Source organism: Octopus sinensis, linkage group LG6 (assembly GCF_006345805.1).
Source record: "Octopus sinensis linkage group LG6, ASM634580v1, whole genome shotgun sequence".
NCBI classification, from domain to species: Eukaryota; Metazoa; Mollusca; class Cephalopoda; order Octopoda; family Octopodidae; genus Octopus; species Octopus sinensis.
In genome coordinates, this window is record NC_043002.1 from 56,326,147 (window position 1) to 56,398,235 (window position 72,089).

The 72,089-nt window shown below is 36.2% G+C and overlaps 2 protein-coding genes and 1 long non-coding RNA gene across 6 annotated transcripts in view; all 3 read right to left on the minus strand.

The window, feature by feature from the left end:
* The window catches only part of LOC115212825 (UBX domain-containing protein 7), a 66,517-nt gene extending 57,869 nt beyond the window's left edge, over positions 1–8,648 (minus strand). For 2 of the 4 annotated variants that reach the window (XM_029781593.2, XM_029781592.2), the window contains exon 1: positions 8,500–8,648. In XM_029781593.2, coding sequence (XP_029637453.1) covers positions 8,500–8,563 — 64 coding nt within the window. In that variant the 5' untranslated portion in view covers positions 8,564–8,648. Of the gene's footprint in view, positions 1–3,925; positions 4,002–5,289; positions 5,318–8,499 lie in introns of those variants that run through there. The other 2 variants (XM_036503937.1, XM_036503938.1) reach the window with 2 other exon arrangements.
* A 21,548-nt stretch (positions 8,649–30,196) lies between these two features.
* Positions 30,197–39,830, minus strand: LOC115213050. The gene is made up of 2 exons (XR_004999698.1): positions 39,777–39,830; positions 30,197–32,941 (listed from the first exon to the last, which is right to left on the minus strand). It is a non-coding gene; the product is annotated as an uncharacterized LOC115213050 (long non-coding RNA).
* LOC118760835 (high mobility group-T protein-like) lies at positions 35,392–38,193 on the minus strand. The gene has a single exon (XM_036503940.1). It carries the CDS (start codon positions 37,515–37,517, stop codon positions 36,843–36,845), a length of 675 nt encoding a protein of 224 aa, XP_036359833.1. The 5' UTR covers positions 37,518–38,193; the 3' UTR covers positions 35,392–36,842.
* Positions 39,831–72,089: the final 32,259 nt, after the last annotated feature.

Consider the following 72,089-nt stretch of genomic DNA (forward strand, 5'->3'; position numbering starts at 1 on the left):
GCACCCATGCTGACCCACATTAAAAAAAAAAAAACACTTGTGCTGGTGCCATGTTAAAAGCACCTGTGCTGATTTCACCAAGGAAAAAAAAATTCAACCTGGAAAGTGTTTAGCATTAAAAAGGTTATCCAGTTGCAGAAACCATGCCAAAACAGACAAGAGGAACCTGGTGCAGCTCTCCAGCTTCTGCCAAACCATCCAGCCCATGCCAGCATAGAAAACAGATGTTAAATTATTTTCATAATGACAATGTAGGGTAGGTCTGAGAGGTCACAACTGGCCAAATTTAAATGTTACAGGGTTAAATACATTGGTCACTAATATAACTAGTTTTGGTATAAAAATACAAATCCTCAACTTCTTGGTTGGTTACCCAGCATACTATCGACATGGTCACCCATTGTAGAGGAGTTATATTTTATTGAGTATACATCAATATAAAATCACTGATGCTTCATTGTCATCATCATTCTGATGTCCACCATTCCATATTTGCATGGGTCAGATGGAGTTTACTGAAGCAGATTTTCTATGGTTGAAATGCCTTCCCTGTCACTAACCCTCACAAGTTCCCAAATAAGGCATTATTTCTCCATGGCCTGAATATCTTCGTAGAATATTCAAAATGAACAACACTGCTTATATGACAGTGACACTCATTTACAATTATCATGCACTGCCAAGAAGGCCTGCCTCCCAGCTCTCAGTCAGTCACAACAAAGGTTCCAGATAATCCGATCAACAGAACAGCTTCTTTGTGAAATTAGTATGCAAGTGGCTGAGCACTCCACACACACACATACGTACCCTTAACATAGTTCTCAGGAAGATTTGGCAGAACACAGAATGTGACAAGGCCTTTTCAAATATAGGCATTATTCATTTTCACTAGATGAGTAAACTGAAGCAATGAGAAAATGAAAGTGCCTAGCCCAAGGTCCTAATATGCTGGGAATTGATCTTACAACCTTACAATCATGAGCCAAATACCTAAACCACTGATCCACATGCAAGACAAGGAGACATAAACACACATACAAAGGGCAGCTTTCAAGTTCCATCAACCAAATTCATTCACGAGGCTTTGGTCAGCCCAGGGCTATAGTAGAAGATATTTGCCCAAAGTGTCACATAGTGGGACTGACCCTGAAACCATGTGGTTGGGGAGCAAACTTCTTAATTGCACACCCTCACCTGTCCTATAAGGAGGCTATACACCATGTAATATTACCACCGTTAACAGTAAACACAAGTTCTCAACTGGTACTTATTTTATTGACTCCAAAAAAGGATAAAACGCAAAGCTGACCTTGGTGAAATTCAAACTCACAATGTAAGGACAGACAAAATGCTCACAAGCATTTTGTCTGGTATGCTAATGATTCTGCCAGCTCGCCACCTTAACATAATAATAATAACAATAACAACAACAACAACAATAATAATAATAATAATAATAATAATAATAATAATAATAATAATAATAATAATAATAATAATAATAATAATAATAATAATAATAATAATAAGAGCACTCAGAGAGCGCAAACCTCAGCCAAGGCAACACCAACACCCTCTCAATGATTAGCCGGAGATGATTTTTAAAATGAGAATATCTGAAATAAACTCAACTGTTCTCACAAATGAGAATACTAAAAATGAACCCGACCACTCTCAAAATTTAAGTAGAAAAAAAAAAAAATAATTCAAAATCCTTGTCCGGTACCGGATCAATCCCAATGGTAGTCATGGAATATGAAGGTGGGTGTGCGAGCCATGTTTGTAATGTTGTGTGTCATCTGCAGTGGGGACAGTTTTCTCTAGGAAGGCCTATAGTGTCTTTACGACTATTAAGATCTATAGTGAAAAATTTGTGCATGAAAGAAAACGGAAACAAATGGATGCAGTACTGTTAACAACACCGTTGTGCACAAAAATGTGAGTCCAAGAAGTAAAGCTTCCTTCAAGGCAGAGTCAGAAATGCAATTGTCAAGTAAGAGCTTTTAAACAGGAGCAATATATTCAAAATTGGTAAAACTACAAATTGTCGAGGATAAATTCATCATCACCGTTTAACGTCCATTTTCCATGCTGGCATGGGTTGAATGGTTTCACAGGGGACTGGTAAGCCAGGTGGCTGCACCAGGCTCCAATCTCTACAACTGGATGCCCTTCCTAACGCCAACCATTCAGAGTGTAGTGGGTGCTTTTTCACATGCCACCGGCACAGGAGCCAGTCAGGCAGCACTGGCATTGGTCACGTTCAGATGGTGCTTTGTATATGCTACAAGCACAGGAGCCAGTCGGACAGGAAGGCTAGCATCAACCATGTTCGGATGGTATTTTTTACATGGCACTGGCAAGGAGTCAGGCGGCTCTGACAACGACCCATGCATGAATGGTGCCACACATGAAATTACATTTATTATTGTTATTGAATATGTTAGTGTTATTTAATTTCTGAATGGCTTTGCTGCTGTTTGTTTACACAGTTTGATTTCTTCATCCATCAGTTTCTACTAAGATAGAGACATGAGTAAAATTAATAATAGAGAAACAAAAATAAAATTTTGGAAACAGCATTGCTGCCATAATTTACATGGAAACCATGAGCATGTTTTCAAAAGAGATAAGCAGAGAAAGACTTGAAAATCAACATAAGGTCATAATACTTCATGTAAAGTAAATATAACAAATAATCCAAAATCATTGTCCGGTACTGGATCAATCCCAAAATCTAATCAGTTTGTGCCAGTCACGAGGCTAAAAATCCCTGAAAGTTTCATCCGAATCTATCCAACGGTTCTTGAGATATGTTGTCCACGGACAAACACAACTGAAAGCAATACCTCTGCCTTCGTTAAGGTGGAGGTAATGACGATTTTAAATTATGGCATAAGGCCAGCAGTTTTGGAGGAGGAGCTAATTTGAATAAATCAGCCCTAGTATTCAACTGGTACTTATTTTCTCAACCTTGAAAGTCAACCCTGGCAATAATAAATTATGTCTAAGTAATTAAGTTTAAAATACATGTTGGGAGTTAAAGTTCAATTTGTAATCACCTGGTTTCAGGTTTAGTCCTCTGGTGTCACACCTTAGGTGTCTTCTACAATAACCTTGGACCAAGCAATGCCACATGAGGAAATGTATTAGCTGGAAACTGCAGGAAGCCCATTACTGTGTCTGTGCATGTGAATGCATCTGCAAATGCTAGTGTGCATGACCGATGACAGTATCGCCTGATTGGCACTCATGCCAGTGGAATGTTAAAAGCACATCCGAGTGTGGAGTGTACTCCTCATTCATTGGACAAGAAACTTTGCTTGCAAAGACCTATTGAGGGAAGTGAAATCAAATCAAAATTGCTGACATGGCTGATGACAGTACTGCCTGATTAGCACTCGTACCAGAACATTAAAAGCACATCCAGGGCCACAGATTGGCTCCCATGCTGGTGGCACGTAAAAAGCACCATTCGAGCGTGATCATTGCCAGCGTCGCATTAACGGCACTCGTGTCGGTGACATGTGAAAACATTCAAGCATGGTCATTACCAGTGCCGCCAGACTGGCTTCCGTGCTGGTAGCACATAAAAAACCTTTTGGGCGTGGTTGTTGCCAGTACCACCTGACTGGCCATCATGCTGGTGGTACATAAAAGCACCCACTACACTCTCAGAATGGTTGGCGTTAGGAAGGGCATCAAGCTGTAGAAACTTTGCAAGATCAGATTGAGCCTGGTGCAGCCTTCTGGCTCACCAGTGCTGTCAAAACCGTCCAACCCATGCCAGCATGGAAAGTGGACGTTAAACAACAACGATGACGACTGTCACCATCTGAGAGCAGTGATACCAGTGTTTACTTGTTGACAATATGATTAGTCACTCTGTATTTCTGAAGACTTGTAAAATAAAGAAATCCCTTACTTGAAAACAGGTAAGGGTTGGTGACAGGAAGAACATCCAGTCATAAAATTCTGCTCCAAAGAACTCTGTCCACACCCCTGCTAGCATGAAAAGAAAAATAAATGTTAAATGAACAAAGGTATTGAACTCTTCTGTCAGTGAATGTGAAGAAAACCAAGAACAACATGGGAAGTGGCATGGGTAGGCCTCACAAAAATACTTGACCCTTATAATGCTTCTTTGGCTCTTCACATGGTGTAATTGGTGGTATATCACTCTGCAGTGGTAGCTAATGTGGGAGCATCTATATCATGCGCCACCCCAGTTGGTGCAGCTAATGGCACAGTGTGACAATGGCCTCAAATCTCTTGCAGCTGGTCTTGGCAGGTATTTCAGGTGGAGGAACAAAACCCCAAGTAATTCCCATAATGCACTGGAGGAGGATTTAATGAGAGGTGTTTAGATTAGTACAATCGATTCACAGCTATGGAGTGCAGTGTTGAGAAAGACTACACAGTATACAGTAAATTTTATGGAAAAATGAAAGCTCTTGTTCTAAAAAATTGTAATGAATCTCCCAAAGACAGCCGATATTTGTTTACTAAATGTCAATGTTGTCATCCTCAGAGAGAATACTCCTGATACTTGAAAGATGGCAGAACAGATAGCTGCTCATTAGGAAAAGTGAAGGCAGGAAACATTGGCACTCTATTGGCATGTCAGTTCTGTCTTGCTGTTGACAGTTAGCGCCATCAAATTGTATGTTCTCATTGCCACAGCAAGGACAGTCTGAAGATCTTCCTAAGTACGAGACACCAGAGCACACACACACTGCAGTGTTTGGGTCTTCTTAATGTTAAAGAGGTTGCCATCTAGTCTTAAGTCCAGTGCCTCACTGTTACTGAACTCAATCTTGTGGAGAAGTCTGGTGACACGCAGGAGGAAAGTGAAAGAGCACTGGTGCTAGTTAATACCCATATGTGTGTGTCTGTTTTACAGGAAGAACTCAGACTCCTGTAGTCACCCATGCAGTCATCCCAACATGGAACTGGCAAAGGATATTAACAAATTTATTGGGACAGCTAAACCTAACAAAAACAGTGCAGAATGCTTTGGAAAAAGTTGACAAAGGCCATAAACAGGTCCCAATGTTGTTCCAAGCATTTTTATTTTCTGAAAAAGCAGCCTGTGAAGATCATGTCAGTTGTTTTCCTGTTCTTCCTACTTCTATGTTGCAATTCAGGCTGCATTAATAACATGTTGCTGCTGAGTCTCTGAAACATCTAAGCCAAGACTTCTACAATAACAGAGAGAAGCTAAATGCCATTACGATCATCCCAGTTCACTTTATCATCTTTGTTCATATAAATCAAAACAAATTTTACACAGCCCACACATGGGATGCTCCTATCGTCCTTTCAGGCCATTTTAAAACATTATATCATCGCAGAAATGATTCTATAAAGGAAAAGAAAATGAAAAATGTATCAAAAAATCCATCTTCTTTGAAAGGGGAATAGCACTATCTACTGAAATCCTTGAGGTTAATGTCTCATTGCAGGGAAGAAAAAAACAAAATTATAAATAATAGTAACTCTATAGGGTAGCACAAAGAAAGTGTACACTATATCTATATAGTGCTGGTGCCACGTAAAAAGCACCTGTGCTGGTATCATATAAAAGCATCCAGTACACCTTAAAGTGGTTGGCATTAGAAAGGGCATCCAGCCATAGAAACCATGCGAAAAGACAAATGAAGCCTGGTGCAGTTCTCCAGCTCCGGTCAAACCGTTAAACAGATATTACATGATTATGGTTATATATATACACACACAGATTCAGACTAGAATGCTATTAAACTTGCAACTTGAAATAAATAGCCAGACAAGTAGCATGCCATTATTTAGTACACCTGTCTTTTGTTTGAGCTGCCACAACTACTACCATTGTATATTTCTTAAACTTCAATTGCTTCTCAATTTTTCAACTCGACTGCCTTCAGTGGATAATAGCAATTTCTTTTTTAAAAGTAGGTTAACAGGAACGATTTTCTCTTTCTTTTATTGCGACAAGAGATGCAAGGCAGACGGCTGCAAACAGGAAAATTCAATTAAACACCTAACTGTGAATAATACATACACAATTGATAGTTGAATGTTGTATTATTATCATTAGCAGTCGAGACGGGACCCGGTGAGAGTTGTCTTTGCCTGAGGCACAACTTCAAATTTTCAACAGGAAACAAAAGATACCAAGTTCCTACTTCTCTTAATATAGCAAAAAACAGTTGTAAAAGTCCCCCACCACCGACAGGTTAATATCTACATTATCAATAAAATGTCGTGTAATAAGCGACAATAATTATGCTATTCAAGCAGTAACAACTATCGGCAGAACTCAGTCTCGTTGAAAAGTTATTCATTTAATCAATCTGTGCCCAAGCGATAATTACCGTCACATATTTAATGACAATTATATCACAAAGGAATAAGTTTATATCAATCAAATTATCATTATTTCTAGTTGTATCGTACTCAGAAAATATGGAGAGGAAAAACACACTAAATCAATCTTCGTTCATGATACACTCACTAATATCGAAATGTAATCGATTTACCTATGCACACACAAGAAACTCTTCTATTTCATCACGGTTTAGCTGAAATCTTAACATTAAGTTCGACTTCAAATTAAATAAATATACTGACAAGCTATAACTTATCCTCAACAGTCTCATTAAACACACAAACAGGCTTAGAGTGGAACTTTGTTGAAAGTAATACGAAATGCTTTTGTGTTAATATTTTTAATTTGAATTATTTACATTTCACTTGTTAATTAATATTGTATAAAATTGTATTTTGTATGAATTATAAACACGCTCGTTTGCAATTGTAGGTTTTTCATCATATTTATATCAGCTGTGAAGTGAGACACAAAATTACTAAAATATTCTACTTCATTTAAAAAGTAATAAAAAGAAAGTTTTGTTACTGAGACCCCGATCAAGATTGATGTGACGCTATGAAAGTCATTCCAGTCTTGACCATCCCGACTTGTATGTTCAAAGTCTACACTGTCCAACCTACTTGTTACGTAAAATGATAAGGTATAATCTGAGTAATTTAGCTGCTATTTCTAGTGACTGAAGCAACCACTCCATTCAGAGGTTTCTCTCCTTTATGGACTGCCAAAGGAAACAAACTAATAAAAAGTTCATTACAAAATTAAAAGCGAAGAACCATAGTTGTCGCTTACTACAAAATATCGAGACACATCTCTTTAACGAAATATTTTTAAAAAACCATTAATGAAACAGTAACCAAGATAGGATTATTGAAATCTCATATCTCAACCGAACCAATTCAGGACATAGAGCAAGCTCGGGCTCGTTTAACAATACATACATACACACATCTATCTACCTCTATATATATATATAATGTTTGAGTGCACGATGCGACAAAATCAATGGAAGATGAAATCAAGTAGAGAACTTCAGAAAAAGCATAATAAAATGTTTAGGCTGGAAAGGAAGTAGCCGAGATACTAAACCCTACCAGAAAGCGAAAATGATCTTCAGTCTATATTGTCTTCGGTATGAAATATTTTAAAGACATAAGACGAACATTATACTAAATAAATTCCAAGTTTTAAAAGGACAATACAATGAGCTGTAAAATAGCATTTATTATTACAGACCGATCGTATTTAACACTTACGTACCTACCTCTCCCAAAATCGTTTTCTTTGGTGCAATAAACCAAAGAAAATCAATCATGTATGAGTGAGCTGGGACTATGTGTATATAACATAGCCGTTTATTGTTATATAAACACCCACTTCAGATTATTTAAAGAGGGAAAGCATGGTTTGACCATGCACAATGTTCTTTTGACAATGCTGTATGTTCCTGGTTCAAAATATACCGAACACAAATTTAATATAAGATTAATTCCTAGGGTCATGAAGCGGGTCCTTTTCTTTATTTTCTGGTAAATAAGTAAATATGACGTAATGTTGGAGAAGTTGTTAGAAACTGGCTTCTGAACTTCGAATTTTAAATAACTGCAAGTGTTGGTGACAAGTAAGAAGCGAATAAAAATAATTTAATAGATGCTCATGAAATGAGGCGAAAAATTCCTCTAGCATGAACAAAATTGACGAAACTATTAGTTTTATATGTAGATACGTATATATATTTACCATATGTATATTTATATAACATATATGTAGGTATGTATATGACAACAGGCCCAGGGAAGTCTCCATATGATAATGACTTCAAATTGTTATGAAATAAAGTTGAACAGAAAGACATTTACATCTATTTTTTTGTCTGCGAGAGAGACCTTATAGTAAGTGTGTTGTTATAAACTTATAGAGTGAGATATGGCAAGGACAATGTAATAAGAGTTAAATCGCTAATAGACACGACAGGGGGAAAAATACATAAGACTATGAGGACAGTTTTTGCAGGAGTCTAAATGACTAAATTATATCATGCACATTGGATTCATAGAAATTAATTTAACCGAACAATATCAAGGCTTTATAAAAGTGGAATGGACGAATTTATGGCTGCTACTACTTACCAGTAATGGAACAAAAATGATCCACGGTGGCACTCACAATTTTCTTCTTTCCTCTGGCCGCCATTAGCGATTTGGCGCTATTTCAAAACGAGGCTGAATTACCAACCATATGGGGAGGGGGAGGAACAGGGTGACTCTTTATTTCAGATGCAATAACAATAATGTTAATAATAATAAACACAATCTAATATAATCTACAACCTACTTTCTATTTCTATCGTCAATTTATATATTTATAAGGCAATTCTTTTGTCTATGAAAGAAAAGAAAAACATGCCAACTGAAAACATTTAACTAGAATTGAAAAATGACTACGATTTGTTCGAAGAAACGTTGAAGAAAAAGAATGTATTTTATTTAATGTTTTTTTTCTTTATTTTAATAGGCCATCATAAGAGTCGATATTTAATCAATGTCCAGCTGCTGTATTTCGCTTTGTTAAACGATTTAGCCGAGTGCTCGCAATTTTTTAATAATACCATGTTTCGGACGCTTATGTCGTTAAAAAATCTTAGGGATAAAAAATGAACATCACAACATCCCATTTCTATTCTCTTTTTTTTTTTTTTTACCTACTTAAAATTTTTCTTCTTAATCACGTAATGATTTTTAACATAAGCTTATATCAAAATCCGTACCTTTTTTTTTCCCAAAAACATAAACAAATCATTAAAATAGTTTTTTCTTGTTCGTTCATATTTATTCCATTCATTCAATAGTGTCAGATATAGCGGTATGCTTTTACCGAAAATAATTAGAACCTTGAGAGGGGATATCGCTTTTTAAAGTGCACTGAGTGTAGGTGTAATCATAATAAATCAAATGAGTCACATCTCGCTAGATTTCTGCCCACAACAACACGTGCTATCTGATATCATTAGATCACAATGTGTAGTAAATGAAAAATCGATACAAGGCATTCGCTCTGCTTTTGCCTCTCTCTTAGCAACTGTAATATTTTAACGGTTTCTGGAAACCAGTCTGAGAAATATTGGAAAGGGAGGGAAATATCTTGAATATTTAATTTTTTAAATTTAATTTATATTAAATTTATTTCCATTTTGGAGTCATCTTTATTATTTGGGGGCTTCAGTAATCTCAAGAAAGAAAATTAACATTTAAAATCATTAAAGATAATATATTTTAAATTCAATTTTAAAATCCCTTTTATTTATAAAGCTATAATTACTGTGCTGCATATACATTAAATCTTTAATTAACCCGTAGTATCAGCGTAAATTAATTGATTAAATTTTGTTATTAACTTAAATGTCATCAACTAATCCTTTATTACATTTGCTAATGTAATTCAACAATCTTTAAAAGGATTTCAAACACTATTTTTAATAGTATTTTTTATATGTTATCTTTTGTAATCTTCAAAATATCCAGTTATTTTCATTATGGTGTATTTCTATCGATGTAACAGTAATATTCCTAATAATTCCATTATTCTGACACGAGCATAACTCACTCCCAGCCCACATCACCCCCATGAAAATTCCACCAGCTCTAATTTTAATGACCAAATCACGACTTATTATTGAAAATATTATTTTTGCGCGAGAAATCTCCCTTCACTGAGAAACGATCTTGCTTAATTACATCAATAATTATAACCAACATCGTTTTCTATATTTCTTAATCTTTCGGTCCTCAGCGTGTGTGTGTGTGTGTACACACACACACACATACATACTAGTGCGTCTGTATAGATGTGTGTGGGTGGGTGTATATACATATATATGTATGTATATATATATATATACACACACACACGTGTGTGCGCACAGATATATGTATGTTGCGTTTAATTATTTTAATCATTAAACATATTAATTTCTTTTTTTAATTCGATATTAATTTCTATATATTACCATTATAAGAACAACATTTCTATTATATCTCGGTTAACCTACAGCAGCATTATTATTAGTTAATTACTGAATTAATATATGTTCCCAACTTAAATGCTATTAACTAATAGCTTTTATTATATGAAACCTTTGGGTCAATTACCCTGGAATCACATACAATTAGAATCGTCACACATTTTTGTGCGACAAAAAAGCATGTATGTTTACGCACGCATGTGTATATGTACGAGTGCATGAATATGTATACACACAAACACACACACACATCATTTACTTAGTTTCAGTGATTGGGTCGCGGCCATGTGGCGGATCGCCTTGGAGGGGTTCAGTCGAACGAATCGACCCCTATTTTTAAAATTTGGTACGTCTATTTTGCCGAACTGCCTGGTTATCGGGGTATAAACAAACCAACATAGATTGCCAAGCGGCGCACACACACACATATATCACCATCATCATCATTTGACGTCCATGTTCTATGCTGGCATGGGTAGAGCGACTTAACAGCAAGTGGCAAGTCAGAAGATTCCACCAAACTCTCTACAGTCCTGGGGTTAAACAACCGTAACAAGCGTCCTTTCTAGAGCAGCTACATTATGTTGGCAAATAGTCTTTACTTTATATATAGAGATATATCTATCTATCTATCTATCTATCTATATATATATATATATATATATATATATATATATATATATAAACACACCTATTGTTACCTGATGATTTCGTCTGCAGGCCTGCAAAATTTCGAAAATTATGAGTATATAAAGAGCAATAGATATGATTTTGTTTGCCATCTATTGATTATTTTGTTTGCCATCTAGTCATAAAATTCTAAGAACATCTGACTGCCAGAAACAATCTGTTTGGAAATAGAATATACAATATATATTCTATATATCTCTCCAGTCATCCTGGTCCTTTGTTATCTCCCCTGTGAGGTTCAAATTGTGAGATCATCATTCACTGCTTTTCCTGGATCTCTTTAAATGTCTGGCACTTCTCTGTACATCCATAAATATCACATGGCCAAACCATTACAGTCTTCTCCCTAGTACACAACAGCTGATTCTTCTTATGCTCAATTTTTCTCTCAACATACTTGCACTTTGTCATGCATGCACACTCATGTTGCACATCTTGCAGAGTATGCCAGCTTCATTTCTTTCTAGTCTTTGCAAGTCCTCTGTATGCAGGGCTCTTGTCTCACTACCATGTAGCATTATTGTTTGGACACAAACATCATACAGTCCACCTTTCACTCTAAAAGCGAGACCTTTTGCTAACAACAGACTTAAGAGCTTTCTGAACTTCCACCATTCTGTTCTTATTCTAGCAACTGCTTTAAACATCCTCTTCCACTGCTAATTAGCAGTGTCTATTTCTCATGCATCCTTATTGCTCATGGTTCCTGATCATCTGCCACACAAAGTCTATTTTCTGTTAAATTGCCTGAGATATCACTGTATCTCTTCTGTGTCTATAGTTTGCATTGGGTCCACCATACAAAAGTTCTGTTCACACCTTTCCTACATATTGAGCAAAGCCATTTCCCTGAATAGAAGCTGAGAACTATATTTTTTATTAACATTTTGGTCTTTGCTAAATTGACTTTGAGGCTCTTTGATTCCAGGTTTTGCTTCCTCACCTGAAATTTCTTTTCTAATTGTACTACAGATCATTAGCATAAAACTGTTCTAATGGACAACCTACATTAAACTCCTGTTATGACCTAGAGGACTGACAACCAAGCCCTGATGAACTCCTAACTGCATATTGTATTCATAACTATATTCATTGTTAACTTTTATCTTCCTAATAGCACATCTGTACATGGCTTGTATGGTTCTCACAAGCCATTCATCTATCCCTACTTTCCTCAATGTCAATCAGCGTACAGAGTAAGGGCCCTAGTGAAAAGGCTTTCTCCAAGTCAGCAAATGCTATGTAGAGCAACTTACTTTTAGCCAGCAAGAAGTAGGACAGCATCCATAGTACTTCTCCCTGCTACAAACCCAGACTGCATCTCATCTACTCTCTCATTAATCAAGCTCTCTTTCTGTAACTCTCATGACTTGGTCTGAAAATTTAATACCTCTATGATTTTTTCTCTTTAAATTATCACTTTTACCCTTGTAACAGTTAGCTATAATGTTGCTACACCAGTCACTGGGTATGACAACTTCCTGTACAACCTGATTAACTATGCAGGTAACTAGGCCATGTCTTATGCCATCAAATATTTTAAGCATTTCAGCAGCAATTCCTGATGGACCAGGGATTCTTTGTGCTTTCATATTCTTAACTGTTTTATTTATTATACTGATGTCCATATGATAGCTGATGCCTCGTTGGATCCATGTTGAGAAGATCCTCTTTTCTCCATACATTCTAAGCAGTTAACAGCCTTTCACAGTAGCACTGCTTACCTAATTCTTTTCATAATAACTAAGTATAAGAAGGTGGTGAACTGGCAGAAACGTTAGCATGCCCCGCAAAATGCTTAGCGGTATTTCATCTGTCTTGACATGCTGAGTTCAAATTCCTCCGAGGTTGACTTTGCCTTTTATCCTTTCGGGGTTGATAAATTAAGTACCAGTTGCATACTGAGGTTGATCTAATTGACTGGCCTCCTCCCCAAAAATTTCAGGCCTTCTGCCTAGAGTAGGAAAGAATACCTAACAGTAAAAGCACCATTAAGACATTTATACACATTTCTCATCCAAAATTCCTCAATTCTCTTTGATTTGCTGCCTTGTAACCAGGAATACCTCACACTTCTAATCTCCATGCTGCAAAACATTGGCAAGCCTGTTCCTTTCTGCTTCTCCCAATGCTAAGTCAATAATTCTCTCCTACCCCTGGCTCCCAGGTTATTCAACTCTGGCTCTCTTCCCTTTTATACTTCTCTCTAACTCCTTGTTCCAACACCACGTTACCTTGGTCATCCTGGAACTTTATATACACATACATTACATATATATATATATTCATATTTATGTGTGTGTGTATGTATATATACACACACATGTATATATGCATACACATATATTTATCAAATGTATGTCTTATAAAATTATTCCACATATACAATAACAGGCATACCAACAATCCAACATACCCCCATCATCAGCTGCCCCATGGATATCACTATACTTTCGACACATATAGGTGAACTAAACTTCAGAGATGCTTTACCTCACACAGAAACTGCTGGAAACCTCCCTGTATCATCATTATCTCAGGATTACAAGTGTTTTGCCCCTTAGCCTTGATGCATCACTTGAGTGGAGCAGCAAGGACTGAGCTAGTCTTCACCTACAGAAGGATTCCTCTTGTGGTCTCAACCATAGCCATCTTGGGCTGGTTTCATCTGCTGTGCCTATTTCTTTGATGGGTTTTTTCAGTCATCTGGGTTCCAAACCTATCTTCCACAGGAAATAGAGCATTGATCTAGATGGAAAGCTATGGCAACTGACTTCAAATCAGTGAACAGCAATGTTGAAACCGGTATGACTTTCTATATTGACTCATAATAATGATTTTTATGCTTCTTAATTCCACCTAAGATCATTTATTTATATGTATATATCGTTTTTATTTTAAAAATCCATTACTTTTATACCTAGCATGCATTTTTTGTTTCTTTTTACTTTTCCCTATATATATATCATCATCAGCAGCAGCAGCATATTTCCATGCTCGGATGGGTCAAATGGAATTCATTAAGGCAGATTTTTCTATAGCAGTATGCCCTTCTTGTCACCAACCCTCACCTGTTTCCCAATAAGGTGATATTTCCCCATGGCCAGACATGTGTTCGGAGAATATTAGAAACAAATGACACTGATTGTTTGATGTTGATACTTACTCTTTTATTTGTTTCAGTCATTTGACTGAGGTCATGCTGGAGCACCACCTTTAGTTCAACAAATCGACCCCGGGATTCATTCTTTGTAAGCCTAGTACTTATTCCATCAGTCTGTTTTGCCGAACTGCTAAGTTACAGGGATGTAAACACACCAGCATCGGTCATCAAGCGATGGTGAGAAGACAAACACGGACACACAAACACACACACATATATATATATCATCATCATCATCGTTTAATGTCTGTTTTCCATGCTAGCATGGGTTGGATGGTTCAACCGGGGTCTGGGAAGCCAGGAGGTGCACCAGCTCCAGTCTGATCTGGCATTATTTCTACAGCTGGATGCCCTTCCTAACGCCAACCACTCTGTGAGTGTAGTGAGTGCTTTTTACGTGCCACCGGCACAGGTACCAGGCGAGGCTGGCAACAGCCATGACCGGTTGGTGCTTTTTACTTGCCACCAGCACAGAAGCCAGTCGAGGCAGCACTGGCAACGGCCACGTTCAGATGGTGCTTTTTACGTGCCACCAGCACTGGTATCATAACTAGTTTCCATTGATTTTTTTGATCGATTTTGATTTCACTTGCCTCAACAGGTCTTCACAAGCAGAGTTTTGTGTCCAAAGAAGGAAAGGTATGCATAAGTGGACTGGCTACATCCCAGGTAAAGGCCATGATATGGTCTCACTTGTCCTGCCGGGTGTTCTCATGTACAGCATATTTCCTAAGGTCTCGGTCACTAGTCATTGCCTCGGTGAGACCTAATGTTCGAAGGTCGTGCTTCACCACTTCATCCCAGGTCTTCCTGGGTCTACCTCTTCCACAGGTTCCCTCAACCACTAGGGTGTGGCACTTTTTCACACACCTATCTTCATCCATTCTCGCCACATGACCATACCAGTGCAATCATCTCTCTTGCACACAACTGATGCTTCTTAAGTCCGACTTTTCTCTCAAGGTACTTACACTCTGTCGAATATGAACACTGACATTACACATCCATCGGAGCATACTGGCTTCATTCCTTGCAAACTTACGCATATCTTCAGCAGTCATGGCCCATGTTTCACTGCCATGTAGCATGGCTGTTCGTACACATGCATCATACAGTCTGCCGTTTACTCTGAGCGAGAGGCCTTTTGTCACCAGCAGAGGTAAGAGCTCTCTGAACTTTGCCCAGGCTATTCTTACTCTAGCAGTTACACTTTCAGCACACTCGCAACCACTACTGACTTGGTCACCTAGGTAATGGAAGCTATAAACTACTTCTAGTTTTTCTCCCTGGAATGTGGCGGAAGTTGTTCTCTGCACATTTTCAGTGTTTATTGCTCCTGAGCATCTGTCACATACAAAAACTATCTTCCTAAGTTAGCCTTCCTTTGACATATATATATATATACAACGGGCTTCTTTCAATTTCCGTCTACCAAATCCACTTGTAAGGTAAGGCTTTGGTTGGCCCGAGGCTATAGTAGAAGACACTTGCCCAAGGTGCCACACAGTGGGGCTGACTCAGAACTATGTGGTTGGGAATCAAACTTCTTACCACACAGCCTGCTTTTATATGTATGTGTGTGTCATCATCATCATCATTTAAGGTCCGCTTTCCATGCTGGCATGGGTTGGACTGTTTGACTGAAAGCTGGTAAGCCTGTTGGAGGTGGGGGGGCTGCACCAAGTTGCGATCTGATTTGGCAAGGTTCCTACAGCTGGATGCCCTTCCTAATGCCAACCACTCCGAGAGTGTAGTGGGTGTTTTTTACATGCCACCAGTATAGGTGTCATTGACCTGACACTGGCATCGGCCACAGTTACTGTCTCACTTGGCTTGACAGGTCTACACAAGCATGGTATATTGCCAGAGGTCTTGGTTACCTGTCACTGCCTTCATGAAGCCCAACACTTGAATGGTGCTTTTTATGTGCCACCGGCACAGGTGCCAGTGTGTTTCTCACTTAAAAGCATTTTTCAGACTAATATTTTAGAGTTTGTTATCCACTATGCCAATAGGGCTGCTGAACTACACACACAAAGGCAGGGCTGTGCGGTAAAGAAGTTTTGTTTCAGACTCACAAAGAGGTTTGATCTCATTGTGTAAATATCGTAAGCTAACAGTCATTAAGCCAATACTTTGAGTGAAATTAGGTAGATGAAAATTGAAAAAGCCTATCATATGTGTATGTCATGACAGGTCACTTATTGGTTATTGGTTACATGTAATGCAATACAACTTGTATGATCAGGTGACTTAGTGAGTAGGGTGAATTTTGAGATCACCGCAGGATGAAAGACAAGACTCACCAAAGGGTGGATGAACTCAGGAGAGTCAATAGCCATCCTAGTAAAACCACCAGTAGTGAAGGGAGACCCCGGCTGTTGTAAATGCATTCTTCTTTAAGCGGGCTGTTCTGATGTAAAACCTGTGGTTTCACATGATTAATGCACATCTTGGTTTGGTCTGTTACTAGATACTGAAAATGAACAGTCAGAAAGTGCTATTCGTCTGGTACAAGTGTTTATCACTATAGTATAGATATCTTTAGGAGAACCACTGGTCTAAGTAAAGTGAAAATGCATCTATCTAGTTGAGAGGAGTAGAGATTGTTGTAGAAGGGAGGGAGGGAGATAGAGAGAGGAAATGTCTGGCTGGTAGTGGCTAGAGCAGGTTGATTAATGATTTTTTGCCAATCAATTGTGATTTATGAAAACAAAAATAAAATCAATTGTCTGGAAAATTTATTTGTATCACTTGATAATTAATCTTAAATATTTAAGTATTTAATTAATCTAAGACAAAAACTTTCATTGAGAATGCTTTTAAGTTCTCCTTCTTCTCTCTCTCTTTATTCTTTAGAGTTTTTATTTCAGATTCAAATCTGAAATTCAAGTCTGATAAAATTGAAACAATTTTCCAAATCAAAATATCACGGTCAGGAATTTTTACTGAAAACTTGTTTTTAATGAAATTAAAATTGAGTTACATTTCAAATCAACACAACTTATATATGAATTTTTTAAAATTCAATTTTATTCTAATTTTAGATATTCAGATCATAAAAATATGTTTTCCTTCAATCTGGAATTTTAAACTGAAACTAAAAGAGAGAGAGAAAGAAAGAAGAAAATGAAGAGAAGAAAGATAGAAAGGAAAATGAAGAATATGATTATAATTATTTAAATTGTAGACTTCATATGGTTTGGAGACGAAAATCATTTGATATTTACATCTCCAAGATGTTTTACTCAGTTTATTGTTTATTTATCATCCGATGTCTTATTCATGGATTTGTACTCTAATGAAGTTAATTGCCTGTAAAATTATAACTTAATTAACAAACAAATCATCTCAGAAATTTAATAAATAATTAAAAGCTACAAAAGCAGTATTAATAGTAAAAAGTAATATTCATTTCCACTTAAAAGTGGATGTTGTGTTAGAACACAGAGTACTGCATTATGCACCATAAGAGAACCTCTCGCATGGATTTGTGGTCCATATAATCACTTGTGTTTATATAACTAGCTGGAGATAATCACCCGTTATTGCCACCAGGACCACCAGATCACATGATTTCAACCTTCCTTGACCTTGTCAACAGTAGATGTCCACAGCTAGAGATAGCAGTGATCCTGGGGAACAATTTGTTCAACTAAAGGTGGTGCTCCAGCATGGCTGCAGTCAAATGACTGAAATAGGTAAAAAGAACAAAGAAATTAGGGAGAATTAGCTGTCTTAGGTATGAATTTCTGTAAGGTTGATAACAAAAATAGATCAATCTGAGAAAATATAAAAATAGTATATGTTAAAATTTACTTATTAAATGCCATTATTACAGATTTCTCTTTTTAATTGCTGTACAGCCTGATTTTTTGAAGTTATGACACTTGCATTGCAGAGAAGAAAACCTTTCTTATAAATACAGTTGAAGGTAATTGTAAATAGAAATTTTATTTTCAGTTATCAAAACCAGTTACAAAAAATATTAAAATTCTACAGAGGGGAATTTATGAATGGAGTTGTCTGTCTAATTAAATATATGCAATGTTTGTATATGTATGTATATGAACACATTCTTTTATTCTTTCTTTTGTTTCAGTCATTAGACTGCAGTCATGCTGGAGCACCACCTTTTAGTCGAGCAAATCAACCCCAGGACTTATTACTTGTAAATCTAGTACTTATTCTATCGGTCTCTTTTTGCTGAACAGCTAAATTACAGGGACATAAACACACCAGCATTGGTTGTCAAGCGATAGTGAGGAGACAAACACACACACACACACATATATATATATATATACGATGGGCTTCTTTCAGTTTCCACCTACCAAATCCACTCACAAGGCTTTGGTCAGCCCAAGGTTATAGTGGAGGACACCTACCAAAGGTGCCACACAGTGGGCCTGAACCCAGAACCATGTGGTTGGTAAGCAAGTTACTTACAACACAGCCACATATATGTATATATATTCATATATATATATATATAGATATATACACATATGTATACATATATGCATATATACACACACATATATGATGATAGACTTTCCAATTGAAGATGACATATGAGTTTTCAGCTTTTGCCGAATAACCTGCACAATTGATTTGTTTCTAATGATCAAAAATAAGCTGTACATTACTTCGCTACCTCAATCAAATTGATGCTGTCTGAAAAGGTGCACGGTGTACCACACATCAGGTGTCAAAGTGATTGCAGAGTAACATGAAATGAGGTGTTTTGCTGAAGAACACAATGTCTTGAAAAATTTTTAGCCAAATGAATCAACCCCAGTATATTTCTTTTCTAAAGCCTGGTACTTATTTTATCAATCTCTTTTGCCAAACTGCTAAGTTACAGGGATACAAAACACACCAATACCGGTTATCAAGTGGTGGTGGGAGACAAACACTGGCTCAAAGACACACATGCATATATGACAGGCTTCTTTCAGTTTCCATCAATTAAATCCATTTACAAAACTATAGAAGACAAGTGCCCAAGGTGCCACAGTGGGACTGAACCTGGAACCATGTGGCCTAGAAGGAAACTTCTTTACCACACACACACGCATATAGAAGTATTTTGGCTTCCCTTTTTAGTGAAGCAGGTGCTTATGTTGTACCCTAGTATATATAAATATATTTTTATATATCTTAAATATAATTTATTAATTTGCTTATACAGCTTTATGCTCATGGCCACCAACGTTATTTTTAGAAATAATATTGTTCGTAATATTTCATATATATCATCATCATCATCATCTAATGTCCGTTGTCCATGCTGGCATGGGTTGGATGGTTTGACTGGGCTGAAATGCTGGAAGACTGCACCAGACTCCAGTCTGATTTGGCTTGGTTTTCTATGGTTGGATGCCCTTCCTAACACCAACCACTCCAAGAGTGTAATGGGTGATTTTATGTGCCAATTGTATGACACTGGTATCTACCACAACTGTGATTTTCTCGGCTTGATGGGTCTTCTTCTCAAGCACAACATAATGCCAAAGGTCTTGGTCATTGCCTCCATGAGGCCCGGCACTCTAAAGGAAGTCCGCCACTTTGCTTTCATGAGATCCAAAGCTCGAAAAGAACTCAGTCACCTTGCCTTTGTGAGGCCCAACATTCTAGGGGAACTCAGCCGCTTTGCCTCCATGCGGCCCGGCACTTGAAAGGAACTCAGCCACCTCACCTCCATGAAGCCCAACACTCAAAAGGAACTCAGCCTCTGTCAGGCTCAATGTTGAAAGATTGATTTTTTATGTGCCACCAACACGGGTGCACCTGGCTTGACGGGTCCTCTTAAGCAGAGCACATTGCCAAAGGTCTCAGTCACTGGTGAGTATATCTTTTCCCTTTCCTACAATGCTAGCATAATAACTAGGATGTTTAGCAATAAAAGAAAAATCTGTTATAAATGTTTGAAATTTTGGCACAAGGCCAGCAGTTTGACCGGTATTTTATTTATTGACCCCTGAAAGGATTAAAAATAAAGTTTCCTATGACGTGATTTGAACATGAAGAACTGGAAGAAACGTCACTCAGCATTTTGTCCAAAATACTGACAATTCTGCTCACAGCAAAAAAAATAGAAATCTGTAATAATGGTTTCAAATTGTGACATAGTGGCACAAGGCCAGTACTTTCAAGGGAGAGGGTAAGTCAAATGTATCAGCCCCAGTGTTTGAACTGGTAATTATTTTTGGACCCGAAGGGATGAAAGGCAAAGTAGACCTCGATCTCATAATATGAAGATGGACAAAATACCACCAGGTATTTTGCTTGTCATGCTAATGATTCTTCTGCCTTAAGGAGTGGCTGTGTGGTAAGAAGCTTGCTTCCCAACCACATGGCTTTGGGTTCAGTCCCACTGTGTGGCACCTTCAGCAAGTGCCTTCTACTATAGCCTTGGGTTGACCAAATCTTTTTAAGTGGATATGGTTGGTGAAAACTGACAGACGCATGTCATATATATATATATACATACATATATATATATGTATATATATATATATACATACATACATATATACATACATACATAAATACATACATATATATAAATACATATATATATATACACATACATACATCATCATCATTTAATGTCCGCTTTCCATGCTAGCATCGGTTGGACGATTTGACAGAGGACTGGTGAACCAGATGGCTGCACCAGGCTCCAATCTTGATCTGGCATAGTTTCTACAGCTGGATACCCTTCCTAACGCCAACCACTCCAAGAGTGTAGTGGATGCTTTTATGTGACACCGGCACAAGGACCAGTCAGGCGTTACTGGCAACGGCCACACTCAAATGGTGTTTTTTACGTGCAAACTGCACAGGGGCCAGTCCAGCAGCACTGGCAACAACCTCGATTGAATGTTTTTTCACGTGCCAGTAAGGTGATGCTGGTATTGATCACACTCGAATGGTGCTTTTTACGTGTCACCAGTACGGAAGCCAGTTAGCCGCTCTGGCAACGATCACGCTCAGATGGTGCTCTTAGCGCTCCACTAGCATGGATACCAGCCATCAAATTTGATTTCGATTTCACATGCCTCAACAGGTCTTCGCAAGTAGAGTTTAGTGTCCAATGAATGAAAGGCACGCATAAGTGGTCTGGTTACACCCCTGGCATAGGCCACGAAGTTATGGTCTCATTTGGCTTGCCAGTTCTTCTCAAGTACAGCATATTTCCAAAAGTCTCAGTCACTAGTCATTGCCTCAGTGATGCCTAATGTTCATAGGTCGTGTTTCATCACTTTATCCCAGGTCTTCCTGGGTTTACCTCTTCCACAGGTTCCCTCAACCACTAGGGTGTGGCACTTTTTCACACACCTATCTTCATCCATTCTCGCAACATGACCATACCAGCGCAGTCCTCTCACTTGCACACCACATCTAATGCTTCTTAGGTCCAACTTTTCTCTCAAAGTACTTACACTCTGCTGAGTATGCACACTGACATTACACACTGCAGTCAAGTGACTGAAAGAAAAATAATGACGTTTAATAAAAAAACTTTTAACCATTTTCATATTTGCTTTGTTTATTCAAGATGCTGAAGTCTTACTTTCCTAGATTGATTTGCTTTCATTATCAATCCTGCAGAATTATGCACCTAAAATTAAAAGCATTAAGAAAAAAAAGCTGAAAATGAAAACAAATTGAAAATGGAGGAGAAAAGAAATTTTTAGAAAAAGACAGTACTTCTACCTTATTTAATGTATCCATCATGGCACTCCATCAGTTACGATGACGAGAGTTCCATTTGATTCGATCAATGGAACAGCCTGCTCGTGAAATTAACATGTAAGTGACTGAGCACCCCACAGAATTATGTACCCTTAGTGTAGTTCTTGAGGAGATTCAGCATGACACAGGTCCTCTGAAATACATGTACAACAGAAACAGGAAGAGAGAGTGAGAGAAAGTTGTGGTGAAAGAGTACAGTAGGGGTCGCCACCATGCCCTGCCGGAGCCTCATGAAATTTTCGGTGTTTTTGCTTAATAAACACACGCAATGCCTACTCTGGGAATTGAAACAGTGTTCCCACGTCCGCTGCCCTAACCACTGGGCCATTACACCTCCACATCCATCTGAATATTGCTGATTCATCATCAGTTAACGTTTATTTTCCATTACTGGCATGGGTTGGATGTTTTGACAGGAGCTAGCAAGGCCTGGAGCCACACTAGGCTTCATTGTCTGTTGTGACATGGTTTCTATGGCTGGATGCCTTTCATAATGCCAACCACTTTACAGAGTGTATTGGGTGAATTTTATGTGTTATATTTATCTTTAAAATTGTTCACTAAAGGACCTGGAAAATTATTTTATTCTTTAAAAGAAAACAACAAAAAAAAAAGAATCATTTTCTGATGTATTTACATCATTGTTTATTATGAAGTGTACACCTGTGATCTTACCATTTTATTTCTCAGGAATAGTGTGCTAACTTTTATATTTTGAAGTCCTATCTCTTCTTTGCATTTGTTGTATCTTGAGAGGGTCATTATGCCAAATAATAAACACATACACTGGTATATTTCACTTCTTTGTTATTTTTCAATTGTTTGATCAATCAATTAGGTTTTTCAAAGTTCTTTTGTTGTCATACAAACTACACTAATGACATACCCTCTAAGATCACAAATGACAACAAAAGAATTCTGATGGACCTAACTGATTGACTGAATGGCCAAACAATCGTTTGCTTAATTAGTTAAACAGTTGACCAATTGATAAAGAAATTAATAATAAAGAAGTGAAATGCAACCAGCATGAGTGTTTAGTATTGGCATGATGACCCTCCTGGAAGCAACAAAATCTGTTCTATCATAAAATTACATCAAGAATCTTGCTTCACACCTGTAAATATGGTGGCATTTTTGCTGTTTCTTTTCTCCAAAGTCTTCCGTCTTTTTAGGAGCAAGTTGACCCAAGTCTTTACTGCAAATTATCCCACATATTCCTTATGTAGAAACTTAAAATGTGGCTGCTATTGGATTTATAAAGTAGCTCTTTAGCATTTAAACTGGCCATATCCTGCCCAAGTATTTTATGTTTTATGTTCAAACCAACTAAATGTGGCCTCTCACACCTACCCTAAAAAATAAACAATCACATGCAGGAGTTGCTGAGGAAAGTAACTTGCTTACCAATCACATGGTTCTGGGTTTAATTAGAGTAATCTGAATGAAAGTGTTAGACATTAACTACCAGCATTTTCAAAAGCCCACAAAAAGCCTTTTATAATGCATGAGGCCAATGTGTAACTGGCCTGTTAAAAGCACCCTTTAATCATTGGGTGATATGCTGTGCTTGTGAAAACCTGACAAACCAAGTGAAAACGTAGTTGTGGCTGATGAGAGTGCTGTCTGACTGGCACTTGCGCTGGTGGCATGTAAAAGGCACCATTTGAGCGTTGGGCCTCAGGGAAGCAGTGACAGGTGACGAAGACCTTTAGTGATATACTGTGCTCGTGTAGAGCTGTCAAGCCAAGTGAGACCGTGGTCGTAGCTGATGCCAGTGTCAGGTCAATGGCACCCATGCCAGTGGTACATGAAAAGCACCCACTACATTGTTGAAGTGGTTGGCATTAGGAAGGGCATCCAGCCACAGAAACCTTGCCAAATCAGATCAGAACCTGGTGCAACCCCTTGGCCTACCAGTTCCAGTCAAACCGCCCAACCCATGCCAGCATGGAAAGTGGACGTTAAATGATGATGTTAACCTGCTTTTCCAGGTTGCCACAAAAGTTTGGTCCTTCTCTCTAATAACTATTCAGTTAAATTTAAGTGGAGCCACAAATTTAAATCAATGTAATTTGTCGTGGTTAAAGCATTTGCTATCCCAGCATTCAGTATGAGATTCAGTCCCGATGCATGACACCTTAGGAAAGCATCTTTACTAAATGCCTGAGCCTGCCAAACCCTTGTGAGTGGATTTTACCCAAACCTATTTAACTATATAACCTTCTTTCAGTTCCCCCTCAGACAAATTCACTTATAAGGCTTTGATGCCCTGGGGCAAGGACAAAAGACACTTGCCCACTGGTGACTGAACCTAAAAACGTGTCAAGAAGCAAACTTGACACAGCCTTATTCAGTAACGAGAACTCCAAAGCCAAAACTTTATTGAATCCATGAGGCTAGTGTGTCCTCGTTTTGCTGTCCATACAAAGGATATTCTTCAATTAATTATTTCACTTGACACAGAGGTATAAAATGACCGACTTAAGAATTGCACTTCTACCCACTAAGTAAACAACACTAAACTAAAAGTTCAACCCATTTTGGCCAAAGGCACCCTTTTAACCCTTGGAGTCACAAATGGCCCCACTAGAAAATATTTTTATTTTTCAATATACTAATTATTTTGATATCAGCACATAATGATTAAAAAAATAAAGGATGTTGTTTTACATATGCACTTGTATGCAATCAGCACAGATGTACAAATTGAAATAATGAATTGAAAGTTTGGTAATTGCATTTATTTCCATCTTACGACATTTATGAGATCAACGTGTTGTCTATCAAAAGTGCTCTTTGGTACAAGGGAGCCCCTTTGCCATATGGCCCCTGTTGAAAATCTTTGCACTAAACCATTGTAACATACAAGATTTAAACTTCATTTTTCTTTTTCTTCAATGGTCTTAGGATTGGTGTTCCTTCTTTCAACCAACCTCTCACACCTACCCTACAATGTCATTCTAAAAATAAACAATCACATCTTTTGAAATACTGAAGCCATCAGATAATGCATGATTAATTCAAAACAATGTGGAAGATATGCATTGCATTTGACAGGTTAATCTGAATGCTAAAGGGAAGCATTGTTAACATTGATTAACTCTTTTGTCGCTGGATTTCTATTGACATATACTGTCACTGTTCCAATTAATGTTGAAAATAATGAAGAAAAAAGTTCCAGGCTTTGGGTAAAAGAAAATTCAGGAGGATCAGTTATGATTTTATCCAACATATTCCCATCTCAGATTCACACACATATTGCAGTAGTCCTTTAAAAGAGCTCAGAAGGTTGGGCCTCCAACCAGGCCTTTCACAATGCCCTTAAAAACCAATAACTTTTTAGCACCCCCTTATATGTTTGTGTCTAACTTTGCCCTCCCCTACCAGTGTTGGTGTGTTTACATCCCAGCTACTTAGCAGTTCAACAAGGGACCAATAGAACAAGTACCGGGCTTTAAAGAACTAAATTCTTCATGGTGGTGCTCAAGCATGGCCAATGTCTAATGACTGAAACAAGTAAAAGATAAAATAACTGTCATTATTTATTAAATAGGTATTTGGGACATAAACATGAAATTTTGGTGGAAGGCTTTACTTTAGATCACTTTAAAACAGGAAGCTTTCTTGGCTGTGTGGGAAGAAGCTTGCTTCCCAACCACATGGTTCCAGGTTCAGTCCCACTGCATGGTACTTTGGGCAAGTGTCTGCTACTATAACCTTGAGCTGACCAAAGCCTTGTGAATGGATTTGGTAGATGGAAACTGAAAGAAGCCTGTCATATATATATATATGTGTGTGTGTGTCTGTCCTCCCACCATCGCTTGACAACCTATGCTGGTGTGTTTACATACCTGTAACTTAGCAGTTCAGCAAGAGACTGATAGAATAAAGTCTAGGCTTACTAGTACTAGGCTTACAAAGTCGATTTGTTTGACTAAAGGTGGTACTCCAGCATGGCCATAGTCAAATGACTGAAACAATTAAAAGACTAAAAGAATCAGGGTTTGTCTCACATTAAAATGGTCACATGTCAAATGTAGCTTATCTGGTAGGCAGGAGTTCAATTCCTAAGCCAGATGATCTACATCAGTTTAAGTGGCATCACCAACAGGAAAATAACTAAAGACAATATCCTTGGTAATGAACAGTGAAGTGAAAACAATGAACAAATATAGGCTCATTAAAGGATTCAGTTTTAGACTTTAGGAAAGTGGAAGGTACAACAGGTGGCATTTTGTGATTTTAACAACCAAACTGGACAGGTTTTTCACTCAAGGGGCTTAGCCAATATGGTACAATGGTTTAGTGAATATAAGCATTAAATGTTGTATGATAATAAAGCCACATCTCAAATACTTATACAAAACCTTACGAAGCGCATGGTTCCGGGTTCAGTCCCACTGCATGGCACCTTGTACAAGTGTCTTTTACTACAGCCTCGGGTCAACCAAAGCCTTGTGAGTGGATTTCGTAGATGGAAACTGAAAGTAGCCCGTTGTGTGTATATATATATATATATATATATATGTATTTGTGTGTGTGTGTGTATGTGTTTCTGTCTGTGTGTCCCTCACAACATTGCTTGAGAACTGATGCTGGTGCATTTACGTCCGCATAACTTACCAGTTCAGCAAAAGTGACTGATAGAATAAGTACTAGGCCTCTACAGAATAAGTCCTCCTGCATGGCCACAGTCAAATGACTGAAACAAGTAAAATAGAAGTTTTAAATTAGTGCAGGCTGTGGTTAAGAAGCTTGCTGGGTAACAGCATGGTTTTGGATTCAATCCCACTGCACACCTTTGGAAAGTGTCTTCTACTATGGTTTTGAGAGTGAATTTTGTAGGTGGAAACTGGATAGAAACCCATGGTATTTGTGTGGGTGTATATATTTATCTTTCACCACTTGATAGCTGGTGTTGGTTTGTTCACTTCCCTATAACTTAATGGTTTGGCAAAGATATCAATAGAATAAATATAAGACCTGTAAAAACCAAAAACGTACTGGGGTCCATTTGACTAATCTAGTCAAGCCGGTGCCCCAGTATGGCCACAATCCAATGATTGAGACAAAAAGTTAAAAAAAAAGGAACAAATAACTAAATTATGAAAATAAAATGTTTAGACAAACTTGTAATAAATTATATCAATCCCAATGTTTATTTTTATAGATCCCTAAAAGGATGAAAAATAAAGTTGACCCCGGCAGAATTTGAACTCAGAACGTAAAGGACCAAATGCCACTAAGTATTTTGCCTTGCATGTAGATGGTTCTGTCAGCTCATTATCTTAAATGATGATACCAATTGTTGCTTGACCTGCTAGGAGTAGCAGTCAAATCAAATTACACTACCATTTTAAAAAAGAATATTAACTCGTGTATTCCTAAAATGAGATGGTCATAATTGACTTGGTTGTGCAGTTAAGAAGTTTGTCTCACAATGTGCTTTGCAATGACATGGTTCAAAGTTCAACTTCAGGTTATGGTATCTTAAGCATGTGTCTTTTATCATAGCTTTGGCCAATTTTCTGATCGGAATTTGGTGGAAACTTGTTGCAGCATCATCATTGTTTAATATCCGTTTTCCATGCTGGCAGGGGTTGGACGGTTTAACTGAGGGTTGGCAAGCCAGAAGGCTGCACCAGGCTCCAATCTGATCTGGCAATGTTTTTATATCTGGATACCCTTCCTAATGCCAACCACTCCGAGAGTGGGTGCTTTTTACATATATGTAAAATCCTTCATGAAAAATGTAAACTTCAAAACAAATGGTACTTTCAAATGGGAAATCCCTCGACATTTGGTCCAACAAGATCAGAAAAGCAACCCCCACCAAAAGCATTCATAAAACCTGTCATAAAATAAGACACCAATTGACCAAAAATTTGTGTTAAATGAGCAAGTTATATTTAAGAAAGACTTGATTCAAGTATAACTCAATTTCTACATTTGTTTGTTAGCTGTTTCATCACAGCATCATTCAAGCAATATATCACTGGGGAGTTTGTTCTACAGCCAGATGTCCATCCCATATCTAAGAATTAGGTTAGTAATGGGCTGGGAAGGCACAGCTATATGCCAGGAAGCTTGCTTCCCGATGGAGTTCTTTCAGTTTCTGTCTACCAAATGTGCTTATAAGGTCTTGGTTGGCTCAGGGTCAAAGTAGAAAGGACCTCCTAAGGTGCTGAACCCAAAACCACGATATTGGGAATTGAACAAGGATATAACTTGTATGGAACCTACTTAAGATAACGAAGCACATTTGACTTCTACCTTTCACTTGTTTTAGCCATTAGACTGTGGCCATGCTGGGACACCACCTTGAAGAACATATAGTGGAATGAATACCTGTTTTTTTTTTTTTTTTGAAGCTTGGTTATTCTATCAGTCCCTTTTGCTAAACCACTAAGTTATGGGGATGTAAACACAGAGAGAAACATATACACACACATACACATAATAGTCTTCTTTCAATTTTCATCTAACAAATCCACTCACAAGGTTTTGGTAGGCCTGATGCTATAGTAAAGTCACTTGCCGAAGGTGTTATGCAGCAGGACAGAACCTGGAAGTATGTGGTTGGAAGAAAAGATGTCAATGAGGAAGGGTAGGATGCCAATCAATACCGTTGATGGCAGCAAATCTTTGTTGAAGAAATCACATCAATGTTATAAAATTCTCAAAGCATTTAGTCATGTATAGTAAATATGACAAGTATTATCTCAGTTAATAATAAGTCACTTTAAGCCCAATCAACTACATACAAGATTAACCAGCCAAAGGATTAATTACTCTTTCCTGAAATAAATGCACAATTCTAATACACTGACATATCTGAGCCATGCAAGATTAAAACCCCCAAATTCGTCTGGTATAAGATATTCTGAAAAGACTTATTTACAAATTTGCTCTACCCTATCACATTCAGAATATTCAGTTAAATGTCACCTATTCACATTGTTTTGAATTAATCATATATTATCTTGTATATTTTCAAGACTTTGATGATTGAATGTCTATTTTTAGAATGACATTGTACGGTAGGTGTGAGAAGCCAGATGAGGTCAGTTTGAATACAAATTGGATAGAATAATTTGGGCTAGATTAAATGCTAAAGTGATAACTTAATTATTGTAACCCCACTACCTGTTAAGACATTTTCCAATCATATGGTTTAAAATTTCAATATCCATTTACGTATCATACTCAATGTATACACATTAATAAGTTATTGTTACTTGTGGAGAAAAAAATCTTATGGTAGCCTGAGGTATAAAAACAACCTGGAGGGAAACAAGCATCACCCCGACAGCAGTCAGTCACAGACTTATTTCAGTTAGATTGTGTCCTTGCTGGGGCACCATTCTGAAGAACTTTTAGCCACATGAATCAACCTCAGTACAAATTTTATTTATTTTAAAGCCTGGTATTTATTCTATTAATCTCTTTTGCCAAACTGCTAAGTTATAGAGACATAAACATATACAATGATCTTTCACTGGCTTAAGAAGATACTAGCCCGAAAGTTTGGCAAAAGAGGCCAGTCGAACCAGTACCATACAAATAATAAAAAAGAGTAATGGGGTTGATTTATTCAGCTAAAATTCTAGGTGGTGCTACAGCATGGCCGCAATCTAATGACCAAAACTTGTTACACTTCATAAATTTCAACAACTGGACTAATGAAGTTCTTTAGCCACAAAATAACATATTCCAAGTGAAAGAAAAAAAAAAAAAGACAAATGGTGAGTTTAAAGAATAGCTTTCCAATATCTTTTAGTGAGATTATATGTACATAAGCACAATAGTCTTCACAACAACCATTTTAATTTTTTTGCAATGGGGTGATAAAAGCAAAAAATTCCAAAGGAATATATCTGAGAACTTGACATGTTTTACTAATATAGAATGCAACACATCAAATCCATTATGTTTAGGAAGAAAGGCTGCTAGAAATCTTTGGTCAAAAGGACTGAAAATGAACAAAAACTGTAAGGGATTTGAAGAAAAGTTATGTCAAGAAAAAAAAAAAAAAAAAAAAAAAAAAAAAAATTGCTCAAGAAATTTAAATATCTGGAACCAAAGTTTCATGTCACCCTCACCTGCAGTTTGTTGTTATTTATATTCGTTCAAGTTGAGTGACATTTAACACAAATGAAAATCAATCAAAAAGAAAAAAAAATCATTCAAGTTTTGACAATTACCATTTTATTGATGAAATGTTTATCATGTAAGTGTAGAATGAATTACAAAATGTAATGAAGACTTTCACTTGTCGTAATTGATAATAATATACATATCCTAGCTGGCTTAACCATCCTTTTTTTTTTTTCTAGTCAAAGTGTTTAAAAGAACACACCTCACGATTCATTTTGCTCAGAAACTGCAAAAATATAAACCAATCAAGACATTTGAATGTCATCAGTCTATAGTAATGTGTTTGTTTTAAACGAAATGTCATCATTCAAAAGACAGGAAGTAAACTCACGTGTCTTGAGAGGTAATATTGTCTCACAGGCAGTCTTGTCATGTGGTAAAAATGGAGAGAGAGAGAGAGAGAGAGAGAGAGAGAAAGAGAGAGAGGTATTTAAATGAGCTAGATTATTTATATAAGTTAAGTGTTCTGGTACATGCAAGAAACCTGCCTTCTAAAACATGACAATGCAAGAAAGTGGAACTTTAGAGAGAAGCCAGATGATTTCTCTGTGATGGGGAGTGGGTGGGATGGGGGGGTGTCAAAACAAAATTCAGAATATATTGTTTTTTCATCAAAAACACATTCAACAAAGCATAAAAAAAGAAAAAAAAAAAAATCTGAACAGATTATGAAACTAAACTGTAATTTTATTATTGTATGATGAAGTGGAAATGACAGTTGCATTTTTTTTTTGGTGCCTAAATAAAAATCAAAACATTAGGGTAAATTTAATGAATTTGACCATGTTCTCATTGAAATCTTAAAAGAAACTGTATGGGGAAAATAAATACATGGAGCTGATTATGAGAAACAACATACAATACAAAAATATCTTGATACTTAATTCAACACAAAATAGTCGTTAACAGACTAAATTGATTTGAATAATGCATAATTGAATGAAATAAAACTAACACGTTAATTAAATTCCTATTAGTCTAAATTAAGCAATGCAACTAATGAACTAGATTCCATCCAGTGAAGGGGATGGGGTTTCCAACGAAAAGCCCATCACCTGAAAACTTGTTTTCTGAAATAAAAACTACTTGAACATTTAAAGTAAACCCTTGGCCAACAAAACAAGCAGGTGGCCATTCAAATAAATGAAAAAGGTTGTATTAATTCTTTGATACAACAAACAGTTCCACAGAATGTGTCTGCATTAGAACCTTTTTGGTAACCCACCTACTCTATAAGCCCTCCCTAAAGAATAAAAACATGAAATATTTAAGTGGACTTAACTATGACAAACTCAAGTCCAGTGATCAGAACTAGCAATCACCATTCCTGTGATTCCTGACTGAACAGAAGTTATCATCATCATCATGAGGTGCACAAGGAAAGCATATACAACTCAAATAAACAATGTTTAGACAGATCTCAGGCATTCCCAAAGAGAAAGATAGCTAGCAAATAGTACTTATTGCTTTAGAAATCTTACAAAGAGATAGAGAGAGAGAGAGAGAAAAAAAAAACCTTTTCTGTAATTTTATTTTTCACCAACTCTCCCACCTATTTTCTCAATGTTTCATTTAACTGAAACTTAAGGGGAAAAAAAAATTAAATGTATATTTACGCTGAAGGAAATAGAAAAATTTAAATAATTAAAAATAGTATGGAAGACATAATTGCCAGAAACATTGAATTACCATCCAATAAACTTTAAGATTTCATGTAATTGACAGGACATTAAAATGTTTGAAATGAAGGACTTAGATGTTCACAAATGCCTCTAAAAACTAAGGTTGTACTTGAAACTAAAACTGAACTGCAAGTCAAATCTTTGATGTTACCTAGAAAGCCCCACCTCCCTACACCTGGTCAACAAATGATTAAAGTTGCTAAATAGTAATAACTCTCTCTAATGTCCAATTTATTGTATACAATAAAAACATTATTTCCTGTCTGCCTCCACTTAACTCCAATGAACAGAGCAAGAGAGAGATATTGTCCCTGCAAAAAGCTCAGATAACAGAAACAAATAACTAATGGAATTGAAAGAACAAAGAGAAGACAACTGAACCATACCACTGTTACTATTGGGAAGAACAGAAATCATTATCATTATGACTGTAACTTCAGATGTGTTAACACTGCAGAGTTTAGAGATGGCTTAGAAAGGAAAGGTTAAACACTGAAATTTTGCTTTGCTGGACCTTTTCAGAAAAACAAGATCAATTAAGTGTAACATTTCCTTTGCTGTTTGTTGGGTTGTGACCAGTCCCCCGTCCTCATTCTTCCCCGAAAACTCTTACCAAATAACCAAGAGCCCTCCACAAACGTACTACTTCTATATTCTCTACATAATTAACTACTGAACTGGTTGGTCGTGGGGCTTCCAGACCCGACAAGATACAAAACTTTGTTGACCACACTATATCTCCCATCACCATCAGTAAAAGCTATCATCCCTACACCAGTGAGATTCCTACATATCAAACCAGTCATTCTATCCATTTAGTACATTCTCATGCAGGTAGTAAACTGGGTCCCCCCACATATGAAAGGAGAGTAGTCTTAAGCCCAAAATACACGACCCAAAGACGAAGCAGCTAATCTAGAACTGTGCAGTGAGTGAAAACATGGCTTAATACTGCAGCAACTAACCTTTCCTGCTAAAAAGGGCATTTATTCTTGAGCTACCTTCGAGTTTCGTCTTAATCTGACCAAATAAGAGAGAGAAATAGCATTTTTGAGTTATGTATCTATTTTGGGTGCACACACACACACATTCTACATACGAATGCAGCCTAGATTCAACAGTACATTTGAGCTCAAAAGATAAACGCGGTGACAGTTTTGTGTATAAGATTTACAACCTAATTGGTTTTTGTGATATCTATTTTTATTTATGATATTAACTGAACAAATTGGAAAATATAATCGGAGGGATTTGGAATAATAAAGATATTTAAAAAAAAAAAGTCAAATGAAATTCTAGTGTTGTAACTTAAAATTCCTGAAATCAAAACAGGCTTAATTTCTCAGTCGCAATTGAATCAGGCGTTACAATAACATACTTTCTCTTTCATAATACCTTTTTAAAAACTGGAGTCAACAACTCGTTTATTTACTAACTAAAAAATAAAGCTTATGTACACCCCCCCCCCAATCCAGCCTTCCGGGAAAAAAAAAAAACATCAACCATACGATGTTTAAAAAATCAGCAGTTTACGCAGGAAGGGAAGATTATTTAATTAACTGGTTCACCTTAGGGAATTCTATATAGAAATGAAAGCAGGATTAATAGGTAAAATATAATATACGAGACACTAGTCGGAAGAGGATTACGAAAGAAAAAGTATGTTGTTCGGATAAAGATTTTGAAAACATGAGGAAGAGGCAACAGAAAGCCTAACTGCTTACCGATTCTACAGTTAGTTCCTCTCCTTGGAAAGGAAGTTTAGTAAATAAGTTGAAAGCCCTATTGACATATACAAGGTGCGTGGATAATCTAAACATACATCTTTTGATGACTTAACCAGAATGAAAGGGATATCCTCGTTAAGTTTTTGTTACTTAACAGTCAAACCCAACAATAGAGCTAAGTTTCCTGCAATTATACAAAGACATACAACCAAGTTAATGGATAAAATACCGAAACAAAAAATAAATATGTAGGTTTGTTTATACGATGGTACTTTTACAATTGTATTGTTATATATATATATATAATGAGAAACAACTTAAGTAATATCAAAAGTTTTATTCATGAATAATAAAGTTTAAAAAAAAGTGGACCAATTTAGGAGAAAGGGAAAAAATAACACCTAGAAGCATCTAAACATTTTTGGTTTGTTCTGTTATTAATTCGTTGTTCTACCTAAAAGGAGAGCTGATTAACTAATTTAAACTAACAAAGTTAATATACCTGAAACACAATGCAATGTTACAATTATCTAATAAACTTAAAAACAAATATCAATACTATCGTCATTGCAACAGGGTGAGAAAGAATAGACTCATTATATATACATATACAATATACATTGTATATACATACATACATATACAGGGGTTAAAAAAAAGAGGGGGGAATTGAAGTTTAATCTGGAAGAAGTATTTCTCCTCCCCTCGCCACGACACATTATATAAAATGCACATATATATCTATATATGCATACACACACACACATATATATATATATATATACACATAGAAATGGAGACACACACATGGACCCGAGTGTTGTGTGTTGACGGAATCAAGGGTTGATCTTTCCCTTTGTAAACAAAGTCCTTAACATTCGACACCTGAAGATCTTCAGTCAGTAATTAAGTAGTCTATGTTTTAATTAAGCTTGTTATTTTTTCTTCTTCAATGGCAGTTAATAATATAACAGTACAAGTTAGTTGATAAAGAGATGTTTTATATTTGCTTGTTTTCTTCATATAGACACATGATGGATGAAAGTGATGGATAAATGACGAGAAAATAATAAAAGGGGTGGGCGGGGAGATAAAAATTAAAGATTTAAGATTCTACAAGAGGGTGAGTAGAGGAATTTATGACGTTCATGCCGTTACCTTTGATAAAGACATTAGCGACGAGAGTGAAATTAATTGCTTCAAACCCTGAACCAAGAAATTGAGGATCGCAAACTGGGACACGGCCTGAAGCTCACCCAATACTCTACAGCGCTCGCCATAAAAAACAATAACTCAGAAGAAGTGGAAATTACAGAATTGGAGTATAATTGGACTAATTGTAATTAATAAAAAAAAAACAAAAACAGAACCTATAATGGTACATGACAAAGTAAATATATATATACACAGCTACCACAGAGCACATTACTCACTGCATGTGGTCATTAAATAACCAAGACAGAGCCTAGCAGACAGCATTTTTAACGAAATAAAAAAAGTAATACATCATCCCTTCCTGTTTTTTTTTATTTGTAAAAATGCAGAGGAGGAAAAAAAAATTAATGTCCACACAGTGTCCAGATTAGCTTGAAATGAATGAGTTGATATTTAGTTTGTATTGCATAATTTTTTTTAAAGATTTTTGGAGGGGGTATTTTATCATTTTTTTGTTGTGCTTTTGGATTTTTTAAATATTTACTCTTTCTAAAAAAATCTATTTACATCAGCAAAAAAAAAAAAAAAATTCACGGAAGATCATAAACTCCCGCTTTTTTTTTCCTTGAAGTTGGAGGGGGGAATTTTTTCTTTAATAATTTTTTTTTAAATCTTAAATTCTTTCTTTCTTTCTCAGTATTCAAAATTACCTTAGAATATTCTCACTAAAAACCCAATTTTCCCTTCCCTGTATTTTAACTTTTTCCTGTTTAATTTGTTTTTAAGGAATGTGGTTAGTGAAGATGTGTTAACATCGTCCCTTAAACATGATAATAATAATGCAGAGATAGATAAAACTTTTAGAAAGAAATGAGAGCAGTAACACAAAAAAAGAGAGTAAATCCTAAGAAGACATCTAAATGAATATTTCCTATATTTGGTGGTGGTGGTGGATGAGGTTGGAGTCCATTTGGTAAGAAACAACACGAGTCTGTAGACAAAGGCAGGTCGGATGCAGATGCTGCACTTGAGAGAAAGAGAGACAGAGATGATAATAATAATAAAAGTAATCAGAAATAATATGATGGCCAACAATGATCGACCGGACAATACACTTTCTCTTGTCGGTGAAAAAAAAAAAAAAAAAAAAATGTAGTCTATATTTGCAATTATTGTTATTATTTTCAAGTCACTGGATTCAATGTTCACAGAAAAAAACAAACAATTTTGATTACTGCAGAAGTCTTACGCTTAAGCTCATTCCAATTGACTTTCGTCAACAATTTGGTATATCTTTGGGGTTTTTTCTTCCTTCCATTTTTGCTGCGAGTTGTTATTTTTCATTAAATCCAGTCTTGACCCTTTGGCTGTTTGTTTCATTTTTTGGCTGAACAAGGGGGTAATAGTGATGATCAAAAGCTTACTAACTAGATACAGATTAATTAAAAAAAAAAAAAAAAAAAGACTAGAAATAATTTGAGCCAAGGTGAAAAGTAATGCCCATAAAAAAACGGACTGTTGACTCAAAGCATTTCAGCCAGTTTAAAGTAAAACTAAGAGGAAAGTAAGAAACAAAAATAATGGTGACTTGGTTGTTAGCAAAGGGAGAGGATAGAAAGAAAAGGTAGACTTCAAGGATGGAAAAATTGGTGAAGAACAAACGAAAAAACATTGAAATACACAATGTTTTCATTTCCCCTTCACACTTTAAAAAATGAACGAAGAGGTTAAGATGAAGACGACGACAGAGTTCTATAGTTTTGGGGTTCTTTTTTTGTCAAAAAATAAATTAGGTTTTCTTCTGAAGGAGAGAGAGAGAATGAAAGATCTTATTTTTCTGACCACCACCCCGCCAAAGACATCTTTAAAGTTTGTTTTACAACTTTTTTTTTGTTTCTTAAATCTTAAAAAGATGATTTACCTCAAGTGTTGTTTTGCCAAGATGTTTGTTTATATTATTTTTTTTTAAATTATTCAGTTAAGAATTAGAGGGAAAAAAAAAGTTTTTTTTTTACCAAATGAATTCGAGAAAGAAAAAGGAATTATTTTTTTTATACCCCCCGCCTTTTTTTGTGAGTGTTAATATCTCTCAAGTCTCTCTCTTCATCCTTCATTCGTCATCTTCTTCATCTCCCTCTTCATCATCTTCGTCGTCCATCTCTTCCTCCTCGACATCTTCCCCATACCCAACCACGCCAGCTTCTATCTTTGTTCTTTTTTCCTCGGGACCGCCGTCAAGCATCACAACACCCCCTTGTCGCTTTCGGTACTCAGCCATAGCGATTTCATATTTCTTGGCTTCTTCCTGACTTTTTATCTCAAAGGGTTTCTTTTGTTCGTCCGTCATGTTTCGCCACTGTTCCCCCGCCTTCCGCAGAATGTCTTTGTGGTCAAGTTTACCCTGCATCATTTTCCGGAACTCGGCCAAGAATAGAAAATACGAAGTCTGCGGCCGTTTTGGCTTGTTAGGATCGACCATATCTTTGCCTTTGTACTGAGCCATTTCGCGGTCATATCGTGCCTTGTCCAGAGCGGCTTTTTCTTCGAACGGTTTTTTTTCCATAGCTGTAAAATTCCTCCATCTTGCAGAGCATTCTTTGGTAAACTCCGTAACTTTGGTAATTTGGGTCCCAGCTCTTGCCGCCTGTTCCCTGCAACTGGCCATAAAATAGAAATACGCCGATGTGGACCTCTTTGGCTTATTAGCGTCTTGCAAGCGCTTTTTCCGCCGCGGAGGTTCCACAACATTCATCCGCGCCATTTCCGTGTAACTGTAAGTGTTCATTGTTCCTTGCTTTGGTGGCGGTTTAACTTCCTCACAATATTACTTATCTCCCTTCTCAAGAAGGAAATAGATGCCGTCAAATTTCGGAAACTTCCGGAATAATTCGTCCAGACTCGAGAACTTCCGCAACTACCCGGATGCTCTTATTTTAACTTTCGGTAACTTCCGTTAATGTCCGGACGTTAACGAAGATGCTTACTGGTAGTTATGCGCCTGCGCTCTCCCTTACCTTTTTCGGTCCCGCCGACAGAGCAAGTGAGCGGTGGACGGCCGGTTGAAGTAATAATATATATATATATATAGAGAGAGAGAGAGTCACTTACCTAAGTGAGTGAGGGTGGTTAATGCCTGAGTGAGGGAGTGAGTGAGAGAGATGGAGAAGAGTGAGTATATCCAACCAACGACCAAGATAATGTGACCGACGGAGAAAAACTCTTGTGTGGCGTTTTTTCACTTCAGATTATTAGTTTTTTTTTTATTTTAAAACAACTTAATGGAATTAATTTTACTCACTTGATTTTTTTTTTAAAGTGATTGAGTATTCATTCATTCCTCCAATGTTTCTTGTAGCTGGCAAGCAACCAAAAAAACTATGGCGCATTTCGAATGGTGAAACATTTATTACATATTTTTCATAAAATTGAAGTGATTTTCGATAACTTTTTTTTAAAGCTTAAACTTAATATATTTAATCCTTTTTATATATTTTTTTCCGTAATTCAAATTCTCTTTTCTCTTTTTCTTTGTAAATTGCTCCTAGTTTTGGTTTCGTCTTTTTTTCCTTCCTGTGTCGCTGTTTGTTTTAAAAAAAATCCTGTCGATATACACTGGCTGTTATGAAGAGAAAATTGGCGCTTGATGAAGAAGGAGCTGGCGGGTTTTTCTTGTGATGGTGGCGGTGTAAGCAAGCAATACTGTGGTGTGCAAACGGTAGTGGCGGCGGTGATGTAGTAATGGACTGTACCAAAATGATGGTGGTGGTGACGAATTGTGGTGGAGGTAGGAGTTAGTGGTGGTGATGGTGGTGGCAGCTGGTCGGCTGCTGTACACGGCGCTCTCTGCTATTGCTGCTTATAGTGGCGGCTCTAGATATTGTACTGCTGTATGCCTGCTTACTTCTTCTAGTGGTGGTAGTAGCAGCGGTGGCGGCGGCAGTAGCGTAGTAATATTAATGTTAATACCACTACTACTACTACTGCTGTTGTTGCCCACTGCTACACTTAGCGAGGAGATGGTGGCGGCGACGACAGCGGTGATGGGCGATGTCGCGCTCGCGCGTATCTACGCCTTGTACTACATGCACGAAGGTTGTGGTGGCGGTGGATGGATGCGTGCGCGCGCGTATCGTTTATATCGTTGCTGCTACATAAGCTAAGGCGATGGTGGTGGTTGGGCTGATGTACTTGCTATACTACCTCTCACTGCTACCCCTTCACTGCTGCCTTTATTACATACTTGAAACAGTCCTACTTTCATCTCCCCCTCTCTCACTCAGTAGCACCCTTTCGGTTTTGCCTCTTTCTCCTCTCACTATATCACAAGGGAGAACGGAGAGATTGGCTCACCCCTCTCTCTTTGTCTCTATTTTACTCGCTCACTCTCTCTATATATTTATGTCTTCTATGAAACATAGTTTTCAATCTGAACGGCCTATTAAAATAAAAGGGACTTCGTTGTGTATGTTTGTTCCACAGAGACACGGCATCGGTTGGTTAATAGTATTGAAGGAGGAGGAGGAAAGAGGTAAGATACGAATGAAGGGGAGTAGGCTCGATAGGAAGATGTACAATACTGGGGGCGGAGGCGTAGTAAGAAAAACGGTAAGTTGAATTAGGGAGTGGGAACGGATTGCCTTGTGAGTTAGTAATTACACTTTGTTGTGAAAGGCCGAGGAAGGGGAGGAAATGTAGCAAAGATGATGGAAGGTGGTGGGGAATGAAGCTAGAAATTTTGTTTTGATTTATTTATTCTCATTGTTTGGTTTTGTGTTTTTTTTCTCTGCATCTCTATTATTATTATTTTAAAATATTTTTTCTATTAAAATCGTTACATATGACGCCATAATTTCACCGATGATGATCTGAAAAAGGCGAATACGATAATACTGCTCGCTTAAAAACACTTTAGTTCATTTGGCAGTTTCGTGAAGCGAAAAAACTTGTTTACTTCGATTTTTTTGGTCTAAGATCATTAATAACGCTCTATAGCCAATTCTTTCTTCAACTCGTTACTCTTCTTTAGTTCTTTAATTCACCACACTATATAAATATATATATATATACATACATATACACACGTGTGTGTATATGTATGTATACATTTATTCTGTCCTAATGTGAACAATGTCTTTTACTGAACGAGTGTCAATTTGTGGATGAAGTGTTTTAAGCTTGAGCAGCACGTGTGTTCAAATTTACAATGACTGACGGTGACTTTTAGTATAAATAGATTTACCTATAAACGAATCTCCTATAGTTTATTTGATTTTCTTCAACATTCAATTTTTAGTTACAAAATATTTAGAAATAAGGGTAAAGAAAAAAAAAGATAAACAACGTCAGTGAAGAATATAAATAAATTTTTTATTTTGACAGTTGATTAGGGGAGAAACAAAAAAACAAATAGTATTATTTTTCGTAATTAAATTATCGGTAGTAGGAAATATTAATATTTTGTATTCAGTAACTTGCACTTTTACGAACGATCTTGCTCTCTGTAGACAAAACTTAAGAATTAGTCTTTTGTTTCAGACCTACCCTATATATATATTTATATAATGTGTATATATATATTTACGTGTATGTATAATGTATGTGGACTACAATGTGCGTTTGAGTATATATTTATTTATGTATATTCATTCATATTACATATGTATGGTTGTTTGAAGTTATTTTTTAATGAATTTCTCGTTCTGTGTATTTTTTCTTCACCTGTATATATTGTGATAAAGAAGTGTCGATAGAGGAAGGTGTCGAGGGTGGTTTATAGATTTGAAAAATGGTAAAAAAAAAACCGTTAAAAGGAAGGGAGGCAATAAGAGAAAATCCTCCAGAGAACATCACTTTGTATATTGTGTTAGATATTTTAATTCAGACATTTGTTCCCCTTAGACTTTGCCTTTATTCTATGGCTAAATCAACGATAAACAAGCTAAACACGCTAATTCTAAATTTACTACGAACCCTTTTGCCAAAAAAAAAAAAAAAATTGTCTCAGGTGCTCATTTCTAAACAAAGAAACCTACCCAGTGCTTATTTCTGTGTCTTTAAGAGAATTTTGTAATTTTATTCTTTTGAATTTAGATTTTTTTGTTAATTTATAATCATTCGCTTTAGCTAAAAAAAATTATAAATAAACACTTTCCTTTCTCTTTAATATAGTTGAAAAATACAAGTGGGAAGAGTAAAACTATAACAGATTATAGCTGGCAGTAATTTTTAAATATGTTGATTTGTCCATTGTCAGCATCTCTTAAATTATATACACTTATATTATCATTATATATCATCTTAGAACTGTGTCCGTCCATAAGCCAAGTTGATTGTGTTTCCAGTGAATATGCTGTGCTGAGATAAGGCGGTTTGTTGGCATAAATACCATACATACAGAGAAAAATCAGACACACACACACAAAGTGCGTATTACCGCCCGCCGCTGTCCTCAACCTGCCATCCTTATCGATCCATACAAAGCAATATTCCTAGTCACCTTCAAAACTTGGCATATCATTATGCAATTTTACCATTATTTCTTACAATGGCCAACTTTTTTTTGCCATTCTCTCTCTATACAAGTGTTTTGGCTTAACAAAGTGAGAAAAAAAATAAATAAAAAGAATATATTTTGAAATTTAAACATTATTTTAGTGGAAAATGTAAAATTCGTTTATATTTATAAACACATGATTTTTGATATAAATATATTTGATCAAATAGAAAACTTTTCGAATCTCAGGAGATGCAGTGTCTAAACCGCTTTTATACATGGCGTAGCTTTGTGAGTGTGTGCATGTGTGCACGCGTGTATGTATGTGCGCGTGCGTAAATGTGTGGGGGGGTTTATTTTCTTAATATCATAAGATTCTCATTTAATATATATAACAAAAAAAATATGTATATACAACCAAGCCAAAAGTTGGGCAGTCGATTTTTGGCCGTGATCGGATTGTGTGCGACAGGCTTTCATTCTTCATTCTGACCTTGTTTTCGCTGCTGCTGCTGCTCCACATAGAAAAATGGATGGCTATGGCAGCAGCAACACACACTCGCCAGACTTGTGATACATACATACATATCACGCACTTAACTCTAAGCAAGCTTTTCTTCAGGACCTTCCAACAATTTGATCATCTTTAAATAAACTTGCTTTACCTTATTACCTCAAATCATAATATACAAGCTAATTTTTTTTTCTTAATGTTATTTAAACTTATTGATACTAATAATAGTAATTCTTTCTAATTTCGGTACAAGACCAGCAATTCTAGTGAAAGAATGTAAAGCTGAGTATATCGACCACAGTATTTGACTGGTATTATATTTCATTAACTTCTAAAGAATAAAAAGGCAAAATTGATCTCGGCGTGATTTGAACTCGAAACGTAAAGATCCCGAAGAAATGGCGCTAAGCATTTTGTCCGACACGCAAACGACTCGACTAACTCACCGGCTTACTACTGCTACAACCACTAATAGTAATAGGCTAAAAATACATTAGCGCGTCGGACAAAATTACTTAACGGTATTTCTTCCGACTCTTTGTGATCTGAGTTCAAATCCCGCTGGGACCAAATCTGACTTTCATCTTTCGGGGTCGGTGTAAACGACTAGCTCCTGTCCCACAAAATTTCAGGCCTTATGCCTACACTAGAAAGTATTGTTTTTTTTCTTTTCTTTCTCTTCCTAATTAATTACTTAAGTCAACAGTTCTTCTCATATACAGGGAAGAAAAAATTTAAGTAGCACTTTTTTTTTTTGGAGGGAGGCATTAAATTCCTGAAAAATAAAAATCTTTGGCCTAGTTGAATTAAATGCAGCCAATTTTTTTTTTTTTAGATTTGAGAATTTAACTTTTGCTTATCTAGCTTCCCATCCAGGATAAGATTTCTGTTGGATTCACAGCTATTTAGTAGTTCTCAAGTGTGTTGTGGTATTTCTTTTACAAATAAGTTAAATTTTTCTTTCAATGTCAGTGATTGGTACCATAGTGTGAATGGTGTTTTAATTTTGTGTCTGAAAAAGTTGTTGAAATTTTATAAATGCTGTTTTACTGGTGTATAAGAGTAATCTTACTTGATTTCAACTGACTGGGATGTGACATATATGGGGCAAGGCTAAAACCATGAAGGGTAAAAATTTCATATTAAGATTTAACACTAAATTAAGGGTGCAACTTATAGACAAATGCCACTCATACATAAGTAATTCTAGTAACTCTAGACTTATGTGTGTGCAATCTTATTAAAGAGATATAAATTTTGGCTTCAGAAAATCACTAAAAATAATCATTATCATTTTAATGTCCACTTTTCCTTGTTTGCATGGGTCAGAGGCGAGTTTTTTACAGTTGGATGCCCTTCCTGTCACCAACACTCATATGTATCCAAGTTAGGTAATATTTCTCCATCACCAGACATGTTTCAACAAGTAATTGGAAGCAACAGATAACACTTGCATAACAATGAGCTGGCTGGAACATTAGCATGCCGGGCGAAATGCTTAGCAGTATTTCATCTGCTGCTACATTCTGAGTTCAAATTCTGCCATGGTCGACTTTGCTGTTCATCCTTTCGGGGTCGATAAATTAAGCACCAGTTGCATACTGGGGTTGATCTCCCCCAAAATTTCGGGCCTTGTGCTTAGAGTAGAAAAGGATACTGACACTTGTGCGTGCACACACACTGATAGGCTTCCTTCAGTTTCTATCTGCCAAATCCATTCACAAGTCTTTGGTCAATTCTGGCCTATAGTAGAAGACACTTGCCAAAAGTGCCATGCAGTGGGATTGTACCTGAAGCATCATAGTTGGGAAACTAGGCTTCTCAACCATCCCGCCATGCCTGCTGTGCCTATATAATAAGATAAATCTTACATGGTTAAAATTTCCTGACAATCTGGTGTCTATTCTTAAAAGCTGTAGTGGTGTTAAAATGAAAGCCAGTCGTGATTCAGTTCCATAAATGAAAAAGATTTCGAAAGTTTGAACTGGTTCAGTTTGTATCAGTGCTGAGAATAATAAATCTCCTACTGGACAAGATTTTAGTCTACTCCAGGTCACATTTCCTGTGACAGAATTGGACTTGGCACTACAAGCTGACAAATCAGTTGTCAATTCAGCATTGCTACCATGACCTACAAATGGTAAATTATTAATAATGTTGAGAGTTTCAACCTGCAAACACAACCTAGAGCTGCTGATGTGGTAATCAATCAACTGCCAGTTTCTTGACTGGCTCTTTGGCATTCTGCTGAGATGGACAAGTTCTGCTCCTTTTGTTAAAATAAGAGTGTGAAAATGATTAGAATAAATAATTTGAAGCTCAGTGTAGAAAATAGCAATGCAGAAATATTGAGATAAGCTGCCTTTGTTATGAAATTTTGATTGAAGGTTTGGAATGAGGGACAGTCTCAGATTGCCTATCAAAAGAGTTTAATAGAATAATTTAATAAAATACCTCTGTTATTATTAAGCTAGTGTTTCAAATATCAATTTATGGGAAAGTTTTTAATTCACTTTAAAACAGGAAGTTTGTATCCTAGAACCAAGAGTGGTCTCAGGTGGGTTGGTAGCAAAAGAATTCAGAAATATCAATCTTGATTATTTAAAAGAAATTCCTGCAGAATATTTGAAATTCTGCATGTGGATTGAGAAGTTTTATATTACTACTTGTAATAGTTTTGTGGAGGCAAGGATCAACTCAAACTAGATTATTTTATTTTTTCCCAAAATGTTTAATTTGATTAACTGTCTGAGATTTTGTTGTTAACATTTAAGTGCAATAAATTGATTAAAATTCTATGATACACAAAATATTTTAACAATTTTTTTATAGGCACAGGAGTGGCTGTGTGGTAAATGGCTTTCTTACCAATCACATGGACCCAGGTTTGGTCCCACTGTGTGACACCTTGGCCAAGTGTCTTCTATATCCTTGGGCTGACCAAAGCTTTGTGAGTGGATTTTGTAGACGGAAACTGAGAGAAGCCTGTCATATATATATGTTTGTGTGTCTCTTTGTCCCCCAACATCGCTTGACAACCGATGGTGGTGTGTCTACATACCTGTAGCTTAGCAGTTTGGCAAAAGAGACCAATGCCTACAAAGAATAAGTCCTGGGGTCAATTTGTTTGAGTAAAGGCAATGCTCCAGTGTGGCTGCAGTGAAATAACTGAAACAAAAATAAAAGAATACAATTCTTAATAATAATTAATTATAAGAATACAGTACAATTTTTTTTTCTATATACATTGAGGTCCAGTCGGGTAAAATGGAAATGAAAGGGATCCATTTGCAAAAAATGGTTGGGAACTACGGATTTAGAATGTCTGAGCTTTTGAGGTGAGGTGTCTTATTAGATTCCTTATTAAATCCAATAGTTGTTTTTTCTTTAATGTTATTCCCTAGGAATCGTAGGGAATGACACCCTTCAGTGCTCTCAGTGAAAAATTCATATTTTTCACTCTATAAACCATACATAGTCATCATCATATGTCCATTGTCCATGCTGGCATGGGTTGGGCAGTATGACCAGGGCGGGAAGGCTGCACCAGACTCCAGTCTGATTTGGTATGATGTTCTGCGGCCGGATGCCCTAACACCAACTATCCCAAGAGTCTAAAGGGTTCTTTTACATGCAACTGGCACAGGTGCCATTCGAGTGACACCAGTATCTTCCACAACTCCAATTTTACTTGGCTTGATGGGTCTTCTCAAGCATGACATAATGCCAAAGGTTTTGGTCATTGGCTCCATGAGGCCCAACACTCAAAGGAATCTTTTCATGTACCACTGGCATCAGCCACTCTACCTCTGTGAGTCCCAATGCTCAAAAGGTACTTTTTACATGCCAGTTACCTGACACCAGCGTCAGTCATGATTACAATTTCACTTGACTTGATGTGTCTTCTCAAGCATGACATATCACCAAGGGTCTCAGTCACTGGTCATTCATTGCCTCTGTGGCTATATGTATTACTGAAACACATGTATGGTTTATAAAGCTTAAAATACCAATTATGTTTTCTGTATACATACTGTATATATGTGTGATCCATGTTTCATGTTAATTTCTTGTTCAAACAGCAGTTTAATAATGACAATTATTTTACTAAATTCTTTATTGTTTTCAAAGCTATTTAAAACAAAGAGAGGGTATTTCAACAGGAATATAGCAACAAAGGGGTTAAGAAGTATACAATTTCTCTGAATCTTTATTTAAAAACTCACTACTAATCTATATTTTTGAGATGAGGAATTATGTACATTATTTACAATGGATGGATAGGTGTCCCCACCTTGTTTGTTGTTACCACAACATTTCGGCTGATTTACTCTCCAGCCTCCATCAGGTGTTCTGGTGCAATTTCAAACCCAACCCTTTATTTGACTAATGGGGTACTCTGTTCTCATTCCTTAGGTATTCTTTTTGGAAGAAAAATAAACAATAATATCAGTAAAAGAAAAAATCCTTGGAATGAGAACAGAGTAACCCCATTAGTCAATTAAAGGGTTGGGTTTGAAATTCCACCAGAACACTTGATGAAGGCTGGAAAGTACATCAGCCGAAATGTTGTGACAACAACAAACAAGGTGAGGACATGTATCTGTCCTTTGTAGATAATGTAAAAAATCATTTTAAAATATTTTACCTTTTTGAATTTAGACAGAGATAGCACAATTAACAATGAAATGCCCCGAAAAAATGGTTATTACTGGTTTAAGTAATTTGTTTCTTTTTTTATAATTTTTAAAAGAAATATAATTTTTATTCCTTTACCTTGTTACTGGGGCACCGCCTTGAGAATTTTAATCGAATGAATTGACTTCAGTGCTTTTTTTTCCTTTTCATTTAAGCATTATTTTATTGGTCTCTTTTGCTGAACTGCTAGGTTACAGGGATGTAAACACACCAACACTGTGATAGGGGACAAACACAGACACACATATATGTACTAAGAAGATATTTTAACTTTTTTTTTTTTGTGCATGGTAATCTCATTTTCATAAAATGTGCTCAGCAGTCCATGCTATGTGCAAGTCCCAGTGCTTTATGGGTTAATAATAACATTTATATTTTTAATTCTTCATTATCATCAAAATTAATTGAAAGTCATTGTAGTTCAATAAAATATGGGTTAATTTGCTTTTTTAAGAATGAAATTTTTTTCCTTCCCATTGAGAAAAAAGTCTTAGCACCCTATATAAATGAGGGGTAGATGAGGCCAAACATCCCTGAAAGTTTTGTCTGAATCCATCCAGTGGTTCTTGATATATCTTGTCTTCGGACAAACAAACACATCTGAAAACAATACCTTTGCCTTCGCTAAGGCAGAGGTAATAAAATAGCTTTTTGTTTGTTTGAAGAAAAAAACAAAACTAAAGGAATACTGAAAGTAGCATAATTCAGCTGTCAGTAGATTAATCTTATAATTTGAAGAAATGTTTTTACTGATATGACTATAGAAAATAGCATCATGAGAGAGAGAAAAGATAAAGAGGGAATGCTAACTCACAGTGTTATTGTTACCATGCAGTGGATTAAATTAGTTTTCTCTAGTTGAAATCGTCAATAATAATAGAAACACAAAAACCAGAATTTGATGAAAATGTATTAAAGTTAGAATTTTTAAGAATTTTCTAGACAGTGTAGACTTTAAGTGTTTTCTTTTAGTAAACATATGTGAGTATGGTTTATAAAAGAGGGAAAGCAATGCATTATTTTTTCTAAATTTTACCTTAAAATTTTTTGTACAAAGTGTGGCAGTACTAACTTTCATTTCTTTGTTATTTATTTTTGTCTCTATTTTTGATGCCTGCACAGGTTAGGTAAATATATTGGGGCATTGTTTTACAGTTGGCATGCTCTTCCTGTTGGTAACCTTTACTTGTTTTTTAAGTAAGAGATTTCTTATTTCACACTCTTTGAAGGTACAGTACCAACAAACAATTTGTTTGCAGGGGAAATGACAACAATGTCACCAGTTGTACATTGATTTTGGAGAGGTACAAATACAGATGCATGCATGCGTGTGCACACACACAGTCTAACGCATATGTATATGCATTAGGAAAGGTGAGTATTTCTTTCATAGTAGTGGCACTAGTGAGGTCCACCAGGGAACTTGTAAGCTAAGGCCCCATTCAACTGAGTGATGTAGTATATTGAGGAAGGTAGCCTTATGCCAGGTGTCAAGAGATCAAAGTATGTGGGGTAGGTATATGGCTACCCCAGCTGGAAAAAGAGAAAATGATGTTAATGAGGTGTGGGGGTGTACCCTGAGCATACAAGAAGGTGAATATAAGAGAAACTATAAACAGAGAATCAGAATGGCAAGGTAGGAATAAAAAAACCAAATTTCATAGAATTTTGTTTGTTGTTCTACCAATTCTGCCCTCCAACATCTTTGAATATCTAAACCTGATACCATTTTGGCAATCTGGTGAATAGTTGATTGCTTAACCATCATCATAGGTTTAAAGTCCTATCAAGTAGTTACACATCAGACTGCTTGCTGCTAAAGCAAACCAGTTGAAAAAAAATAACCATTTTATTATGGTTGACTGAGGAAAGAAATCTAGCTGTCAAACTGGCGAACTGTTAATTATTCATCATGCAAAATATCCAAATTTGGACAAACATCCAACTTCTATTAGCAGAAGAGAAGTAAATATTTTTTTTAAAAATTGAATTAAATGAAATGTTTTTTAAAAAAATCAAAATCATAAGTTCATATTTTTGAAATCTTCATCTTGATGCTATTTGCAGTGTTGCTGCTTATAGTGAAGGAGAAGGAAAAAAATATATTTAAATAACCATTTACAATATTTCCATTTTTATTGAACTGATTGAAAATATCAATTTAAATGTCATAGTGCTATTAGATAATTGACATTTTGAATTATCTTAATTTTATTGTCAGTTGGAACATCTCACCAGTTGTGTGTGTGTGTGAGTATTTATCAATATGTATCTATATAAATACACACACAGAAAAATGTTAAATTTGTGATCATATGAAGATGTTTTAATCTTGAGTTGTCAAACAAAAATACAGAATTGTAAGATCATTTGATCTTTAAAACTGGATTATGTTCTCAAACAGCTCCTCATTTTCATATTTTCAGTACCTTTCCAATCTTAGGTCTTTTGTATTTTGCTTTTTAACTATTTTAGTCATTGGAATGTGGCCATGCTGAAGCACTACCTTGAAGAGTTTAGTACTTATTCTATCAGTCCCTTTTGGCAAACCACTAAGAACATCAGTTGTCAAGAGGTGGGGTACAGCACAAAGACACACATATATGTCAGGCTTCACAAATATTTTCTGTCTACCAAATTCACTTACTAGGCATTGGTTGACCTGGGGCTATAGTATAAGACAGTGGTTCCCAAAGTGGGTGGTATCCCCCACTGGTGGGGTAGGGGTTGAGAAGATCGGGTGGAGTGTGAAGAAAAATGGGGCAATGGATGTAAAAAGAAAAACAAAGTAAAGGGTGAAGTGAAGTATTGTTATTTTGAATTTGCTGCAGAAAATGGTCTGTGAAGGGGTGGGTACTAGGAATGTGGCCTTAGAACCAAGCGAGTGGCAGACTGAAAAAGTTTGAAAATCACTGGTATAAGACACTTCCCCCAGGGTGCTGTGTTGTGGGATTGAACCCAAAAACCATGTGGTTGGGAGGTGAATATTTAAAAATTCTTGGTAATTATTTTATTGAAACCTGAAAATATGAAATGCAAGTCAGCTTCTGGCAAGATTTCATCTCATAATACATTTCAGCACAGAAATAATCAAAGCAAGGTTCTACTGAATTGAGACATTGCTACCAGCATCTAACAAAAGATTAATACAAGAAATTTTACCTGTTCTTCCATTGTCTCTGAAAATTCCACTACTCCAGCTACAGATATAGTTGTGTAGTTAAGCAGCTAGCTTCCCAACCACATGGTTCCAGGTTCAGTTCCACTGCATGGTACCTTGGGCAAGTGTCTTCTACTATAGATCCGGGTCAACCAATGCCTTTTTGTGTGGATTTGGTGGACTAAGAAATCCACTGGCTACAGCGACAAAGGCTACAGTTGATCTGTGAAATTAAGGTGCAAGTGGCTGAGTGCTCCACAGACACATGTACCCTTAATGTAGTTCTCAGGGGGATTCAGCATGACACAGAGTGCAACAAGACTGGCTGTTTTAAATTACAGGTACAACTCATTTTTACCAATGTGAAATAAGTGTCTTGCTCAAGGACAACACACCACCAGGAATTGCACTCATGGCTTAGACAAAAACTGAAAGAAATCCATTGTGTGTGTGTGTGTGCTCTTTTATGTTTCTTTGTCTTGGTTTCATGTGATAGTTACAAATGAGTGTTATACAAGCACTGTCATTTGTGAGAACATGTCTGGCTATGGGGAACTATTATCTTGCTTGGAAACGGGTGGTGGTTGGCTAGAGGAAGGGTATCTTGCTATAAAAAAATCTACCTCAATAAATTCAGGCCCATGCATGTATGATGGTGATGATGGTTCTATAGGGAGAAGGTACTTATGTTATTGATTTATGCTTTAACAGAGAATAACTTGTAAAAGAGAAAAAAGTGTTATCCGACATTTGAAAAGCTTTCAATGATGATATAAATCAACTGAATCTTTGTGCTGACCTTTCTGATTGGATACTGCATATAATCTCATTAGTTTAAGTCTGAGAAAGCCAAATGTTACTATTTAATTTTCACTTAAACCTAATGAAATAAATGGTACCATGATACCACTTGGAAGAAAAATAATTACAGGTCTTCATTAGCTGGGGGCTTACGTACTACCATTCTATGCATGCGCATCAACATCATTTAATGTCTGTTTTCCATTTTGGCATGGGTTGGACAGTTTGATTGGAGCTAGTAAGGGTGGGGGCTGCACCAGATTCCAGTTGTCTGTTTTGGCATGTTTCCTATGGCTGGATGCACTTTCTAATGCCAACCACTTTACAAAGTGTACTGGATGCTTTTTATGTGGCACCAGCACCAACAGGGTTACCAAGCATCTTGCAAGACAAAATCCCCTCTCATCTGGGAGGAGGGAGTTGTAGTGAGTGGGGAGGTGGCTTTGTGCCAGTTAATGAGAGATTAGAGGTATAAAGGAACAGGATTAGGTGTCTTCCTGTATGTACAGGTAGCCATCTATACCAAATTACATTTTAGTCATTTTCATTGCATTCATTTCCAAATTTACTTGTTAATAGTTTGAGACAATAGCATAACAGATTAGTATTGTTTAGCTCCAGATTGATTGGCAGAATTGTTAGTGGATCAGACAAAATCTTGTAATTGTTCCAACTTCATATTCTTAGTTCAAACAACCATTGGCATTATCTTTGTCTTTATCCTCATTTGAAGAACAATAAATAATGGAACTGCCAAGAATTGCAGTTGACCCTTCCTTTTTTTTGTTTTGTTTCAGAATCAGCCATGATGTCTTGTAAAGAGGGATTGACTAGGGTCTCTCTCAATCAGCTTATTGTAGAAACTAAGCTACTGACAGATTGCTGTGCTAACCATTAGGTATGTGACTAAGTGGTACTCAAGATCATGGTTTCAACTTCCAGACTGGACAGTGTGTTGTGTTCTTGTGCAAAACACTTTATGTTCCTTATTTCTTTATTGCCCACAAGGGGCTACACACAGAGGAGACAAACAGATTAAGTTGATTATAGTGACCCCAGTGCGTAACTGATACTTATTTAATTGACCCCAAAAGGATAAAAGGCAAAGTCAACCTCAATGGAATTTGAACTCAGAATGTAGCGGCAGACGAAATACCGCTAAGCATTTCGCCCGGCATGCTAATGATTCTGCCAGCTCATCGCCCTACATTTCATGTTTCTCCTGGCCAATCAGCTGTGTGTGAGTAACCCTATGGTGGACTGGCGTACCATTCCAGTGGGAAGTTCTGATCTCACTCACTTATACACAAGGGAAACTGAGTAACCGGTCATGAGGTTTACGACTCAAAGACTGAAATGTCCACGGGTTTATGATGAAGATGTGCTGTCTGGCATCATCATCATCATTGTTTTAACATCTACTTTTCCATGGATCAAACGAGAGTATGTTGGGTCAGAGTTTTCCAACAGCTGGATCCCTTTCTTTTTTGCCATCCCCTATATGTTTCAGCTGAGGTAAGAATTCTCCTGGACATGTCTTATGCAGAGAACCTGAAACAAACTACTGTATGAATGAACCTTTTGTTTACATGGGTGCAGGTGTGGTTGTGTGGTAAGAAGTTTACTTTCCAACCACATGGTTCCAAGTTCAGTCCCACTGTGTGACTAGCCTTGGGCTGACCAAAGCATTGTGAGTGGTTTTGGTAGACAGAAACTGAAAGAAACTTGTATATGCATCTATGTGTGTTTTTATCTGCCACACTGTTGGTGTGTTTATGTCCCTGTAATCTAGCAGTTTGGCAAAAGAAACTGATAAAATAAGTCCCAGAGTTGATTCATTCAACTAAAATTCTTCCAGACAGTGCCCCAGAATGGCCACAGTCTAATGACTGAACAGGTAAAAAATATAAACGATTACACATGTCAGGAAGCTGGACATGGTTTCGAGTGGGGTGGGCTGCAAGCAAGCAGTAGGAATAGTAAGGCTATTATTTACAATAAGCTGACAAACAGACATGTAAATGAAGAAAATACAAACTCATTCACACACTCGCATGTGGTGATGATGATGATCCGATGGGCTTCTTTCAGTTTCTGTCTACTAAATCCACACAAAAGGGTTTGATTGATCCAGGGTTATAGTAGAAATCGCTTGACTTTCATGCCACATTGTGAGACTAAACCCAAAACCACATGGTCATGAAATGAATTTCTTAACCACATAACCATGTCAGCATCTCACCAAAATTTCATCGCAACCAAATTGATTATCTTTTATTTTTAAAATCTGATGAAATTAAAAACAACCTCATTTCATTATTTTTTGTTTGTTCATGTCAATTTTTTTTTTTTTTGCAAATAAAGCTTCTTTAAAAAATGTATTTTTGTTTAAAACATTGTTTTCTGTTTGTATTTGAGTAGTATTTTAATGCTTACAAACAGATTGAATGATTAAATATGTCTGAGTAAAAATGTTAAATTATAGGTTTATTGAATATGTAAGAATGGCAGGATGAAGATTTATATAATTTGGAAATTGATTACAAAAACCAAACTTTCAAATCATCAGAACCAGTTTTCCTTCTTTTCAATGTAAATGTTATTTTGATTTAAGAAATCCTTTTAAAATATCAGAAAAATTATTATTGTAATTTATTTTTTATCATAATTTTTAGCATCACCATTATTATTAGTATTAAGGTGGAAAGATGATGAAATTGCTAGTATACCTCACAAAATGATTAGTAACATTTCACCTGTCTTTACATTCCAAGTTCAAATTATCAAACCTAGGGACCAAACCATTAATTTAAGAAGTTAACATTTTCATTAATGATTTAACTTTAATAAGTTAACTTTGGAAATCATTCTCGGACTAATTAATTTCCGTTAACTCAAGTCAACATCAGGTAACTTCAATTGAATTAAAGTAAACAGATTTTATGGTTTTGGCACTTTTTAAAGGTGTTTTTAGGTAGTTTTAGAGCAAAAACTGATTTATTGTTTTTTTTTCTATAATAAAAATTAATGTTAATAGTTTATCAAATAACTTCCGTTACATTTTTAAAGAATTAAATGATTATCGAATTTAACTTTTTCGTTAATGGATTAACAGTGCCCACCTTTTCAAATTCTGCTGAAACCTACTTTACCTTTCATCCTTTTGATATGGATAAAATAGGTACCAGTGATACACTAGCCTTCTTCCCCAAAATTTCAGGCCTTGTGCCTGCAGTAGCAAGGATTATTATTAACATTGTAATACTGCTATAATGGCAACAGTAAAAGGGAGCACTAAAGACAGGTAAAATATATTTAATCTCAAAAAGAGTCAACAAAACAATTTAATTGAAGTCACATTTTAATCAAATACCTTCATCAACTAAGAAAAATGTCTCAACTTGATTGATGGGTCCCTTTCATCTGACTGCTTCTCGGTTTAAAGAATTGCTACTGAGCCTTTCCTGATTAGCAATGAAATATCAATTCTCTATAATCATATCTTGTGAAAATGACAATGGTTAGCACCCAATGAAAATGAAGAATCCATCCTGAACCAGGAATACACTAAAAAACAGTTATGTTGTGGGTTTGATGGGATGTGAAGGGTGTAATCTATTATGAAGTGCTAAACAAAATACTTAATGTGACAGTCCCATGAAAGGGAAGAATGCTATGGTTATTTAGCCCTAGGAAACACCATTTATTGTTGGACTTGACACATTTCCTGTGTCGTGTTTTCAAAGTGGAGACAAGCACCTCCGCCCAGCAAAGCCAGCAACCAGAGACTAGTTTCAGAGTCATTGCTCATCATCAGTCTGAAGTAGCATAGCTTGCTAGCTGTCAATGCCTATTCACCTTTGAAAACATATATATTTCAAGTGAAATACATTCAAAGGTGGATAGGCATTGACAACTAGCAAGCCATGCTACTCCAGACTGATGATGAGCAATGACTCTGAAACTAGTCTCTGGATGCTGGGTGGAGGTGCTTGTCTCCACTTTGAAAACATAAGGACACAGAAAATGTGTCATGGCCAACTGGAAATGTTTCCTAGGGCTAAATAACAGTAGCATTCTTCCCTTTTATGGGACTGTCACATTAAGTTGGCAACATGCTATCACTTTATCATGCTGCTACTGCATAAATCTCTTTGAGAGATTTAGAAATATATTATTTCCAAAATACTTAATGTGGAGAAATATTGTTAAAAGCACCCATCATTAATCAATCTTGAAGGGACGTTGCTCTGACATGATAATGCAAAATTACATATTGCTCGAGTCACCCAGGAAAAGATTATGACACTAAATACATAGAAGTTCTGCTTCATCTTCCTCACCAGACTTTGCACTATCTGGCTATCATTTTTTTTTTTTTCAGATCCTTGCAACATTGAGGGAAAACAATAAATTGCGAAATGGTTGAAAATGTTATCTAGTGTTTCTTTGCATCAAAACCTGAATAATTTTACACCCAAAGGATCGACAATTTACTAAGTAAATGGGATTGTGTTAGCAATAGTGGGCAGGATATATTATCTTGATGAAATACATCAATTCTAATAAAGAAGCATTTGTTTCTCGTCTTGAAATGTAACTTGAATTTCTAACAGTGCTTGGCAGTAGGACTCAGTCTAAAGACATTGTTATGAGGAAGAACTAAGCATTTCTTTAGAATCTACAAATGCCAGGTTTTCTACAGATGTATTCAGATTTTCTTTGAAACAAAGAATTGGTATAAATGCATTTAAAAGAGTGTCTTTGAATCTCTTAATTTCTAAAATTATGAGGAATTTAGGAAAATAACTTTGCCATTATTAAGTTGGTGCTTGAAACATAAATTAACAGGAAATTTTGGTAGAAGGGTTCAATTTAGATTTGCTGAGTCAACTTTGGCAGAATTTGAACTCCAAGCGGAAAAGACCAAAACTGACACAAATCCATTTGTCTTTGGTTTTATTAACCCTTTTGTTACCAACCCGGCTGAAACCGGCTCTGGCTTTGTAGTACAAATGTCTTGTTTTTATAAGTTTTGAATTAAAATCTTCCACCAAACTGTAGTCACAATTTATGTTCCTAACACTAGCTGAATGATAACTAAGTTATTTTACTAAATTCTTTCTTATATTTAAAGTAATTGAAAGAAACACAGAGCATCTCAAAATAAATACGGTAACGAAAGGGTTAATTGTGCCAGGCACCACTCTAGTGTCTGGAAAATAGTAAATAATAATAATATGCAGTGCTGCAGCCAAATGACTGATGCAAGTAAAAGAATTAGTATTTTCCATCTTTGTGCAACTCCCCCTGTCTTGATGCAATACCTGCACTGGCTCTCGTGGCTTCTGATCTTAACTGATTGGAAGTGTTATCATGTACATTGTTTTGTCTTGGTGTAAAAGATGGGCTACAGCAAATGTTTTGCTCAATACCACAGATTTGCTTGTCAGTTGTTTGACCTTAACCAGTTGAGCATGTCCCTTAGTGTTTGACTGTATGTGCATCTCTGATCATGAGCAGAAGTAGTGGGGAAGCATCATAGCCATGTGTTGAGAGAGATTCTTTGGGGTTTGAATAATTCACCTCTGGAAACATGGATGTTTCGTTTAGCATCCTTAAGCAACCCTTATTCAGAAACCTTTTGAGCGGGATGGGCTACTTGATCTGAAGAAAATTCTAACTGGGCCCCACTTGCACGGTCATGGTGCTGTTAATTTGGTATGAGATCACCATGTGGTGAACACATGGTTGTGATGCATGTGCCTGGTGTGCCCTTATCAGACGGGTAGTCATGATGGATATACTAGGCTTCGTATATTTGTACTTTAGTGTCACTTTGATGGCATATGCTGCTCTCTTACTCAATAATAATAATGGTTTCAAATTTTGGCACAAGGCCAGCAACTTTGGGGAAGGGGTTAAATCAATTACATTGACCCCAGTGATCAACTGGTACTTATTTGATCAACTCCAATAGGATCAAAAGCAAGCTGACCTTGGTGAAATTTGAACACAGAACATAAAGATAGATGAAATACCGCAAAGCCCAGTGTGCTAACATTTCTGCCAGCTCACCGCCTTATGATTAATAATAATAATAATCCTTTCTACTATAGGCACAAGGCCTGAAATTTAGGGGAATGGGGTAGTCAATTACACTGACTCGAGTACTCAACTGGTACTCAATTTATTGACCCTGAAAGCAAAGTTGACCTTGGCAGAATTTGATCTCAGAACATAGAGACAGACGAAATACCACTAAGCATTTCGCCCAGCGTGCTAACGATTCTGCCAGCTCATCACCTTATGATTAATAATAATAAAAATAATGGTTTCAAATTTTGGCACAATGCCAGCAATTTCAGAGGAGGGGCTAAGCTGATTACATTGACCCCAGTACTTAACTGGTATTTATTTTGTTGACACCAAAAGGATGAATGGCAAAGTCAATCTTGGCTGAATTTGAACTCAGAACATAAATGCAGACAAAATGCCACTAAGCATTTTGCTTCATGTGCTAATGATTCCCACAGCTTACCACCTTAACAACAACAATAATAATGATAATAATAATCCTTTCTAATATAGGCACAAGGCCTGAAATTTTTGGGGAAGGGTTGATTATATTGATCCCTGTACTCAACTTGTACTTAATTTATTCACCCCCAAAAGGATGAAAGGCATAGTCAACCTCAGCAGAATTTGAACCCAGAACGCAGCAACAGGGGAAATATTGCTAAGCATTTCGCCCAGCGTGCTAATGATTCTGCCAGCTCACCACCTTATGATTAATAATAATTGTTTGATTTAGGCAGAAATTCAGGAAAAGGGGTTGGATGATACCATCATATCTAGTATTTAATTGCTGTGTTCCATCTCCAAATGCAGGAACTGATGTCTTGTCAGGTGGTGAAGTATTTCTGCAGGTGTTTCAGCCCCTTCTACAGCATCAGCAAAGCTGTCTGGGGTCACCCACTGACATAAATGCCCAAACTCCTCAATACAGTACAAGTTTTGTTGAGTGAGATGTTGCAACCCTTTTCTTCAGATGTTTCTATCATCCTCACTGCACACTTTTGCTTCAGCACTCACCTTCCCAGTTGGGCTATAACAGATTTTATTGAAGTTAATTTAAATATTGTTAATTTTAGGTGCAGCCATAGAGAAATTGAACCAATAGTTGAGTTAATGTTCGTATATTCAATGCAAGAAACAGTCCACCACACACAAACAAAAAAGGGGGAAAAAAATCCCTCCTCAACAATTTGGCAAAAATTATTCTATGAGGAATAAATTATGTTAATTAATAATTAATATTTTTTCTCTTCATGGTATAAATAATTTTGGTTTTACTGTAAACTGAAAACAGTTGTTAAAATAAGGACCTATCATAGGGGTTAATGTTGTATTTTTTTTTTTCATAATACTACATAAAAAGCACCCAGAACACTTTGGAAAGTGACTTGCATTACGAATGGTTTCCACCCATAGAAACTATACCAAAACAGATTATGGAACCTGGTGCAGCTCCATGATTTGGACAGTCAAATGGTGATGATGATGATGATGATGATGATAATGACGACAACGGCAATAATCATGATGAGGAGGATGTTGGCAGTGATAGCAATGTTGCCAACATTGTTTTATTGTTGTTGCCTTTGTCGATTTTGTCAGTGTGTCACCATTGTCCTCATCATCACCATCACCACCGTCATCATCATCATCATCTTCATTAATATTAGTCTTACATCCTGTTTTTCATGCCGGCATGGGTTTGCTAACTCTGCAACACAGTATTAGTTCACACAGCTTAATCCTGTATTAACTTACCAGAAATGGTTTCTTTCTTTCTCTTTTTATCATATCACATCATAATCCCTTGACTCTATATCTGCATCTTTCTGCAGACTTGCGTTAAAATATTTTTACATATCTCTAAGTATTCTGATCTTGTTTCAATTCCTCCATTAGATTCAATGCTAATACATTGATCTGAACTTTCCTTCTAATCTTCTTTGATTTACCGATACAATAAGATCTTTCTCAAACTAACCTATGACACATTTTTCACACAACTTGTGTCATTCATTCATATTACAAATCCAAACCAACACAGCCATCGCTCCCAATGTCTGCATAATATTTGCCTGTATAAATGTTGGCTGGTTGCTTGCTTGATTTCTCTGGTCACACTTTACATTGTATGGAGAGAGAAGAAAAGAGAGATATAGAAGGAGTTAACATAAGAGGTGCAGGATGAGTGCACTTGGCAACCAATGACTAAATAAACACAGTGAGAAAGAAAGAATCATAGATTGAAAAGGAGGAGGAATATATGTGTATGTCATCATCATCATCATCATTTAACATCCGCTTTCCATGCTGGCATGGGTTGGATGGTTTGACTGAGAACTGGTGAGCCAGAAGGCTGCACCAGACTCAATCTGATCTGGCAAAGTTTCTATAGCTGGATGCCCTTCCTAACGCCAACCACTCCGAGAGTGTAGTGCATGCCTTTACGATCCACCAGCACAGAGGGCCAGTCAGGCGGTTCTGGCAATGACCATGCTCAAGGGATGTTTTTTACGAGCTACCTGCATAGGAGCCAGTCCAGTGGTACTGGCAACGATCACACTTGGATGTGCTTTTAACATTCCACTGCTATGAATGCCAATCAGGCGGTACTGTCATTGGCCATGTCAGCAATTTTGATTTGATTTCACTTGCCTCAGTAGGTCTTCACAAGTAATTATATACATATATATATACTTATATATATATATGGGTGCTGGTGTTAGCTTTGAACTCAGAATGTAGAGACAGATGAAATACAGCTAAGCATTTTGCCCAGCGTGCTAACAATTCTGCCAGCTTGCTGCCTTATAGATGTGGCAGAATATGAAAAGACTTGAGTTTTACTTGTCATTTGATGGTAGGTAAACTTTAGATGGAGACTTTTGCCACCATGGCTAATATCAGGAAACACAACATACATACAATAAGTATAATTTAAGTTTTTATCGAAATTCTTGGTGCTAATATGATGTAATGAAATGAATACTAATTTTCAAAAGAAAAATATTAATTTCTTTAAAATAAGATTAAATGAAACAAAACTCGAAAAGTTAAAAAAAGATCCAGGGAGATAAGTACAATTTAATTAATATAAAATTTAAGCTGGTGAGCTGGCAGAAACATAAGCACGCTGGGTGAAATGTTTAGTGGTATTTTGTCGATAAATTAAGTACCAGTTGCATACTGGGGATCGATCTAATCAACTGGCCCCATCCCCAAAAATTTCAGGCCTTGTGCCTAGAGTAGAAAAGAATATAATTTAATGGCAGTGAGCTGGCAGAAACTTTAGCATGCCAGGCAAAATGTTTAGCGGTATTTTGTCTGTCTTTACATTCTGAGTTCAAATTCCGGCGAGGTCAACTTTGCCTTTCATCCTTTCAGGGTTGATAAATTAAGTACTAGTTGCATACTGGGGTTGATCTAATCACCTAGCCCCCTCCCCAAAAATTTTGGGCCTTGTGCCTAGATTAGAAAAGAATATTCTCCCACATCATCAATTCAATACCTCATTGTTATATCAGTTCAAACACAGCTCACAGTAGTTACTATAGATTTTTCTAAAGATATTGTCTGTGTGTTACATCAATGTTTCGTCAGATGGTGTATAGAGTGCTTATTCTAATTTTAGAATTAATCCACAGCATCTTTGTGTGTTGTGAGAGATGACAAGAATGGTTGGTGATAGAAAGGGTATTTGATGATCATAAAATATTGCCCCAGAAAAAAAATGTCCAACCCATTCCATCATCATAAAAACAAATTTAAAATACTTCTGTGAATGACAGTGATGATGGTGACAACGATGAGGGGGAGGAGGAGGAGTAGGATGATAACAGTAAAGGCGGTGGTGCTAGCAGTGATGACTATGATAATGGTGATGGTGACAACAACAATGGCTATGGTGAAGGTGATGATGACTCTGAAGATGATAGAGATAGTGATGAAAATGAAGATAATCACAATGAGGACAATAGCATGGTGAGGTTGACACACAGTGATGTCAATCGCAATGATGATGATGAGGTTTCATGGAACAGTTACTGCTTTCAAATGCAGGCTGTTCATTTCTCCTTTGCTCAACATGAAAAACCTTCTTGTTCCTCTCAGAAGTAGACATTCATAAAACTCAATCATAAGGGTGTTTGCCTGCTCAGTCTACAATGTTGATCATAGAGACCCAGGAAGACATTGGGCCTCACAGAGGCAATGACAAAAGACCGAGACCTTCGGAGATATGCTGTGATTGAGAAGACCCAGCAAGGAAAGTGAGATCACAGCCATAGCCTACACCAGTGTCGCATAACCAGCCCATTTAAAAAATATTACTTAGACATAACCCCATAGCACTGGTGAATTAACATATGGGAATTAAACCCATAACATTGGTTGATATAAATTTACATGTGCTGTGTACTCGCTTTGAATCAGATGACAAAAATATACACAGCCCTATCTGCTGAGGTTTTGTGTCTGTTTGTCTACCAGTTGATATAAATATCTGCTATCATTCACAGAATCGATAATAGAGGCCACCTTGCAAATTTCAAGGAATCTGATAGATTTGTTAGACTCTTCATGTAAATATTTCCAACTCAGTCCGAGACTTTATCACCATAACAGCATAAAAGCAGCAGTTCTGGTGGTTACACTACCATTTCCATTATGACTGACCAATCAAATTCATCCATTTTTAAATCTCACAATGTGAGATTCAGCAACAGTACTTTGTAGTAAAGATTGTTTACCAACATAACATGGCAGTCCTGGTTTAGGACGAATATTGCTGTAATTTAGCCCCAGGAGACATTGTCTCCAGCTGGCTATATGACACAATCTGTGTCCTTATGTTTTCAAACAATGGAATCTAGCACCCCACATGTTCTGCAAATTCTTCTGGTCTATCACGGAACTTACAGTCACATCCAGCCATGCCAGTCTTGTTGAATTTACAGTCCTCATAGTGATGAACAGTTTACATAAATAAACAGTGCAAGCTTTAAAGCAGTTGACGTAAATATACGCCAAACCATTGTTGTGTGCTAATTGCTGATCTCCGGTGAGATGATTACCGTTAGTGCAACCTAGTTGCCTGATAAAAACCCATTGTCATGGAGTTAAAACCTGTAATTCAAAACAAAAATCCAGTATATGCAATTGAGGTAATATTTAATCAAAATAGTCATCTATGTATCATACTAAACATATACACACCCTCAATGGGAGAGCCATGGCAGTATTTGTCCTGAGATAATATTTCCTATGTCCTTTTTGTATTGAAAACAAAATAACTATCAAAGAGAGATAAAAATCATCCAAGAAGAAACTGGCAAGAGTGCCAGATGCATTTTAGTGATGCATACTTGCAGCAAGTCACATGCTGAGGCATGCATCTATTGCCTTTGATATAGGGAAAATGTAAAAACATTCGCTGATGTTACAAACAGTCACCTGGTTGAATAAAAATCCAGTATATGCAATTGAAACAATACTTAATTAAAATAGTCATCTACGTATCATACTTAATGTATACATGCTGTTAATAGGCCAGTTACTGCAGTACTTTAGCTGGAATAGTGTCGACTGTCACCTGAGCCCATTGACTGTTGACAGGAAATTTATTCTCAGGTTATTTCCTAACAATCAATAATATGTCAATATTTCCCTGGATTTGTTTGACATTATCTTTCAGAAACAAATGATATAACACTAACATAGCATACCTGCCATGTCACTTACTACTGAATTTGTGGAAAGCTAATAAAGATTATCAGATTTTTTTTAAATATTTAAGCTTTCTGTCTCAAAGGGTTTGGGCATACATTTTATCATTTAAAGCTTAATGTTTTTTTAGTTTGATTTAGGAGCTTTCAGAGAATCAGATTTTGGTGATTAATATATTTTTTTTTAACATAACAACATAACAGATGTAGAATATCAAATTAGTAAAACTAGATCAAATTTGTGTAGATGTGTGTATGTGTGGGAGGTATGACAATCATCATCATCATCATCATTTAATGTCCATTTTCCATGCTGGTATGGATTGGCTGGTTTGACAGGAACTGGCAAGGCTAGGAGCTGCACCTGTCTGTTTTGGAATGATTAGAAGGAATGGTTTGATAGCGAGTTAGAAACTGAATTTGTCCGACTTTGGGACTGCCAGCATCCATTTACCATTTTCCCTCACTATTCTTAGCTAGGTACTTCTCTTGCAGTTACCTGACTATGAAAATCTTGTCAGAAGGGCTTCTCCCCAGACAAAGTTGAATAGCATTTTGTTTAATTCTGCACCTAATTAATTGGGCTATAACTGTCTCTGTAATTTTAATCACCTGGTTCAGCAGTTTGAAGCCTCTATAATTGCTTCTATCTAAAGCATCACCCTTACCCTTGTAGCAGCTAACAATTATGCTGCTACACCAGTCACTGGGTATTATGCCTTCTGGAATGACCTGATTAACTATGTGGGTGACTAGCCCGTATCCTAATATACTGATATATATTATTCATTTACAACTATAGTGTTGACAGTGACTTCAAAATTTGGGCTTACTAGCCTTCATTGGACTGATACAATGAGTCCATCTTGGCTTTATATAGTCACTCAGTTTCATTTTTCTAGAATAAGTGGAGATGTGTTGAATGACAGTTAGGTTATAGGGTAGGTTCTGATGAAAAGATATTATAGGAAGTTTTTATTGAATAAAGTTATAGTTGTATTATTGCTCAGAGTCCAGTCATATGTATGAAACTTTGTAATCTAATATGTCTATTCAGGTGGGTCAGCTTCAGGTCTTAGGTTATTTTTTAGGGTCTACAAAAGAAAACATAAGTATGTAAAATGGCTAGTTGGTTAACAGATGTGTGACTAGGTTTAGTTGTTTTTGATGTTATTTGAAAAGTAATGGGAGATTCAACCTGTTTTAGGAAAGTGGAGGATATTGTTCAGAGTTCAGTTCAGTATGTAAAACTTTGTAATTAGGTGTGTATATTTGTGTGTCTGTTTTAGTTCTTGGAGAATTTAGCATAGAAATGTAGTTAGTTTGTGTTTTAAGACAAAAGAATGTAATGTAGCTCTCAAAGCATTTCTTTCTATTTTTTAATATAAATTTACACTTGTGATATTTCTTTACCTTTTCGATATATATATATATATATATATATATATATATATATATAGGGCTTGCCAGCTCTTGTCAAACCATCCAACCCATGCCAACATGAAAAGTGGACGTTATATAATGATGATAATGATGATGATATTATATGTGTGTGTGTGTGTATGTGTGTATGTATGCACGTATGTATGTATGTGTATATATAATGCATATATATGTGTGTGTGTGTGTGTGTGTGTGTGTGTGTGTACATATATATATCTACATATACAAATAATAAATACATATGTATATGTGTATATTTATATAGTATGCATATACAAGTATGTATGCATACATCAATTCTGCTTCTCAAGACTTGAAAATTCCCTTTGCGTTCTCCCCTGCCAGCTGGTGTGTCACCATGGAGAATGACCAGCTAAATTTCCTGCACATTTGCTTAAGGACTTCCCAACCTTGTCATTGAAGAGCGCATTTTTTTCAATGACAGGAGACCGAGATTTGAACTCGGAACTCACAGAGTCTTAACGATAACACATTGAATACAGAAAAGGAATACATTTACATTCTTACATTTTTCTCACAGCTAGGCTTTCTAATATTCAAATATATACACAAAAGTATATCTAAATATGTGTGTGTATGAATGTATGCATGTGTGTATATATATGTATGTATGTATGTATATATATATATCATCATCATCATCATCATCGTTTAACGTCTGTTCTCCATGCTAGCATGGGTTGGACGGTTCGACCGGCACGGAAGCCAGTCGAGGCAGCGCTGGCATCGGCCACGATTCGGATAGTGCTTTTTACCAGTCCAGGGGTCCTGGCATCTGCCGGGTGCCAGTCATAGGATTGGTTCAGTTTTGATTCCGATTTCGATTTCGATTTCACTTATATATATATATATATGTATGTATGTATATATACAACATAGATACACACACACACAAGTAAGCACATAAATCTAAAATAAGCTGGAAAAATTAGTATCGTTGCAACTGTCCGACAAATGATCACGTGAAACTCTGAGTAACAGTTTGTGAAAATTTTCTTTGACATTACTAATTAATGCGTGTGTGTGTGTGTTTATGTGTATTATATATAGATATATATATAAGTATATATATAAGTTGATATATGTGCAGGTTTATATATATATATATATATAAATATATATATATATATATATATATACACATATATAAATATATATGTATGTGAATATGTATATATATATATATATATACACACACACACACACACATATATATACGCACACACATGTATTACACATATATGTGTGTGTGTACATGTATATATGCATGTGTATGTTTGTGTTTATGTATATCCAGTTTGAGACAATGCGCATAAAATAGGGGAAGCCCATTCTTAGAAATAAGATATAAGATGATCATATGATGAGGATGCTGTTGATGGCGAGACAGTAGTTCCACAATGCCAACCAAGATATGTCACATAGCCAGAGCTGAAGCAGCAGCATTTTAATTTAATCAATAGCCAGGTTATTTTCTGGCAATAGCACAACACAAACTGCATTTTATTAGCGCTGGCCAAACATTTACAGTTTTACATAGAATCTTTTCTCTCTCTCTCTCTCTCTCCTACACTCTCTGCTTCCACCTCTCCCTCTCTCTACCTCTCCCCCACTTTCTCCATCGCTTTTTCTCTTTCTCTCTCCCTCTCTCTTCTTTATTTGGTTCAAATATCCTTTGTTTTCATAGAAAGTGGAAATGAGGAATATGTGAGGTTCATGCCATTACCAGGTAGAATTTGTATAAGTGATATACTGTTGCAAAGAATTTTCTTTCACAAGGAATAAAAGCCTTAACCTTCTTCTAAGAAAAAATTATGACAACTTGTGGTCTTCATGCCTTGCTTTACTGCTATTTATTATAACCAAAAGTGAAGTCTTTCAACAATTTTATTTCATTTTGATTAAATAAGCACAAATGCCCTCATAATTGCTTAAATGAAAGGGAAAATAGGAAGTTGTGACATTCATGCCTTTCTGTTTTTATATAATCTTTTCTGCATGTTTAGTTTTGGTTATTGCTTGCTCGAGTAGATACAAATATTGCCTGTATTCTTTAGATTGAAGATGTTACTCTTGTGCTGTTCATGCCTTTCTCAACAACATTTTTTGGAGTAAATGAAGAGTTTATAGCCTCTTTGTGTAAAAAAATCCTCAAAGAAGACAAATGTAAGAACTTGTGACATTTATGCCACTTCCATTGACTATTTTATCTTGTGACATCATGGAAAGCATTTTTCATAGAATTTTGCATGTTTTTCCTTTGTTTCATTGAGACTTTTGCATTTAACCCTTTTGATATCAACCTGACTGCAACTGCCTCTGGCTCTGTAATACAAATGTCTGGTTTTCATAAGTTTTGAGTAAAAATCTTCCACCAAACCTTAGTCACAGTTTATGTTCCTAACACTAGCTTAAAGATAACTAAATTATTTTACTAAATTCTTTGTTATATTTAAAATCAATTGAAAGAAACACAGAGCATCTCAAAATAAATACAGTAATGAAAGGGTTAAATTGACCATGTCCAATTCCAATATTCTATCTGTTTTATGTCTAAGCCAACCAGATCTGGCTTTCTATAGTTATCTGGTAATGTCATTTTAAAACTAAACAATCACATCATCGAGATCTCAAAGTCATAAGATAATGCATAATTAATTCAAAACAATGTGACTAAATAAGTAATACATTTGACAGAATAATCTGAATGCTAAAAGGGATTAAAACCTTTTTTTATTTTATAAAAGGAACCTGCAATATTCAAACATTTGGCTCAATGAAATTTGTAATTTTTTTACCCCTAGGTCAGTCTTGATCAGACATACTGATAAGCTTGTTTTTAAGGTGTTGCAATTACAATCATAAGATTATAGTTTTGATTCCAAAAAGTGGGCAGTATTTTGTGCTCGTGAGCAAAACACTCCATTTTATATTACTTCAGTTCACTCAGCTGCAAAAATGAGTTCCCGCAAAACTTGGGAAGTTAACCCTGTAATGGACTAGCATCCCATTCAGTGGGAGTGTTGTAATCTCAGTCATTTATATGCTGTGAAAATCAGGTTAAGCTCCAACCTTATCACTCCTAAGGATTATGACAATCCAAAGTCTAAGTCTAAATTGTTGCAGTGTATCAAGGACGATATTATCCCAAGTTGTCCTTTCTTCTTTTTAAGGTTAACTACAAATCAGCCATATTGAAGACCAAGGAGCTGGTTTTAAGAGATTTCACTTGTATTTCTAACAAGTTTAGGGACCATGTAGAAGATTCCACCCTGACATGTTGATACACAGGTGTGGCTGTGTAGTAAGAAGTTTACTTTCCAACCACATGGTTTTGGGTTCTTTTCCACTGTGTGGCACTTTGGAGATGTGTCTTTGTTGTATAGTGAAGCTGTATACCCCTCCAGGTAAAAAGTGATAGGATCCAGCCATTATAAATAGACCAGTAGCCAGTCGACAAAAGAGGGTTGAGAGTTGACAGTTCTAGTTGATGTCTTGTGGAGCTAACAGTGATAGTAAGACAGAAGAAGTTAGTGTATTACTATTCCGGTATCTGATGACTAGTGACTATTGTGGCTTCTAGGGTAAAACAGCAACTACAGTACAACGGTACTCACACATCACACCAGTGGGAGGAACCCACTTTACAATAGTGGTGACAAAGAAAAACAAAAAAAAAACATTCACATGGAATGTTTAAACTAATTCACATGAAAAATTAAATAACTTGACAAAAAAGAAACAAAAATCTTGTGCAAACTTATGAAAACCATAAAATACGGAAGAGTTGTTAGCTGGGGTAGTTGAGTTGCAAAAGCAGCAACAACAACTCAAGGAACAACAAGAACAACAACAAGTATTGCAGCAACAAATGTTACAACAAATGAAATTGATAACCAAACCGGAGAATACATTTTTGTCTGACCATATAGCTGAATTCCAAATGCATATTCAAATATGACCCCAAAGAAGGATTAACATTCGAGGCTTACTTTCAAAGATATGAACAAAGTTTTGGAAAAGAATGTCAGGATTGGACAGACGAAATGAAAATGCATCTAATTTTAAGAAAACTAGCAACAGCAGAGCATGAGAAGTATAGTAACTTCATACTGCCAAAAAAATGTCCAACATAAATTTCATCAACACAGTTGACATTTTGAGCAAAATGTTTAGTGAAAAGAACTCACTGTTTAATACTATATGGAAATGTTTAAACATTGAAAAGAGCAAAGAGGAAGCCTTCACTACTTACACAGGCAGAATCAACAAAGAATGTGAGAGATTTAGGCTAGATGTGCTTACTCCAGATTCTTTCAATTGTTTGATATTTGCACAAGGATGCAGAAATTCGAATGGATATTCTATCAAAACTGGAAAGGAACCAGGATTTGACATTGCAGAAACTATTGGAAGAGTGTGATAAGATATTAAAATTAAGGCATGACACAGAAGAAATTCAATGGAAAGAATGTTTCCACATAAGACCAGTGCAAAAAAGTTAGGAGACAAAGTGTCACAGGAAAAACAGAAAAAATATTGGGGTCTAGACCCATGTATGGCATGTGGTAGGATGTACCAGAAAAAAAGATTGTCCATATAAAAAAGCAAAGAGTTTTCGCTGCGGGTCTACAGGACATATAAAATTGCACTGCGAAACTAGAATGACAAGAAAAAATAGTTTGTCAGCAGGAAAAGTTGTGACTACAGCAAACAGAAAATTTGTGAATGTGAGAATTGAAACCACTTATGTCAGAATGCAATTAGACATGGGAGGTGACGTCACAATCATAAATGAGAAAACATAGGAACAAATGGGTAAACCAAAATTATGTAGTCCAAGCAAAATAGTGTATGGTATCATGGGAAGAAAATTATATTTCATGGGCAAATGCACAGACTTCTCAACTGGATTAAATGACTATTTACACACACACACAATTATCCACTTCCAAGCCCAGAAGAAGTCTTTGCTAAACTAAACAGAGGGGAAATCTTCTCTCAGAGGTGTACCTCCAAATTCAGTTAGAGGAAGATTGCACATATCTACTAACAATCAACGCACACCGTGGATTGTACAAGTTCAAATGACTGCTGTTTGGAGTAAAACAGCACCTGCCATATTCCAACAAATAATGGATGCAATGTTAAGTGATTGCAACTTCACCATCACATATCTCAGTGACATACAATAAAGAGCGAGTCTTGGGTGCAACAAGTTAAACACATAAAGAAAGTATTCAAGAGAATAAGTGAATACAGGCTAAAACTGACAGAAGAAAAATGCAAATTTTGGATGGAATAAAGAAAATACTTAGGTCGAGTAATTGATAAAAGTGGATGCAGACCGGACCCATCAAAGGTGATGGCAATACAAAATATGCCGTCCCCAACAAACATGACAATGCTACAAGCATATCTAGGCTGTATAAATTATTACCAAGTGTATATACCAAGTGTATATTAAGGCACCACTTAATGAATTACTAAAAACAAATGCCAAATGTATTTGAACAGAGAAATGCCAGAAGGTAATCTGCCTTCAAAAACGTTGGGGCATGCCAATGGTCTGTCTAGGTTAATTCTGAAAATTAACAAACTGCTGGAGGACACCATAATAATAGCGCTAAGAGCAGAAGTGGAAACAAAAAAACTGATGTGGAACATCGTGCATGAACTACCAGTAATTTGGAAGAGGTAAAAAGAAATGCAAGAAACGACAAATTCATTAAAAAAAGAAAACTGTGGTCGACAAAAGGAAATGAAGAAAAGTCTGATGCAAAGAACTGCCAAGATGTGAATGTGTACTCTATATGTGATGGTGTACTAATGTACGCTCAGAGGGTATCATACTACAAACACTACAGAAGAGAATGTTAAAAGAGTACCATGTGGGACACCCAGGCATCTCCAGAATGAAAGTGTTGATGTGAAGTTTTGTATACTGGCCAAACATGGACAAATAAGTTGAAAATCTTGTGAAAGGCTGCAGAGGATGTGCACTGGCAGTGAAAATACCTACTACAAAATACAAACCTTGGCCAGAAGTGAAAATATCATGTCCTGATTGTATATCAATTTTCTAGGCCCAGTAAATGGATATTATTACTTAATAGTAGTGGACAGCCACACAAAATGGCAATAATTAATCTTTTAACTAATGTAATTAAAAAGGGGAAAGTTTTCATATTTACAAATTTACATTTAAATATAAGAACAACTGTTCTTTAGTGAAGGATTCAGTGTCCATGGTTGATAGTGTTACAACACAGAAATGCTTGCATTCCACAGAATATTTCCAAATGCAAACATGAACTGTAAAAGAGAAATCTAATCTATGACATCAAATTCTTGAATTGTGAAGAAATATATATTGGCCTAACAAGAAACTCATTATAAGAATGTATGTGAGTACACCAGCAACAAATTCAAGACAAGACCAAAATGCCTGTAAGATTCCATTAAGCAATCATTTAGAATCATACAATAAAAAAATGTTTTTGATATTTCCATTTTACAAACTTTATTCAAGTGAAGTTAGAAGATGAGTAAAATATAAGAATTTTATTGAGATGCTTAAACATGTTTTTAATGGAAAATAATATGAAGAAGAATAACAATATTAACATATATTTAATTGAATTTTATTCAAAACCTGTAGTAATATTAACTGTATTATTGTATCAGACGTTTCTCACCATCTGATAGTAGCTGAATTCTTTATCTGTGTTTCTAATTGGTAAAAATGTTTCTACGAAAAAGCATGATCAATGTCAATTCCATTGCATTACTCCATTCATCAATCCATTATTATTTAAAGGGGGGGAAAAAATCAATAATTTCACTATAGTTGTCAAATGAGAAGCACATTAGCTGCTTCTTTTTTAAGTGTTACTACATAAACATTTACCTGAAGATTGTTATAAAACATGAAACTACTTGTGATATTATAAAATTATAAAAATAGAAAAATAAAATTTTAAAATCATACTATTTTGGAATTTGATTGACTAATGTGTATGTGTGTATATATATATATATATATATATATATATATATATGTATGTATGTATGTATGTATGTATGTATGTATGTATGTATGTATGTATGTATGTATGTATGTATGTATGTATGTATGCATGTGTGTATATATACAAGGAGTTTGGGCTGAATTTGTCAGTTTGCATGAAAGGAAAAGAAAACACAATTTCACATCGAAAAATAACAATATTTTTAAAAATCAAAACATAGCAACAAGATTTTGGCTGAGTGATAACAGTTTATTAGCTGTTCTCAGCTTTCATCATGGCCTCAAAGTGGCTCTGGAACCTGGTTCATGTGTTCCTCTCTATGTCCTTGGAAGATCTTCATACATTTCCTTGTGTTGGGTCACCAGCTTGGTCTTCCTGTTGCAGCCAGAGCAGCTGGTGTACCCCACACATAGTAATCCATGAGATTATGATCAGGGAAATTAGGGGGCCAGAAATTGGGGCTGGTGAAGTCATAGAAATTCTCTGACAATCCCTTCCCACTCTTTCTGGTGGTAAAAGACGAGGAGCCAAAGTCTGCTGCCACGCATATATAACACTGTTGGATTCATTGGTCTGTGCTATCAGCTGTATTTGGAAAGCAGTGGCCATTAATTTAAACATCCATAAACATGCATTTAGCTGTTTATGCATTTAGCCATTAATCTTGTTCCTAAGTCAATAAACAATGCATTTATTGTTATTTAAAGAATGAGTATATTTTTACAGGGACACCCTGTGTAATGGTGAAGCCATTCATGGGACCAGCCTGTGCATGTAAAAATTAAAAAACTGGAGTTTGATTCTGGTATTTGCTGTTTTAACTCAAACAATTGATCTTGCATCCATCAGCAGAAACCAATGATGTTTTTCAATATCTCATATTTCTTCTGTAAAAAATACAAATTTAAATAAAATATAAGAACCGTGGTGGTGTATTGTCCATGGTGGTGTTGGTGGTGGTATTGTCCATGGTGGTGTTGGTGGTGATTGCGGTGGTGGTGGCAGTGGTGGTGGTAATGGTGATGACAGTGGTGATGGTAGTAGTAGTAGCAACAGCAGTAGCAACGGCTGTGCCACTGGAGGTGATGGTGGTGGTGGTGGTGATGGTGGGTACTATAGTGTAGAAGCTTTCTTTTAGATTTTTCTTTTTCTTTTCTGTTTTGCTTCTTTTTTAATGCAGAGACTGATTAAAAGAAAATAGTTGATATATAGAATCATCATCATCATCATCACCACCACCACCACCACCACCACCACCAAAAACAACAACAACAACACCACCACCACCACCATCATCATCATTATTATTTAAAATCCTTGTTCTATGTTGTCATGGGTTGGATGGTTTGGCAGAATCCAATGAACAAGAAGATTGCACTGAACTCCACTCTCTGC

Bases quoted from the DNA above. Each gene is read 5' to 3' on its own strand.
- LOC118760835 (XM_036503940.1), bottom strand. From the start codon at position 37,517: ATGAACACTTACAGTTACACGGAAATGGCGCGGATGAATGTTGTGGAA.